This window comes from Brassica napus, chromosome C6 (assembly GCF_020379485.1).
Source record: "Brassica napus cultivar Da-Ae chromosome C6, Da-Ae, whole genome shotgun sequence".
Classification (NCBI taxonomy): Eukaryota; Viridiplantae; Streptophyta; class Magnoliopsida; order Brassicales; family Brassicaceae; genus Brassica; species Brassica napus.
In genome coordinates, this window is record NC_063449.1 from 2,117,032 (window position 1) to 2,189,120 (window position 72,089).

General features: G+C 37.3%; 2 long non-coding RNA genes across 2 annotated transcripts; both read left to right on the plus strand.

Moving 5' to 3' along the window:
• The first annotated feature begins 8,377 nt into the window (after window positions 1–8,377).
• On the plus strand, window positions 8,378–12,792 carry LOC125589060. Its single transcript, XR_007325265.1, has 3 exons — window positions 8,378–8,542; window positions 8,711–9,868; window positions 9,971–12,792. It is a non-coding gene; the product is annotated as an uncharacterized LOC125589060 (long non-coding RNA).
• Window positions 12,793–29,062: 16,270 nt separating this feature from the next.
• On the plus strand, window positions 29,063–31,008 carry LOC125589061. The gene is made up of 2 exons (XR_007325266.1): window positions 29,063–30,516; window positions 30,591–31,008. It is a non-coding gene; the product is annotated as an uncharacterized LOC125589061 (long non-coding RNA).
• Window positions 31,009–72,089: the final 41,081 nt, after the last annotated feature.

Sequence of the window (72,089 nt, forward strand, 5' to 3'; positions counted from 1 at the left end):
ACTTTGGTTTGTTATTCCTACTTTTATTGTCTTAAAATCTCTCCAACCATTTAAAGAAAGGATACGATTTCATAAATAAACAATAATCTAAAATTTTCATATTTGAGGGAAAACGTGTGTATACGATACTATCTCTCTCTACACTTAAAGTAGAAGCCTAACTAAAGAATAGTTTATTCTTTTCATTTTGTTCAAATATTTTATTTTTCTTCTTAAATACTTTCAGAAAGAATATTATTGTTTTGGCAACTGTATTTCTTTCTTTCGGTCAAACAAAAGAGAAATAGATTTAGATCGTTTGGTGGTGCGAGGAGTGGATTCCATACTGTATGATAAAGTGGTCTAATCATTGTTTGGTTGGACGAGTTTTAATTGATTTTATATTATTTGTTTTCCGTCCATTTTAATAGTTTAACCATGGATTTATCGAAGCAATAGCTATTCCGAATGATAAACTAAGTGAGTAACATTGATTTTGATCTAATTCAATATTTTTTAGTCACATTTTTTCTGGTTCTATTTTTTCACGTAACATGTCGCTAGTTGTAATTCCTAAAGTAAGTGACGTGGTAAGTTTTTGTGGCACATAATTAAGTATATGGGGCACATAGACGAGCTATAACTAACACATATGATGTAAGAGAACATTGCGACATGAGTGGATAAATAGTTGTACGCATTACACAACTTATGTTAATGTAGCACTTAAACGAAATTACATGCATTGACGAAAATGTAAACTCTAATACAATGTAAACCCTAAACTTCCTAAAATTAAATATAAACAAATCATTGAACCGCCCACGTCGATATAAACCTTAATTTCCCGGAAAACTAATCCAAATGAAAAAAGAAGAAGCGATCCACGTATATTTTTATTGTCTACATACATGTACACCGAGTGTACTATTTCATATCACCAAAATATATAAGATTTTTTTTTGATCAAATTAAGTTTCGATTGATAAAGTTGTTTTCTCTACTCGGAAGCAGAGGAACGTAGATAATACAATGATGATTTAGCAATAGAATCAGTCTGAGTATTTGCTAAACGCAGAATGAAATTAAAGGAGATAAAGGTGAAGGAATGAGCCAACATATGGATATCATGAAGGATGCCTATCAACACCACGTCTTGTCCTTGTGACTTCAGGAGCAAGATGAGAGCCTTTGAGTCCGAAAAGACCTTAAGGCTGTTGACATGTGAAGATACTGCAGCAGTAACTGCAGCTTTAACCGCCAGTGCCTCAGCTACAAGGGCCAAGGGAACAAAGCGCCGGTGAGATGAGGAACCCTCTGCCACGAGTCCGTCGGAGTCTCGAAGTTGCCATCCGAGCCCGTAGTTGCCCGTTGATGCGTCCCACGCTGCATCTGAGAACACAGACCAAGTATACGAGTTAACATTAGGAGTAATAGTTGACATCAACGGAACCACATTCAGTGGTAGGGGGGTCTTGCTACGGTGGCTTGAGCCATACTCCAAGCTTTGGCATCTTGAATCGTTTTGAGGACTGTGTCCTTCTCAGAGTAAACTTTGTTATCAAATAGGAGTTTATTCCTATTAGTCCACGGAATCCATAGGATCCAGGGATAGAGTGGAGTGCTTCCCAGACCAATATATAAGATTATAACCCCACCTACAACCTCTAAATACTAAACATCCCAACCCCAATCCCTAGATATTAAACCTTATCCCAATCCCTCTCCAACTCCTAAATACTAAACCAAAATTCCAATCTGTAAATCCTAAACGCTAAAATAAACCTTAAACCCAAATTTAAACACAAAATCCAAATAGAATGGAACAAAATAAATAACATAGTACATATTGGTGAAATTATGAAATGTTAATGATTGCATAAAAAAAGTCAATGATGACATCAACCATACCCTCTCGTCTTATAAATACTAAATCCTAAACTCTAATCACTAAACCCTTACCCAAATATAAATCCTAAACCCAAATATAAATATAAACCCAAATAGAATGGAACAAAATAAATGACATAGTATATATTGGTTAAATTATAAAATGTCTATGATTGCATGGAAGAAGTTAATGTTGACCTCACCCTTACCCCCTCACCTTCTAAATACTAAACCCTAAACTCTTTCACTAAACCGTAACCCAAATATAAAACCTAAACAAATATCAAAATCTAAAAAGTACATAATATAATGTAATATTAAACTATACTACGTAATATTAAACTATATTATGTAATATTAAACTATGCAATATAGATCATAGTGCAATTTTACAGCTTCAAAAACATATAACGAGAACTTAAGAAAGTTATAAACTATAGAATATAATAACAAAAATTGTTCATCTTCTACGATCAACTTTGAGGCGCACGCAACACGAGTCTTTGAAACTCTATTATTCACCACAACCCTTCACCATCAACATAGACAATGTTATCAACAATCCCACAAATCTGAGAAGGAAAAGAGGCTCGTATTGCTCCTTCTCACTGCTTCAACTATAATGTCGTTGTCTCGCAAATGATTTCAGAAGCGGAGACGATGTCCACTTTGCAACACACTTCGAGAAGGCAAATAAGCTATGTGAAGGTATGTGGCTTTGCAATAAACAAGAAAAACTTTTGAAACTTAATAATTATTAATTTAAATGTTTGTCTTGCATGTTTTGCCGGTTACAAGTAAGGATAATATGACAATTTTATATAAAAGGCATGAAAAACAGTGAAAAGGTAGGGTAATTTGTTAGTCAGTGAATTCTTAATTTTTCGGCATCATACAACCCAATTTCTCTTTAACCATCTTAGTCGTTTTTTTGTCAACCATCTTAGTCGTTTAATTATCGATAAATATTAGTTAGATATGAATATGGTTTGCAGATAATATTTTTAAAACTAGCCCTACACCAAAAATAATAATATCTAGCCTAAATCGATAAAAAAGACAAATTAGTGTCTAGACATTAGAAAAAGGAGTTATACCCACAAACCTTTTATGAATATGAAGCAAATTTTGTGGCACAAATATGCATGAAAAATGTAGTTGTGCATTTGTAATAACGATCCATAAATTTACCACGATCATTTCGTGGTCGAAAAACCATATTGTGCCACTAAATATTTTAGATTATTTTTGTAACAAAATAAAAAGTGGTTAATAAGTAGTTGTATACTGAAATTATTAAAAAAAATCACATTTTAAAAATAAAATAAATTTATATACTGAAATAATATAAATATAATGTTAAACCAAAAAATTATTTGTAAGTTAAATTTAGTTTATGAATTAGAATTAGTTTATAAACTGAATTTGATTTAATATTTCAATTGGTTTACCAATCAGTTTGGTTTCAACTAACTATAGATTTACAAACTCAAACATAATTAGAAATCAAAATAATCTAATTACAAAAATATAAATATATTTTATGTGTTGCCAGACTCTGATATATGCCATCGAAGGCAGTTCTTCGTCTACAGCGCATCTTCTCCGTCGTCGTCTTGGGTAAGTCTCTGTGCTGTCTCCGGTAAGTTGAAGTTATTAATTATATTTTTTTTTACTTAAGATCCAATTTTATATAGAGAAAATAGGATTACTTTATTTTTAATTTACATGTAATTATTTAAATATTTATAAATAAAATTTAATTTATTTTGTAAATTATTTTAATGATTTAAAACTTAATGTTTCAAAAGTTATGTTTAGGCATGGGTTTAAATTTTGAAAAAGGGATTTTGTTGTATAGTTTTGTATAAAGTTTGAAAATTAAGGTTTGATGTTTAGATTTAAAGTTTGAGGTTTATGTTTTAAAAGTAGCTTAAAATTATACTCTTTTATAATATATGGTTTATTTTGTTAATAGGGTTTTGGTTTGGATTAGTGTTTGGGGTTTGGGATTTGTAGTTTGGAGATTACTGTTTGAGGTTATACTTAAGCTTTGAGATTAAAGTTTTGGAGATTAAAGTTTGGAGATTAAAGTTTTACTAAATATTGGTGGAAAAATCATGACTATTTTTAGCAACATATTGTTTCGTGACAAATTCATAGTTGTTTTTGCCACAATTCAGACACAAATGACCATGTTTCATGTTTGTGTTTTTCGTAGCTTTTTAAAATTTACCAAAAAGATTTTATGGCTATAAACGATTTTTCTTCTAAGATTTAATATTAATGATGCCACAATAAAAATGAATGGATTATTTTTAATAATGCCTACATAATAGTATTCATTTTTAAAACCAGAAATTTTAAATTTCACTTATATTATGGATGCAGCATAGAATTAAATAATTATTTATTATATTTTGATATTTCAAAATTTATTACTTTTAAGAGTAGATTTCAGAAGAATTTATGGGATTAGTTGTTTGGGAGGATTTAGTTTATTCAAAATTTTCCCTTATATTTTGGTATTTGTACAATTGGTTTTTAAATATCATATTATTGGATTAAATATTTATACAAAAAATTTCATAATTTCACTTTTTTGTTAAAAATTAAGGAATTCAGCATTAAAATGTATCAAATGTTGTTTGAAAGGATTTGAGAGATCATTTATAGTTGAAAGTCAATGAATACAAATACCACCTCCTATAATGGAGTTGAAGGTTTTTTATTTCATTTTTTATTTTCAGTTTTAATCATAAAAATTAAAATTGATGAATGAAAATATCATTTTCTGTAAATTCAAATTTATCAACAAGAAAAAAAATATGAATTTTTTTCAAGGATTTGTTTCAAATATGATCTAAAATTTGTGATCAAACAAAAAATTGACTCTTTTTGATTTTTTTTTTGGTTTGATCTTTCACTCAAAAAGATTAAATTGTTTATGAAAAAACAATATTTCTTTTCATTCAGAAATAGAGTGTTTTTACTCAATCGTCCACATTTTCATCACTTACTCACAAAATTGCCATCGTCATTAGTACACCAACCACCATTAACAGTCAAAATCAAGTTCTAAATGAATCAGAAATCGACATCTACTTCTTCATATCTTATTTCTTACACACACAAACGATTTCTCTTTCATTTACTCTCTCATTTCATCCTAAAAAGTTAAACTTTTTAATTTGAAAATTATATTTTCATTGGAGTTAATCAAATTCATGATTCTTGGCCAATAACGAGTGGATATCTTTCATTAAGAGGCTATGGGTGAGTGGAGAATATCACCATATTTATGTATAATATTCAAAATAAAATTTAGATCTGTTTGGCTTAAAAGACTTTTCCATAAGTCTTCTCCACTAAGAAAACTTTTGAAGAAGTCTTTAGGTCAAGGCGTAGGTTAGTTTTGCAATGGACTATTTTTTTGTGTTTTTTCACAGAATACTTCTCTAAAAATCTGCTACATTTTCTTTGTAACCAAAACATTTGACTAAACTTCTCGAGAAGTTTTCGTAAAATTGAGAACTTCTTACATACAGTCAAACATGGCAAGCTGCAAAACTAACATACACAGACTTCTTTCTAGATTTTGGAAGCTTCATGTGATAGTAAAAAGACTTCTCTAAAAGCTTTCTATGAAAAAGTTAAAAAATTTCAAAATTTTGGTCAATTGTAAAATTAACATGATTATCTGAGATAACTCCTAGAGAAGTCTGCTCTAGTAAAATTAAATTTTTATCTAAATATAAAAGTAAACCAATAATTTACAAAGTAAGACTTTCAAGAAGCTTGGTAATCTTTGAGAAGTCTTCATTTGTTAATTTGTAACTGTAAAAATAAACTATAAAAAAAGATTTCTGAAGAAGTCTGTTGTGAATCGACTTTTCAAAAAATATTCTCCATTAATTTTAGTAAATTTCTTTTTTTCCAAACTTAAAATGAATTTGAAGCCTTTCTTGTTTATTCATGTGCGTATTTATCAATTTTGAACAACGTGAGTAAATTTGATAATTTGTATTGTATATAATGATGACATTAGCAAAATTTGATAATATTTAGTAAAATTATATCTAGAAATACATTTAAATTCCATGAAAATATTTCATATGCAGCAAATAGTATAACAAAAACAATATAAAAGTAAAATTTCTAATATTTAGTTAATATATATACAACAAAAAAACTATTTTTCTTATTTTGTAACAAATATATTCTAAAAATAGAGAAATCTTAACAAGGAATTTTTTTGTAAACTAATAACTCTATAAATTAATGAATTTCCATAGTCCCAACATTTAATTTTAGATTTTTACTGTATCTAGTTTTGTCCATTGTAAAATTATTTGTTGTTACACATATGCATATTTCGATGAGTCATGCATGATGAGTGTTTTTTTTACTTCAAAAATATATTCTATTATTCAAAATATAAACCTTTTAAAAAGTCAGATTGAATTAGAACAACCAATGAAAAACAAATCTCTATGTAAAGCATGGGCGATCTTTGCTAGTAAAATCTGCAGTTTTGTTTTACGATCGAGATTGATAAACAAACTTAAAATTTACTTAAAAAATATATTCTATTATTCAAAATATAAACCTTCTAAAAGTCAGACTGAGTTAGAACAACCAAAGAAAAAAAAATCTCTATGTAAAGCATGAGCGATCTTTGTTAGTAAAATCTGTAGTTTTATTTTACGCTCGAGATTAATAAACAATCTTAAAATCTTGGAATCTTTCTCAATGAGTATTTATTTAAAGAATATCATTAACTCTAATGTTTTGTCATTAACAATATGCATTATACCCAATTGAACCCTCAGTTCATGTAGCAACGATACTTGTACAATTTTTTTTTGATCAACTTAAATTCATTAAAAAATTAAAAAGGGTTCAGCCCATTACATGGCCCAGAATAGAATCTGAAGCATGACTCAGAAACAAAGTAGAAGCAGATGAGGGGTCGTGCATGACCTTCTTTCCAAACGATCGGCATCCAAGTTATCAGATCGAGAGACGTAAGAGAAAGAGATAGAGACAAACAAATCTGAGAGACTTTTGATATCAAAGACGACACCAACGATCTCTTTATCCATCAGATTGCTATTGATCGCTCGAACGAGCGTTTGGTTGTCAGAGAAAAACCTAATGCTCTCGATGTTACTTGACAGAGCGTGCTGGAGCATAGAGGGACATTCAAGCGCTTCTTCCATCAGAGGGGAGCTGGCAAACTCCTGGACCTCTGATCCCCGACCCATCTGTCCGTATTGGGTAGATAACACTCATCCGAGTCCTGCCTGAAGCGAATCCTTCTCCCAAGAGGCGTTTGTGTGGAATCGAGTAAGGCTTTGGTTGATTAAATGTTGGTTACTTCTGCCTTGAGCCCTGTTTTCTTATCCAGTAGTTCGCTGTTTTGTGTCTTGGGGAGATAACCATTCTCGAGCGGAAGTGATACTGCGAAGCACAACTTCCTCAGGAGATGAGGTCTTATTCTCAAAGATGAGTTGGTTTCTAGCTATCTAAATCTGCCAACAAACCCATGGTAAAATGTTCTCGATAATACATGTTCGTGGGAGACAGAGAGTTTTGCGGGAAGTCACCAAAATAGAGTCAAAAGTCTGCTGAGCAGCTAGGTGAATTACGTTGTTGATAGGTAACAGATTCCAGACCCTTTGAGCAAAGTTACAATTGAAGAAAATATGCATCTCTGATTCTGTTGCTCCACACCTCCGACTGGAAACATTTGTAGTGTAGCCTTTCCTTTGAAGGTTTTCTCCAAATGGTAGCGCTCTCTGAAGAATGGGCCACAAAAAGACTTTGAGCTTAGGGGAGAAAGCGCCTGACCATACATCTTTAAACCAGTTCATAGCGCTGATGGGGTTGATGTTGTGGCCTGTAGTCATGGCTGAGTGGTATCCAGATTTTACTGAGTAAATTCCAGATCTTAATGGTTGCCAAATAAAGGCATCCTCCACTCCCATTCGACTAGGCCTTAGACATTGAATAGCTGCAGCCATACTAGGTAACAATTCTTCAATTTTCCTGGTATTCCACTTAAGGTCAGACGTAAGGAGATCGGAGACTCTTAGATCACTTGCATCCTCTGTTATAGGACCATAGGTCTTGATATTACTTGACAGAGATATCTAGGAATCTTGCCATAATTTTGTGTGTTTCACCATTTCCTATGGCCTTTCCCAGGTTGTCCCGAAGGAGGTTTCTTCCGTGGAGCACACTCCATCCATGGGAGCAGGATGCAGACGCATCAATGTTCAGGAAGGATCTGTTATGGCAGTACTTTCCAAGAAGGGTTCTTGCCAGAAGACATGTTGGTGCCGTTACCAAACGCCATGCAATTTTTGCTAGCATGGCTTGGTTGAAGGTCTGAATTTTTCTAAAGCCCTAGCCACCAACCGATTTTGGTTTTGAGAGGTTAGTCCAGGAAACATAACAAAGTTTTCTTTTCTCATCAATCCCGTCCCACCAGAACCTAGTTAGAACAGACTGAATATGCTTGCATAGGCTGACTGGTAGCTAAAAGCAAGACATTGAGTAGGTAGGGATGGCCGTTAGTACTGATTTTACCATTGTCATCTTTCCTGCTTTTGATAGGTGATGAGTGGACCATTTTGCAGTTCTCTTCTTGATCTTATCTACCGTTGAGGTAAAGAGATCCTTCTTCCTCCTTCCAAAGTGCTTTGGCAAGCCCATATACTTCCCAGTTCCTCCTTTTTGTATATCTAGGATAAGCATTGTAGCATTTTTTATAGGAGCTGGAGTCTTAGAAGAGAAGGTGATTGATGATTTGTTGTTGTTTATCTTCTGTCCAAAGGCCAGTTCATACTCAAGGAGGATGTCTTTTAGTGCTTGGCAAGATTCTGGAGTAGCATAGCAGAAGAACATCGTGTCATCTGCAAACAACAAATGGTTTATCCATGGAGAACCTCTAAATACTCTCACACCCGAGAAAGTCCCCTGCGCTCCACCGCCTTACATAAACATGTAAGTACTTCTCCACATAAGATGAACAAATAGGGCGACATCAGATCCCCTTGTCTGATCCTTCTCTGAGGAGTAATAGAACCATACACAGCTTCATTGATTAAGTAGGAGTAAGTTACAGTTGTAATGCATTGAATAGTCAGATTGATCCATTTCTCGTGGAACCCCAGTCTCTGAAGTACTTGTATGATAAAATCCCACTTCAAACGGTCATAAGCCTTGCTCATGTCAGTTTTCACTGCCATGAGGCACTTTTTCTCTGCTTGTGATGTCGTTAGGTAGTGGAGTACTTCGTGTGTAATGAGTACGTTTTCTGAAATAGCCCTCCCAAGAATGAAAGACGATTGGGTCTCTGAGATTATTTAGGTTAGGACAGGCTTTATGCACATAGCTAGCAACTTTGATATGATCTTGTACAAAACATTGCATAAAGCTATTCGTCAATAGTCTAAAACTTGTTTAGCTCATGTAAACTTGGGAATAAGTCTCACATGTATCTTATTCAAAGAAGTAGGCATAGATCCCGATGAAAAGGATTGTTGGATCTCTAGGACAATAGCTGGTCCAACTGTTTCCAAATTAGATTGAAAGAAAGTTGCAGAGATGCCATCTGGTCCGGGTGCCTTGTCTGCATGAATAGCTAGGAGAGCTTTAATTTCCGTAGGAGATGGGCCTCTGATAAATAACTCGTTCATCCCCCTTGATCCGCAGGGTTCCAAGGCGTTGAAAACAGTTTGTGAACCCGCAAAGGAGGCAGAAGTGAAGAGCTTCGTATAGTATTGGGAGATGATTCTTGCAATATGTTCCTCTTCGAAATCAGGTACCTGTGCTTCATCTTCCAAAACTGTCAATTTGTTTTTTGTTCGACGTCCTCTTGTAACTGCATGGAAGTATCCAGTGTTGGAGTCTCTCTGGGTCAGCCAGATGAGTTGCCTACTCCTCTACCTCCAAAACTCCTCCGATCCTCTGCTTTATAAGCCACTAGCAGGTGCATGTTTATCTCACCTAACATACTTTGATCATGGGTTGAGGCTGTCATAGCCTCCTCCAATTGGTGCTTTAATGAGATAATTTTCTTTTGACTGTTCAGCTGTGTTTCTGGACTGCACTTTGAGATAGCCTTCCGACATAGAGCTAACCGAGATTCCACTGTTAGGTGTGAGAAGTTGGACCAGATATCAGATATTAGCTTTTTGACTTCATCATTGTCCTTTAGGCGTCTGTCATATCTGAAAATCCGATTGCCTTTTTTCCTTGTAGGGTCCATAAACGACAGCAAGGGGCGGTGATCTGATCCTTCATAGCGCAAGTATTGGCTCCTGCAGGAGGGATAGAGCTCTGTTCATTCCGTGTTGCTGATGTCCCTTTCCAAACGATAGTGTACGAGGTGGGTGCGTCTAATTCCCATCCACGCGGGGAAGTTTCCCAATTGCTTTAGATCAAACAGTTCGTTCTGAGAGAGGAAAGTTCTGAAGGAACATAAAGTACCCTCCGCTCTATCAGGCCCCCCTTGTTTTTCATTATTGTTGATTATTTTATTAAATTCACCAGTTAGGAACCAAGCTTCTCGTGATTGAGGTTGGAGATTTGTAATCTCTGACCAAACTGCTTGCCTCTTCCTGTGGTCATGTTCCCCATATACAAAGGTGGCATGGAAGGAAACGCCTTTGTAAGTTATTCTAGCGTCGATGAAGTTGTTTGTAGAAGATAGTATGAACAGATCGATCTCCTTCCTCCAAGCTAGGTAAATTCCTCCTCCTCCCGGACTATGAGGTGGAACTAAGGAGCCGGGGGTGCAGGATTGTAAAAATCCTTCTTCGTTTTTGAGATAGCTGGAATCAATTGTGTTCTTGGTTCTACTGACGCTCTTGAGGGTCCTGTTGTGTTGCAGGAAACCCTTCTAGAAGTATTCCCAAGTGTAGTTTATCTGGCCAAGGCCCCTTGGTGTCTCACTGGTGATTGATGAGCAGAGGAGATGTTTCTCTTCCTGGAGTTAGCTCCTCTGAGCACTTTAGAACTCGCTCTAGCTAGTCTGAACTTCGCAGGTACATGTTTAGTTTTCTCTGATCTACCAAGTTTGAAACGGAGTTAGTCTGCGTGGTTTGAGCTAATTGACTGTGTTCTCCATCTTCCTCTGGGGGTAGTTGCACAAGTGGCAGTATAGGTGCCTCTGTTCTTATTTCAACACTGCCTTGTCTGGGTGTAAGGTTTTCAATTGGGGATCTTGAGAAAGGTGAGTAGCTCGTTCCTTGCACAATTATCAAGTCTTATCTTTCATCCCCCTCTTCTACTTGATAACCTTAACTGGGGGGATTTTGCACAGGTTGTAAAGCCCGAATGGTGGAATCCGCAGGGGGACTCTGGTAGTTACTTGAGCTTGGTCCTTGCTCTGGGATCTCACGAGCTGCCTCTGTTGCAGCCACAATGATACTAGCAGCAATTTCCTCCAATAAACCTAAGGCATCTCCTCTCAGGACTCTTTGCTTCCTTGCTTCTGCCTCCGTCGGATCCACACAACTCAGATACTGCAGCGTCACGTGGTTAAGATCTTCCATCACCTCATTTGTTTGAATTTGCTTAAGAATTGGTTGAGACTGACGGTGAGTTACGTCTTCTTATAGTCTTCCTTTGCAGGTGTAGTATGGAGAGGCATCCCCGTGTCAGGTCTTCTCGGAATTACTTCTGGTTGTTTGACATGCCATTGATTCATCTCTCTATGGGGGAGAAGAGGCCTGTTCCTTAAATCTCTTCTTTCCACTTCTTCCCGATGTCTAGTGAAAGGAGGAGAGGAGTATTGTGTTGGTTCCTCTCGCCCAGTTCTTATTGTCCAGTCGGTTCTTGTTTAGTTTTCAGTGAGTCGTCTGCTCCATTCCGGCGGTGGAGGGTTCCTAGTCTGTTTGGTGCTGACTCTGCTTCCAAAGGCATTTCCATATCTGTCTCTTCTGCTTTGGAAGTTCGTTTGTGGGAGGTTGCTCTCTCTTTCGGAGTTCTCTTTTCAACTTCTCCCCTTGTCTTACCAGTGCTGTAGAAGGTGACTGCTCTCTGGACGAAAGTAGATTATGCCTTGGGACTACACTATCCATGACATCAGTGTTTTGAGTTCTCTTCAGTTTTGTTTCCGCATGATATACAGGGCAGTAAGCAACCGGGTGGCATAGTGAGAAGCATAAGAAGCAGTGGTTTTCCTAATTTTTGTACTCCAGGGTAATGATGTTTTCTTCTCCTGATTCATACTCCATGATATATTGCTTGACCAAGGGTTTTAGACCATCAATCAGTACTCTCATCCTTGTTGTTTTCTTTGTGAGTTCGTGGTGCTCCAGGTCACCTAACTCAAAGCCCACATTCCGAACCATTTTTTCATGCCAGTAGTGTAGTGGAATAGCTTTGATCACAGAAATCATAGATAAATAGATGAAATTGCAATAAAATAAAATATAAAAAACTAAAGGAGTTCCAGGAGGACTCTGAAGGAGTTCCTCCTTTCTCTCATAACCTAGAACTATGAATTAAAGAAAGCGTGTAACCGTCAACAACGGCTTAGAAATACATAAATAGGGTTTCTGATCGTCCATGGATATTTTGGTAACTTTGTGTGGCTTCTGGGCTTCAGTAGGTCTTGAAATATGCTTGTCCTACGTTCTGACATCACCGTCGATCAATGGCAAGGGTGCACCATCGATCGACAGTCCTTCATCTCCTCGAAAGCTTCCTCTCGCAAGGTAGACTGACCACTCATTAGTAAAACGGGCATAACGTCTGCTATAAGATGCTGATTGACCTCAAACCGGTAGCATTGGAAAGCTAACTCAAACCTATATATTATATCTAAAGATGGGCTCAATATAACAGTAGGAAGGTCTCCATACATAGCTAAACTTTTGACGCGTCTGTGAAGCTCTTCACTCAAAAGGCTCCAAAAGACACCAAAATTACCACTTTCCTCCAAATAGTACATGAACCTGTAAATACTCTAAATAGACTTTATATCGTAGTAAATATATATTTAAACACTTATAAACCATGGCTAAAAATGAGCAAAATCAATGGTCTATTATAATTGTAAACAATTATGACGCAAAGACTTAGATGAGGTTAGAACTGAGTTTAGTACCCCATTTGGATATAGGTCGGTTCTTTGGATATCATTTTCTAGGTTTCGAAAAGGTCTATGTATCATTAAACATGTCAAATTTGAGTTGGGTTCTCCTAGATGCGGGTGGATACGTTTCTCACGTAAAATCATGAATTTTTTTTGGATATATCTGGTTTTGGTTTGGTTATTTTTAGCTGAAATTATTCGAATATGTTCGAATATTTTATATCCATGTTACCAAAACTTATCAAAATAACTAAAAATATCCACTTCTTTAATAGTTCTTATATATGGGGACAGTTATGCTTTTTAAAAAAACTATTCCTACTTTTCGTGCCATGATTATATATATTCCTCTATCATCTCAAATTATTAACTATATATATATATATATATATATATATATATATTATATTTCTATGTACATGGGTCATAACTAAGAAAACATACACTATAATAAAAACGAACTAGGTATATGGTTTGAAGTTGTGACAAAATAAAAGGATATATGGTTGGGTCGATGATCTATTTCCCAACCAAAACTATCATATAGCATCAAATCCCCACCAAACTATGACCTAGTGTGAGATCTCCATAAACTGAAAGTTGTAAACTTATTTCTTCTCGGATTAAAAGTTTAAAACTTATTTCTCTACAAATCTTGGTTTTATCCGGTGTATTGTTAACCAAAAATATTTACCAAAAATTTAACCGATTAAATTTAACTAACCAAATAAAAAAAATCCAATTTTAAAGAAAATCCTGACTCGAAAACAATTTGACCCGGTTTCTTTCTTCTACACCCGACTCTTAATTTTTTTTCAACTTCTTCTTATTCAGACCAAACTAAGAAGAACAAGATAATGGAGGATTTAGTAAATGGAGATTATGTACAGGTATGCCACTAATAAGATGGTGCATGAGCTGAAATTGAAAATGGAGGATTTAGTTAATGGAGATTATGTGAAATTAAGAGGAGGATCAGGATGTTCTTGAGGGTCTGTGTCGTCTATCTGGTTTTGGGTTAAATTCACCTCCCTCGTCGCTTGTTTGGGTGGATTGGAATTTGTGATTATCAAATAGATTGCTTCGTTTCTGTTCAAAAATGTGGATATTTTTATTTTTGGGTTTTGATGGTTGAAAATTAGGGTTCTTGCGTGTTTAGATTGAGCATATGTATAAGGTTATAAGCATTGAAAGCCAAATTTTGACGCTTTAAGATTTCCCCCAAATCTAGAATATGTGTTCATGAGCTATGTTTTGTGTTCTTCATCGACCATGTTTGATTGTTTCAAAGAATTTGGACATTTGTAATGTGAAGCTTATGAACGGTAATCTTCATATATATCATAGAAGAGTGGCTACATCATGATTATATACAGATACGACTAATACTCTAGGAGCTCTGTATTTACATATGTTACCATAAGTGTATTATGAGAATATTACAGACTTGATAGAGAGGGATCTAGTATCCTTAACACGCCCCCTCAAGACGGAGAGGGTTCAGCCACTCCAATCTTGTTTCGTAGTTCAGTATATCTTTGACGAGGAAGCGGCTTTGTTAGTGCATCAGCCAACTGGTCTTTTGTATTGACGTGAGACACTCTGAGCATTCCATGTTGTATCTGGCCGCGGATGAAGTGGTAATCAAGAGCAACATGTTTCATACGGGAATGAAACACCGGATTGGCACAAAGAAAAGTAGCACCGAGATTGTCACAGTATATGACTGGAGGAGAGATTAAGACGATACCCAGTTCAGTGAGCAAGTTGCAAATCCATCTGATCTCTGCTGATGTGTTTGCCACCGATCTGTATTCCGCTTCTGTACTTGAACGGGCAACTCCAGATTGCTTCTTTGCAGTCCACGAAACAGGTGACTTTCCGAGATAGACAATGTGAGCATTTGTAGAGATGAAATCATCAGCATCGCCTGCCCAGTCAGCATCAGAAAAGGCATGGAGACTGAGAACATTCCGAGCTGAGAAGTAAATGCCATGAGAGGGAGTAGCTGCAAGATATCTCAGAATTCTTTTTGCTGCCTGCCAGTGAAGATCAGTGGGTCGATGCATGAACTGAGAAAGTCGGTTAACAGCATAAGCGATGTCAAGGCGTGTAAACTGTAGATACTGAAGACTTCCAATGAGTTTCCTATACTCCTTTGGATCATCAATGGCAGTGCCAGACCTCGATGTTAGCTTGGGAGCAGAAGCCATGGGCGTACAGACAGGGTTGGCATCTTCCATCTTGTATTGATGTAGGAGATCAAGGATGTACTTCCGTTGAGATAGGTGAAGGCCACTGCTGGTTCGAGAAGCTTCAATGCCAAGAAAATAATTGAGTTCCTCCGGGTCTTTAACTGAAAAACGTGAGGCAAGAAGGGTCAGAATCCGCGTGATGGCCGCCCTGTTATTCCCAGTTATGAGAATATCATCAACATAAACTAGCAAATACATTAGTTCTTTCCCATTGTTATAGATGAAGAGGGACGTGTCCGCCAGTGAGTTTTTGAAGCCAAGACTGAGGAGAAAGGTTTGAAGTTCTTCGTACCAAGCACGGGGTGCTTGTTTGAGTCCATAGACAGCTTTCCGAAGACGACAAACATGGGATGGTTTGTCTCGATCAATGAAGCCGGGTGGTTGCTCCATGTAAACTTCCTCTTTCAGAGTTCCTTGAAGGAAGGCATTATTGACATCTAGTTGTTGGATAGGCCATGATCGAGAGACTGCAATATCCAGGATAAGACGGATTGTGGTCGCCTTTATGACCGGACTGAATGTAGAAGTATAATCACGCCCAAACTGCTGTGTGTAGCCTTTGGCAACGAGGCGGGATTAACAGCACTTATCACTCCCATCTGCAAAGAACTTATTAGTATAAATCCAGCGACAACCAATGATATTTTGATGAGCTTGACGAGGAACGAGCTCATAGGTCTGGTTGCGAGCAAACGCATCCAATTCAGTTGACATAGAGCCTCTCCACCTCTTATCAAGTAACGCTTGGTTCACCGTCCTTGGTTCAGGAGGGTAGTTGTTGGTGTATCTAGCTGAGAGGTTGAGTTTGGTTTTTGGTTTGGAGATGTTATTCTTTTGACGGGTGGTCATGGGATGTTTATTTGCTATTGTCGGGGCTGGTTCTGGAGGAAGGGAGGAAGACGACGAGGGTTGAGAAGATGGATTTGTGGTTGGGCCTAAAGGGTTTGTGGTTAGGTTTTCAGGTTGGGCCTGAGATGGTTGTGGGCTTCGTTGGTTTGGATTTGGAGAAGAATTATTTTGGGTGTATGGGCTTGGGTTGGTTTGGTTTAAAGGAAGAGGGCCGGTTTGATTTGAAAGATTAGAGTTAGGGATCATACCTGATTGTGTTTCACGAACAACGCCACCGTCTGAGTTCTCCGATGTCACCGGCGGTGGAGAAGCTATCCTCGGGGTCCCCAGAGATGGCACAGTAGAGTCAGCGAGTGGCGGTCTGAGGGGAATAAGAGAGTGTAAAGGTTCATTTTGCTGAGGTGAGTTGGGTTCGGAGGAAGCTCGGGGTTTGGAAGATCGTGGAAAGGGGAAGACTTGTTCATCGAATTGAACGTGTCTGGAGACATAGATTCTCCCTGTTGTCGGCTGGAGACATAAATAGGCACTCTGAGATGTGGAGTATCCCAAGAAGACACACGGAGTAGAACGGTTGTCAAGTTTATGAGTGCTGTAAGGGCGAAGCCAGGGAAAGCATAAACAACCAAAGATCTTCAGCTTGTCAAAGTTAGGAGTGGTTCCAAACAGCTTTGCAAATGGAGATGTCATGTTCAAAACCGGAGTTGGGAGACGATTTATGAGATAAACGGCGGTGGAGAACGCATACGTCCAGTAGCTGCGAGGCATTCCTGCGTGAGATAAGAGAGAGAGTCCGGTCTCAACGATGTGGCGGTGCTTGCGTTCAGACACTCCATTGTGTTCAGGGGTATGGGGGGGGAGAAGTGAGATGAGATATGCCGGCTGCAGAGAGGAAGGACTTGAGCGCCAGGTACTCTCCACCATTGTCTGAGTATAAAGTACCGATTTTGAGGTTGAACTTATTCTCCACAAGAGCTTTAAAAGCAGTGAAAACCTCACGGACTTGGGACTTGGTTTTCAAGGGGTAGAGCCACGAGTACCGTGTAAAATGATCAACAAAGACTACATAATATTTGTAGTTGTCGACAGAGATCACAGGAGACATCCAGACATCAGTGAAAATATATTCAAGAGGTTTGTTTGAGGAGATTGAGGTTTGAGAAAAAGGTAGTTTATGGGATTTATTAATAGAACAATCTGGGCACAACGAAGGCTGTGAAGAAGAATGCAACACTGGAATAGAAAACTTTGAAACAATAGTTTTTAAAGTAGACAAAGAGGGGTGGCCCAAGCGATCATGCCAGTCTTTAAGAGTAGGTGTAGGTTTGGTGGAGACGAAAAAGGATTGAAGGGTGGAAGGGGAAGCTGGCCACTCGTATAACTCATTCTTGGTTCTGCCGTGGAGCAATGGGGCACCCGAGGATAGATCCTTCACCTGAAAGTGAGCAGGGAAAAATTCAACGGAGACTTTGTTAGCGTTACACAACCGATATACTGAGATAAGGTTCTTGTGAATGTTAGGAACACAGAGAACATTAGTTAAAGACAAGGGTTTAGAGGAAGAGGGAAAAGATAGTGAACCAGTGTGCGTTATTGGCAGAGGAGAGCCATCGCCTATGAGCACAGCATCGTTGCCATTGTACGGTGAGTGCAGAGCAAGGTTGTCAAGATCGTTCGTCATATGGTGAGTGGCCCCACTGTCGAGAAGCCAGGAGTTGTTCAGAGTGGTTGCACCAAGAGCAAGGTTCGCACGTGGTTGCCATGGTGGATAGGCGTTGTTGACGGAGACGCTACCAGTAGAAGAACCATGACCATGAAACTGAGGACACCTGCGTGCGCTATGGCCCTGAACTCCACAGATTTGACAACGCCCCTGGTATCCTCCTTGTGAACCTTTTTGATACTTGTTGTTGTTGTTGCCATGCTTGTGTTGTTGATTGCGGTTCCACTGTTGATTGTTCTGAGGCATGCGTGGCTGATTGTAACGAGAGTTTGGCGGCTGTGTGGAAGCAACATTAGCAGTGACAGGAATAGCTGCAGGTTCCTTCAAGGAGGTGAGGAGCTTAGCTTCCTTGTTGAGAAGCTTCTCATGAATTTCCGTCACAGTAGGTGTGATGTCACATCCTTCTAACTGATCCACAATTGACTTGTATTCTTCAGGAAGACCACCAAGGATGTATTCAACTTGATCTTCATGCTCAATAGGTTTCCCAAGGAGTGCAAGTTGATCAAATCTCGTAACAAACCCTTGCAGGTACTCATCAATAGTCTTTGTACCTTTTGTCCAGCCCTTGATTTGGAGTTTGATCTGCTGGATATGACCCCTTGTAGGTTTGGCATATGTGGAGGTGAGAGTGGACCAGATCTCAGCAGCTGTCTTCGCAGTGGATACAATAGGTTGGATAGTGGGCGTAATGGCACCTATTAGACCACTGAAAATAAGACGATCTTGACGGGTCCAAGTAGTGAACTCGGGATTCGGTGTGGTGACTCCGTCGTTGACAACAGTGGGGGTGGCGGTGGGTTGGAGCCATCAAGGTGACCAGAAAGTCCATAGCCATCCAGAAGAGCCTGAATCTGGATACTCCACATGAGAAAGTTGTTTGAGGAAAGTTTGGTAACATTGGACATGTTAATGTGAAGGAGCGCTTTGGGTGTGATCTCAACGGTTTCAGCAGTTGTGGTGGACATGGTTGAATTGAGGAATAAGAAGAAGCAAAGAAGAGGGGGATCGAATAGATCGAGCAAAAGAAGAGAAGCGGAGAGATTTTAAGAAGAAAAACTTTAAGAAGGCTCTGATACCATATGAACGGTAATCTTCATATATATCATAGAAGAGTGGCTACAGCATGATTATATACAGATACGACTAATACTCTAGGAGCTCTGTATTTACATATGTTACCATAAGTGTATTATGAGAATATTACAGACTTGATAGAGAGGGATCTAGTATCCTTAACAAAGCTTTGGACCTATTTTCGGGTGAATAAGAAAAAAAGTCGAAAAGAAAAGGTGATTGGGTGAAGAAGAAAGAAACTGTGTTGGATTGTTTTCGGGTCAAGTTTTTATTTAAAATTGGATTTTTTTTATTTGGTTTAATTAACTCTAACTGGTTAAATATTGTTTGGTTAACAATATACAAGATAAAACCATGGTTTATGGAGAATTAAGTTTTGAACTATCGATTAAAGGAAAAATAAGTTTGTAACTTTTAGTTCAGGAAGAAATAAGTTTACAACTGCCAGTTCATAGACATATGACACTAGATCTTTGTTTGGTGGGGATCTGATGCTATATGATAGTTTTGATGGGGAAATTGATCGTTGACCCTATGGTTTGAAAAAATTCTGGTGATTTGAAACCATATACAATAATAACAACGAACTAAAATTTGAAACAAGCTGAAATTACGTGTAAAAGAAAAACATGGCATAAGATGTCATAACTAAAGCAGGCATTTTCATTTACATTGAGTCAAAATTTACAAAACCTATTTTTAATTGCATGACAAATTATTATGTATAATAATAACGTTATTATCATTCTATATGAAATCAAATAATGAAAATGTAATAAAAAACATATAATTTTATCTATTTAATTACTATTTGTTTACTAAACAAAATTGTAAATATACTTTGTTATTTAAAAAATAATTAATAACTGTTTAGGAATAAATTACAAAATTAATGTGTGAAATCGCTACGGCACAAGTCTATAGTTATGCAACATCAAAAATTCATTGCAATTATCAAAACCTCTTAGTAAAATTTTTTAAAAATATTTTACCCAAATATGATTACAAAGAAAAATATAAATATAAAAATTAAATTTCTAAAAAATATGTAAAACAAAAAATATACCCACCCTTTTAAAGGGCGGATCAGAATCTAGTTTTTGGTTTAAAATGGGGTCTTGGGCCACATATTTTAAAACATCAGGTTAAATTTTCGTATGTGTTGAGTTTAGGTTAAACAAAAATGATTTAAATATTAATAACAAAACCAACTAATCTTGATCAAAATCCGAAGTAAATGTCGATAAAAATACAACTCATCAAACCCCTAGACTTGAATCTTTATTTATAACACAACGAATCTAGGAAAAATGAAATGTTAAATAGAAGTATGTTAAATAATTTAAATACGATAATAGTTTATAATTGTTCTTAATAAGAACAATAAAAAGAATAATGCATGTAGTTTCCAAAGTATAGAAAAAAGAAACATTCTATACATATTTTTAGTGTGTTTATCTATTATTTTATTTAAAATGATAAGTTTTGTGTAGCAAAATATTTTAAGAATATACTATATATGTAGTAACAACTGATAACAAAATAAATAATTACTTATAATACTAAAATTATTATATAATATTAATGTTGAACAAGATATATTAACCACATTTTTATATAACTCAAAATATATAATATCAAAACATAAAATTATATTTAACATGTTTTCTAACAAAAAAAAATACATATAAAATAAAATAATACTTACACAAAATTTTTTAAATGTTATCAAATGGTAGATGAATTACATACATTTATTTTCCTTACCTAAATATTCGAAGGCGATATAACATTCAACACTATTGAAAATATATTAAAGAGATAAACAATTTTAAATTGATCCACAAAGAAATGGAAAACCCACATGAACGTGGGGGTTAAAATCTAGTTGAAAATTAAAAGAAAAAGCACTATGTTTGATTCTTCAGATATGCTAACTCTGTGTCGTTACCTGAGGCTTCGCTTGAGGTGATGTCTCATAGTTGTAGTGAGGACAAGACACGCGACTTGTACCATGTCGCTGAAAAGGGTCAGTGGGAAATATCGTCACTACGAGTTACATCGGTCGTTAAGAGCAACTGCAACAAAACAAACATGTTTTAGTTTTTCGCATAACTTACGATTTGATCAGTTTGGTTATGTATAAAACCATTGACGTTTAATGTATTCTCATCGCAATAATTTGCTTAAAACGTCGTTTCAACCGTAGATACCGGTTAAGTAAAGAATCTCGTAAATTCGAGTGTGTGGCTTTCGTCGTTTCTATTTCACTTCCAGATTTGTTGGAACGTCTGGTAAGTGATTAAACGATTGAGTGAAAACACAAATCCAAAAGAGAAAATTTAAGAACAAAAGATCAATGATATTCTTAAAATATTATTTCATAAAAGTGGCATATATACACTAAGGGAACATGATCTTTACACAAAGATATTCAGCTTTGATATGTCAAATATATGATACATGTGACTTGAGGATACAATACGATGGCTTATATATATAAGATGTGATATTCCACATTTTTTTCGCCAGCAATGATTCTGGTCTTAATATGTGTATGATGTGATTGATTTTTGTCTTTTTTTTGTCGTTGTTCCTTTAATGTCAACTAAAATTCCTTGCAAGTCTGTTTTTTTTGTCGTTGCTCTTTTTCCCTTTGATAATTAGTTAGGAGGGTGTACAAATCTGTTGGGAAACAGGAAGATTTCATCACCTATAAAAGCAAGACATACGAAGGCCATAAAAAACATACGAAGGCCATAAAAAACATACGATACAAAGCTAATAACAAGGAATAGAGAGAGGTCAAGATCATAGAAATAAGTTCTTTGAATTCTTTTTCAGTTATCATACTTGTGATTTCTATTTTGTTATTGTGAAAACTCTTTTGATATTAATAAAAGAGTAAAGTTTGACGTTTGTTTTATAGTTGTTCCGAAACACAAATAAGGATAAGAAAATCCTTACGAGTGGTATCAGAGCAATCAAAGTTAGATTGCAGTGCTTTAAGGATGACTACCACAACAATCAACATGGATAGGTTCGAAGGAACCGGAGACTTCTCGCTCTAAAAAGTTTGTATGATGGCTCACTTTGGAGTTTTAGGTCTAAAGGACATACTAACCAATGAAACACTTCTCATGGATCCACCAACTACCAAGGAGGAAGGAGAAGGAGGTACGAAGGATACAGGAGAAGGAACCAATGGTTCAAGCTCAAAAATTGATCTCATTAAGCTCGGGAAATCAGAGAAGTGAAAGATCTCATAGTGGTAAACATAGGAAACCAAGTTTTAGAGAAGATCAGCCATTGTGATACAGTTGCTTGATATCACTCAAATTACCTTAAGAAGTGACTTTTACTCTCTCAAATAAGAGGTTCAGTTGTATTACTTAGGGATCGAATCCACAGAGACTGTAGGATTACACAATAGATTTGTAGAATGAAAGCTAGATGGTTATGATTAAAGCAGTAAATAAAGCTAAGGTTCGGTCAACAAGGTAATTGTTCAGTTTATTTTAGGTTGTAAACAATTAAAGATGAATAGCTAGATTCAGGTAATTTCTCAGGTGTGACAAGTATGCCTTCTATGAATTATCATGAATTTATAAATATTAATTGTTCTTGAACTCATATTTAAACTATAATCTATTAACTTCCATTTATTTATATTATCTAATGTCTAGATCTCAGATTTCAACTTCCGTTTGTTAATCATGAGAAAGTGTCAATCGATGTTTCATATGAATATCGATCGATACACCTTTCAAAACGTCTGGCTTGCAAAGCTGGCGGGCATTCAAAGATGGCATGCGTAACAGGCTCATCTGGCTCTCCACATCACGGGCAATAGTTATCGCATCTCATGTTACGCTGTTTCAAATGTCTCGTTACTTCCAATTGACTTGTTATCAATTTCCATATAAGATAACATATCTTTTGAGGCGATTTTATCTTCCAAGCAAAGGCTTGAAACTTAGTTATACTGGGTTCTAGTATCTCCTTCTCTTTTACAGCCACTAATATGTTTCGAGCTACCAAATATCCCGATTTAACTGTATATTGGTCATTTTAAGTGTAGTTCCAGCAGAATGTGTCTCGGCGATGAGTTGAGCTTCTGGATAAACTCCTTATGAAAGGTATATCACTAGGGGAAACATAATCCTCTAGCAATCAAACATTCCATTCATTCAATTCCTGGTCAATTGGATCGCTGACTCTGATATTTGGTTCAGAACCGGGGCTGAATGGCACACCGGTCTAGCTGGTGTTGTGGGAATCCAAGGATCCTCCCACACCCTTACCTCATACCCATAATGTATCTTATATCTGATTCCCAATAGCAGTAGCTTCCTGGCCGCTGAAATACTGGTCCACACATAGAATGGGCTGCTCACAGAGACTGTCCGTAAAGGCGAACTCACTCTGTAGTATCTTCCCCTCAAGACTCGAGCCACTAGCGAATCAGGGTATTGAATTAGCCTCCATAGTTGTTTTGCTAATAAATCCAGGTTGAACTCTTGGATCATACGGAAACCAATCCCACCTTCCTCCCTTGTTTAAACATATTTTTTTCCATTTTGCCCAGTGAATTCCTCTCTTTGGGGGATTTGAACTCCACCAGAATTGTGCAATGGCCCTAGCAAGGTTCTCACATATCTTTAGCGGAAGCAAGAAGCTAGACATCACATATGTCGGGAGAGCTAACAAGATAGATTTAATCAAAACTTCCTTTCCTCATTTTGAAAGTCATCTACACGTCCATCCATTCACTGTATGCATTAATTTGTACTTGAGAAAAGCGAAGAATTTGCATTTCGATCCGCTAATATCTTCATGAATTCCTAGGTATGTCCCCATCCCTCCTTGCTACTGGATTCCCAATGTATCTTTAATCTGCTGTGTAACATTTGCGTTGATCCTCTTAACAAAGAGTAGAGAGGATTTGTCAAAATTAATACATTGCCTTGATGCTTGTCCGTATTTCCTGACTACTTTCATCACTTCTTCACATTCACGGGGCTCCGCCTTACAGAAGAAAATGCTATCATCAGAAAAGAGAAGGTGGGATACCAAAGGACACATGCGTGTAATGCGCATCCCCGTTATCTTCCCTTGATTATTTGCATGATTAAGAAGGCTAACGAGCGCTTCCGTGCATAGAATAAAGATGAAAAGAGACAAAGGATCTCCTTGACGTAGACCTCTTTCCGGAACAATATTTCCCCTTGGTTGCCCATTCATGAGCACCTTGTATTTGACCAAAGAGATGCATCACATTATCCAAGTAATCCAAGTTTCTGAGAAACCCATCTTCCTCATAATAGCCTCGATAAATGACCACTCCATCCTATCATATGCTTTACTCATGCCCGTCTTAATGACCATCCTTTTATTACGTCTGCTTGGTTTAGTTCTCAGAGTATGAAACATTTCTTTGGCAATCATAATATTATTTGTAATCGGTCTTCCAACAACAAAGGCTTACCGGGTTTCTGAAATTCTCTCTGGTAAGACTTTCTTTAATCTCTGGCATAAGACCTTAGAGATTATCTTATTACTGACATTGCACAAGCTAATGGGCCGAAATTGTGAAATCTCATTGGGCCTAGTTGTCTTCGGGATTAGGCAGATATTTGTATCATTCAATCCATTCGCCATTGTCCCCGCGAAATGGAATTGATTAACCATATTAGTTAAATCATCCTTTACAACGTCCCAGAAGTTTTGATGAAAGAGGGCTGTCATCTCGTCTGGACCCTGAGCCTTCTACGGATGCATAGAAAATAGTGCTAATTTGACCTCCCATTCAATGACCGGACCTGTAAGATCCTTATTAATTGAATCAGTAATCGTCGAAGACACCTCAGATAGAGCCTCATCTATATCTTCTGGGTTAAAAGACTCAAAGATTTGTCTGAAATAACAAGTAGCAATGGCTACCAGTCCATCCTTGTCTTCCACAATACTTCCAGTTGCATCCAGCAGCTGTGTGATTTTATTTCTCGCTCTCCTTTGCTTTGTTAATTAATGGAAGAATTTTGTGTTCCTATCTTCTTCTTTTAAGCAGAACACTCGACTCTAGCATCGGACGATGATTCGATACCCATAACCTCATATACTTTATAGCAGAATGAGGAAACTTCTCGTGCCAATCCTCATTTCCAACAGCTCTGTCTATGCGGCATCTAACAGTTGTCCTTCGTGCTCTCTTTTCTACTCATGATAACATGTTCCCAGTAAATGGGAATTCAAACATTCCACAATCACTTAACATATGCTTAAAAGGTAGAAACGAGCTATCAGACCGGTGGCTTCCGCCTTCCTTCTCATTATGACCTGTTATCTCATTAAAATCTCCTATCATAAACCAAGGTCCGGTTCTTGTTGTTGAGAAACACGTAAGACATTCCCAACTAAATTTCATAAAGCATTTTGTTCTATCAGTGACTGCCTCAATGTCAATCATTCTGTTATTCAAAAATAAAATATTAACTTGAAATTCATCCATATAAAAAAGAGATAAACCTCCGCTGAGACCAAGTGGCTCAACGGTAAACAAATTATCAAATCCTAAGTCGGTCTGAATGTTTTGCAACAGCAGCCTTTTGTTCTTCGTTTCAGAAAGGAACACAAGTCCTGGGTGATTCTTCTGACACATCTCCGTAAGGCGTCGAGCTGTGAGGTCGTTCCCTATCCCTCGACAGTTTCAACTGATTGTCTTCATGGATGTTGTTGTGACGGGTATTTGGAACCTATCAAACCAACACCCTTCGAAGAAGCATCTCCCTTTGTAGAACTTTTTCTCGGTTTCCTTGATGAAGCATGATGATTAGCCAGGCTGTGTCTATCACTGCGTCCCGAAGGAGTACCTCGATGGAGGAACTGAGTCTTCTTACTTTGAATGCCCAACGGAGCATTCCTTCTAGTCCCCCTCTTCTTGCTTTTAGATCTCTCATGAGATGCTGAATCAGAAGCTCTCAATGGTTCAGCGGTTGTGGACTTTTTCACCGCTTCCATCTTCATAAGATTAATACCTAGCAAATCTTCATCTTAGCATAAGTAGTGTATTAATAAGTATTTTAATTACTACAATGGGAGTCAAAATAAATTCCCGTATAATCTCTGACTAATTGATTCGGCGCGAATTCCTATATGACCATACTTTGAATAGAGATTATACTTTACCATAGAAAAGTACCCGGTGAGACTAGAAGTACTGCTAACAAAAACAGCATAGAGATTAACTGCATAAAGTTATTCATTCTTTCAGTAAGCTGTTAATCAAAAGAAAGAAATATGCTTCGGATTGAACAAACCAAATTATTGATACTGGGATTAACTTGTAACATTTAGTGTTCAAATGTCACCTTTTATATTACACATAAGTATAAAAACTTAAAATATCAAGGTATATTATTTATTATATATATTACTTATAAATTAGAAATGAAGAGCAATAAAAATGTAGATTGTATCTGATTCTAAGAAACAGATATGTGAAGTTTCATTTGTTCCTTTATATATTTTGGACTGAGTTCTACTTTAGAGTCCATGGGTTTATAAATTTTGCATATCGACATATAAAAATATAATTAACAGGATAATACTAACAATAAAGGTGCTGGAAACATTGTCCCAGAAAGAGGTTTACATCAAGGAGATCCTTTGTCTTCTTTTATTTTTATCTTATGCACGGAGGAGCTTGTTACCCTTCTAAATCATGCAGAGAACCAGAAGAAGATAATGGGTAGGCACTTATCACGTGCTAGCCTTCCGATGTCTCACTTGCTATTTGCTGAGTATAAACTTTTCTTGTGTAAGGTGGAACCATGTAAATATGATGAAGTTATGAGAGCAGTAAAAGTTTATGGGAAAGCATCGGGTTAATTTATTAACTTTGAGAAGTCATCGCTTCTTTTGGCAATAGGGTTCCGAGGAGTATGAAGCAAGAAATAAAATCCACTCTGAATATTGGCAATGAAGGTGGAATGGAAACCTATTCGGGGATTCCGTAGGATATAAGTGGATCAAATTGTAGGTTATTTGCGATCTTAAAAGACAGACTTGATTATAGAATCAATGGATGATCAGCTAGATGGTCCACAAAAGGCGGGAAGGAGGTTCTTATAAAGGCTATATCTTTAGCACTGCCAACATATGACATGTCTAGTTTTCTACTCATGTTGGATATTTGTGAAAAATAGGCAAGTGCCATTGCACTTTTCTAGTGGAGCTCGAATCCGCCCAAACTAGGAATGCACTAGGAAAAGTGGGAGAAACTGTGTTGTCCAAAAGAGGAAGGTGGCATTGGATTCAGACTAATTTATGAATTTAATATGGCTTTACTAGCAAAACAGCTGTGGAGATTGATACAGTTCCCAGACCCTCTTCTCGCAGGAGTTCTCCATGAAAGGTACCAATGTCTATACTCGCCTTTGTGAGCAACAACTGTTGAGATTCCTTCTTACGTTTGGACGAGTTTGATGAAGTTATACCTTTATTTACCTTAGGGATCAGATAGAAGGTGCATTCGGGGTTTCAGATACGAATATGTGAAGATCCTTGGATCCTTACGCTCCCTGCTAGGCCAGCACGACCTAATGCACCAGTGGTTCATCCACGCATGACAGTGAGTGAATTTATCCATGGTAAAATCATACCATTTCTGAATGCCTACCTGCCTTATAGACTTGGGCTCTCGCTTTGATAACATTGTGTCGAAGAATTTTCTAATAACAAGTGTGTTCTCCAATTTGGATTATTTTTTCTGGAGGAAGAATGAAATAGAAGATCCAAAGTTAGATAGAGATCCTTTTCCATGGATAATTTGGTATCTCTGGAAAGCTCGTAGTGATAAACTGTTTAGAAGAATCACAAGAGATCCATAGGAGAGGGTAAGACATGATCATAGTGAATGTCATGTATGGTTTGATGTGAACTCAAAGAACTCAGACGACGCCTGCCCGCAAAACCAAACAAGGAATACACAATCCTTATGCTTGCAGTATATTTTTTCGGTAGATGGATCGTGGACTTCAGATGCTCAGTACAGTGGGTTTGGTTGGGTATGGCTAGATGAGTCTAGAGACGAACGGCTGCTAGGTCTGAGAACAAAGAGAGATGCTCGTCACCTTTGAGTGCATAATTGGATGCACTTGTTAATTTGGTCTATGGAGAATATGCATCAATACACGACATGTCAGCATTTTAGGTAAGACTGCAAAGACATCATTTCAATGATTCAAAACCCGTCAGCATGGCCAAGTTTTTAACATAATTGGCGGATATAGCTTCTTTACAAAGAAAATTCCAAAATTTCAAAATTACACACATACCAAAGAAGCAGAACCGGACAGCAGACTTTTTAGCCAAAATTGTACAAACTTTTCCTAGAAGTTTAGTTTTTGTTTGTTGTTTTATTCCAATCTGGATTTTCAGACCATCTCTTGTTTAAGTCATAGAATAACCTTTTGGTGTCGGGTTGGAATATATCTTCTAAAATATACTAATTATTATTTATTTCTGTGCTATATGTATCTTCAACTTATTATTTTTCTTCTCCTTATAAATTTTGATTATCATATAATTCTCTCCCTAATATGTTACTTATATACAAAAACATACATTTTTCAGTGTACAACGTGTTTTGAAAATTCTGGATATCGGTTAGAGAAATTAGGAATCATGTGCATTGTAGAATATAAATTAATCTAATACATATAGCAATAATATAGCTACAATATTCTGTATATTTTGTGTAATATTAAATTATCTATCCCTGACCAATCACAAAGCTTGATTAACTTTTTTTCGTTTTTCTTCTTCCCCTCTGATTTTATTTGATCTTTGGGGTTTCAAATAATTAGATTCAGTTAACTATTAATAATAGGAATTAAAAACATATTTCTTTTCTCACATATGCCATATTTGAAAAAATTTCAAACATACATAAAATTTTTCTGCAAAATGTGTAAATTGATCTTAACAAGAAGGATGTTCTATTCTATATTACTTTTATAGAATAGTCCATATTTATAACAAATTCCATATGAATACAGAGCAAAATGACTCTCTCGGTCATGTGCTCACTTTTACTAAGAATCTTTATTAAAAAAAAAATAATTGTTGATTAAAAAAATTTGAGCTATTTTGGTGGAAATTTTTTTTTTACGTTTTACTTCTATGAAAAAAAAATCTCCCAAAATATACCTTCAATTAAGTTAAACTCAGATCCTATGCCATCATACTCACAATTATCTCAACCTCGACTTGTTACTCAAGTCATGAGTCGGTCTAAAGACATATTAGTATGAAAATGTGGCAAACAATAAAAGTTTCGAAAATAAAACGTGGAAAACAATAATAATCGCATAATTGAAAATAGTTCACTTTTATTTCACTACAAGAAAAATGGGCTTTAATAGCAGCGAAGGATAACGTTTTTTGTCTTTCTGCTATGGTTGACATACCTGTTAGTTTTAGATAGCGTTTGTATGTTTAGAAACGCAATGATAGAGTTGTATATTTAAAAACGCTATGATAGCGTATTTTTAGTAGCGCATTATTAAAAACGCTATCTTTGACTTTTTAAATCTCTAAATCCTAAACAAGTTTTAAACCCTAAACTTTAAACATAACTTCAAAATCTAACTATTTTAATATCAAATCTTAAATTTAACCTCAAATATTAAATATAAACTCAAAAACTATTTCTTTTTCAATAACTAATCTTAAATCCCAATACCCTAAACCTTTAACTCCAAAACCCTACACTCAAACCTTTATTCTAAACCCATAACTTTAAATCTAAAATCTAAATTCAAAAAAAAAAACTTAAACTTAATTCTTCAAATAAATTCAAATTTATTTTCGAATTTTAACTTAAATTCTTAACCTTGAACTCTTAACCTTATATACTCAAATCTTATATATCATAATAAACCTCAAACCTTCAATTTACACATTTAGTTATTAAACTAAATCATAAATCACATATCTAATATTCTCAAAGTTAAACACCATACTTTGAGCTTACATTTTTAAAAATTTAATATGTTTAAATTTTAAACCTTTAAACTAATTTTATTTACTATACTCTTGTATTTTAAACCCTTAAACTAATTTCATTTTACATTTAAAGTAAATCATAACTTATAAATAATTTTAAAATTTTCAGTCTATTATTTGAAACATTGAACCAAACTATAATTACATTAATTATATATTTTTTTCGGTCGAAATTATATAAATATTTAACTTAATTATTATATGTTTGGTTTATCTTTTTCTTTTTTTTCTCATTGGTCAATATCTTAAACATAAGGATAGCAATCTTGACCACTGAGTATTTTTGATCCTATGGCTAGAAATCACACATCTCATATCTCAATCTCTTTCTTCCTTCTTTTCTTCATTCCTTGTCTCACGATATCTCTCTCTTATTTTTTTTTTGTTACAGATCTAAATCTGATCTTATCAAAATCTTTTTAAATTCTTTGGATCTCTTCTTCCTCAATCACCACCACCACACGACGACCCGTTTGTTTTCGCCGTCCCAGCATCACAACCACCACCACACGACGACCCGTTTGTTTTCGCCGTCCCAGCATCACCACCACCACACAACCACGGTTAGAACTCATCTCTCTGTCTCTCTCTCTCTCTCTCTCTCTCTATCTGTTTTGAACTGTATTATTTATTTTAGGGATGGAGGAAGCAAGGCAAGGCAGGTATGGTGGCTGGAGGAGGAAGATGACGGCTTCATATTCAGGAAGAGGAAGCTGACCGCGAGTTGGTGAGGAGGCGACGAGATTAGGTCTAGATGGATGTGACGTTTGCCTCCTCTCTGCAACTTGCCTCTCAAATCCCACGATGAAGAAGAAGAATCATGGCTGGATACTGATGAAGGTCATGGAAAAACACGAAGACGAAGGTGGTGGTGCGGCCGGTAGATGAAGAAGACAACGAAGTGGTGGTGTGTTTAGTTAGTAATTAGGTTAAAGCCTGGTTTAGTTTTTGGTTTATTTAGTTTGTTGGTTTATTATTTAATCTGATTTTTTTTTTGTATTTTTGTAAACCAATTTAATTATAGATAAATTTAAGTAATAAAGAAAATTTGATTCTATGAATAATTTTAATTTTAATTAAGTTTTTATTTTTAAATAATTAAATAATAAATAATTTTAAAATAAATAATTCTAAAATAAATAAATTTTAATGTAAATAATAACAAAAAATTCATACTATTAAAAACTTTTTAATTGCATACAAAAAAACGCTATAATATATGACAATAAGATAGCATCGCAAAAAACCGCTATCTAAAATGCTTGACCTATTATGACGGACGATGATACAGCGCTTCATAAACTGCTATCGAATTGATAGATAGCGTTTTTTCGTCCGCTAATAAAAACCATTTTTCTTTAGTGTTTCTTCTCTCCGATAGGAGAAAATGAAATGCTTTTAACATTTTGGTCAAAGTAAATCATCAAATTGCTTTAAGTTGGAAAGATCGAAGAACACTTTGCTTAACTTTGTTATGCTATAAAGCCATTTTGTAGATAATAATGTAATTATAACTCTGAGACTAGTGATGATCTTGGTCAAAGTAATCTTCATTATTGCTTTCATTTACACGTGCATATGATTATAAGTATTTCCATCTCATATTATTGATGTTTTAAAGTGCCTCAATATTGTTCTACTTTCTTTCTTTCTCTCTTTTTGGGTCAACACATCTCCATTATTTGTTGCTCAACAGTTCTTAAAGAGAAAATCATCTTCTAAACAATCTTTAACTGCAGTATTTTTTTTCACTTTACTGAAGAAGCCAATCAAAGCTTTTCTTATAGTAGTTAACACAAGAAACCAACTAAAGATTCTGCACCTTTATCTCAAAAGAGAAACAAAAGATTCCACAATGCTTACACCAAAAACAAAAAGATTCCACAATGCTTTACTTTTATTTTTTTACGCAAGAATAATAAATAATTATACATAGTTTTTTTGGAAAGTTTACTAAAATGACACAAATTGATTGTGTTATTACTAAATGACTCATATTTTTGAAAATTATTAGAATATTTTCTGGTCGAAATTGCCCTTATCCATAGTTATAACAAAAAAATACATTACCAAAGTACCTTTAATATTTGATCGACGACAGATTTATTTTCAAAAATATAAATCTATCGAGTAATAAGTTTGCTTAAAAAATCTGTATAGGAAAATAAATCTATTGTTAAAATGGTGTCAGACTTTTTTAGAAACGTCAGATTTGTTTGTACGGCAGAGTTATTTGTCCGATTTGAATAGAAAAAAGATTTTTAAGAATATATCTGTCGAATGAGGTAGCAGATTTGTTATAAATGGTAGATTTTTGTGGTCAATTTATTTTTTTTATGTACAGACTTATTTCTTTATGGTCGACTTATTTTCTCATGGCATAGTTATATATCCGATTTAAAATTGTTGGTAGATTTTTTGTTTAATGTAGTGACAGATTTTTTATTTATGTTGTGGTGGATTTATTGACGAAAATCTGGGTTTATGTAAACCAAACTTAATTTAAATTTGAATTTCGACCCGTTTTATATTAATTTCGAATCTGGTTTATTTTTAGGTTATTTAAGATCAGAATTAGATAAATTTTTGGTAATTGTTTTCTTTTCTTTCATCCTTTTTTCTTCCTTATCAAGTTATTCCTTTTCATGGTGGTTTAATCACTTGTTGCAATCTTTATTGCTTGAAGAAACATGGATCACAAACAATATAAAAACATTTTCAATGGATCCCGATCCATTCTTACAATAAGAAATTATTATTACAAGTGGGGAGAGATTAAAAACATCAGTCTTCTTTATTCTAAATAAAAAAACTACAAAGAATGAATAAATTTTTTTCTGGTACTATCTCTTCCACTCACGATGATGGAAATCACAATGCATCGCAGCTCAAACAAATACATTGCATTTGTTTTCTTTGTTAGTGTAAAAAAAAATGAAGATGTGATCTATTACTACCCCGCTGTGTGCTCAAAAGAGGACGTGGATGACATCAACAATTTAAACTGTTTACAATGCCAATAAACTTTTAGGGAACAACACGGTATTTGATTTCTTTTGTTCATTCCAAGATGCTAAAATTTTGAGTGTTACAAGCCCCGCAACTAAAATAGAGAAGAAACTCAATCAGTCAATCCCCATCTCAGCACACTCTTGATCATGTCCTGTCTTGAGCATGTTTCAGTCTATTTCTCTTGTTTTGTCTTGAGTAAATTTCACCCACACGAGAGAAATTGAGAATTTAATCCTATACGTCTTAACCTTGGCCTCATAATCCAAATCTGATTTTCTATCCTTTCTTGGTTATAGTCGGCATAAGTCACCAAAGGAGAGCATGATACACCAGCTCTCCCGCTGGCTACACCGGAAAACAATACATCTTCATCTTCTTGATCGTTTAAATAACTCTTGTTGTGAATTGGTGTTTTCCCAACTTTGTATAAGCGCGGAGGATACATTCTAATGGCAGAAGATGAAGCCAACCTGCAATAAACAATGAACACGATCGGCTACAGTCAGTACAAAGTGTCAATAGTCATTGCTGTCTTATATAGAAACAAAGGTTTTTCAATAAACAACAAACCCAATACCGTATTGCTAATCTATGAATTCAATGCTTAGTCGATTTTACAAATAAACAGTTTTTGGATTTCAACTTCAGAGGAAAAGGGGATTTGTGAAATAGGGTTTTCAAAATTAAAAATGCAATCAGTCAAATAATGTTAACAACAAAGAACATCAAAGAGAATTCGGCCAAAAAAAGCACGAACTTTGCACAAATTGCCAAAAGAAACATGTACTCGAGCCTGACCAAAAAAACTCTTTACTTTTGTTGACTTTTTTAGTTTATTAAGCAACTTAGGATGGACTGACCATATTAACACACCGTGAACCCACAGTTAAGAGAGTGTTAACTAGACGTTAAATGTTGCCATTAAGCCATTAGGTAACACGACGTCGTTTCATCCATTTGTTTTGTTTAAGAAAAAATCTCAAGACGACGTCGTTTTGTTTAATTAAAATTGTTGTTCGATTGAATCGAACTCCTGCACTTGTGGTCCTTAGGGGGTTTTTGCCACTGAGCTAGTGGAATTTTCGAGAGATTACCATAGAGATTTATTTTTATTGATCAAAATATGTGGATGATTGAAATTAAAAAAAAACGTAACCCTAATTTCTCAGAAACCCAAATCGATTTGGGGATTTTTCTCTCTGAAAACCCTAAAGCGCTGATCTTCTCGTGGTGTGAGGAGATGGCAAAGACGAAGTTCACTAAAAATGGAAAGGAGGTAAGGAGATCGCTGAGGCATTCCGATTACGGAGTTGAAGAAGCGGTTCAACAGTCAAAGAAGGGTGGAAAAGGTGGTGATGGGAGCGTGTTTGAATCAAAGAAATCGGTGATTCGTGGAAAAGGCGGTGCTTCTGTGAGTTTGTCATCGCCGGAGAAATCGAGGAAGAGTAAAAGAGTTGAAGGGAAATCGATGCTGGCATCTACAGAGGCGTCGAAGACAAGGCGGGTAACTTCATATGGGTCGCCTGTGTCATCTCCGGAGAGGGCCACGAGGCGTGGGACACCATATGGTGGTTCAACTCTGTCTCCTAGACAATCAAAGAAGCAGAAGGTCGATGGTGGGTCAACTGTGGCTCCTCCTGGAAACTCAAAGAAGAGTCAGGTAGATGGTGATGACATAGAAGAATGTCCCAGAGTGAGACAAATGAGATGAATCCTCCAAGTGAAGACAAAGAAGAATGTCCCCAGAGTGAGCAAATGAGATGAATCCTCCAAGTGAAGATGAGAATGGTATTGCTGGCATTGAGGAAGAAAACAATAGAGATTTGGGTCTTTATTTTGGTGATGAAGCAAGAAATGATGACTGTGAGGTTGATGAAGACGAAGGGGATGATGATGCATGGGATGATGATAAAATTCCTGATCCTGTGTCATCAGATGATGATACCTGCTCAAGCTTACAGAGCAGACACTGATCCAGCGGAGCTCCTTCAGCTTGGCAAGACATTTTCAGATGCTGAGGACTTCAAACATGCTTGTCTCAGGTAAACCCTCAAAACCAGATACAACATCAAGTACTACAGATCCAGTAGATTGATTGGATGCAAAATGTGCTGCTGAGATGAGAGATGATGAGGGTCCATGTCCCTGGATGGTCTACTGTTCTTATGATAAGAGGAAACAGAAGTTGATGGTAAAGACATACGTCAATGACCATAAGTGTGATAAGACAGGGCATTCCAAGATACTTAAGAGGTCAACAATTGCAAGTCTATTTTCTGAGAGGTTAAGGCTGAATCCTAAGCTCACAGCAAAGGAGATACAGGCTGAGATCTTGAGGGAGTATCAGATGGAAGCCAAAGAAAACTCATGCATTAAGGCCAAGACGAAGTTGATGAAAGAAAGGAGGAAGACCCATGAGGAGCATTTTGATAAAATCTGGGATTACCAAGAAGAGATCTTGAGGAGCAATCCTGGATCAACCATGGACATCGAGACCATTCCAGGAGCCACAGTTGGAAGCCAGCAGAGGTTCTACAGGCTCTACATGTGTTTCCAAGCACAAAAGGAAGCATGGAAGAAGACTTGTAGGCTAGTTATTGGCTTAGATGGAGCTTTTTTGAAATGGGACATCAAGGGGCAGTTGTTGGCTGCGGTTGGAAGAGATGGAGACAATAGGATTGTCCCTATTTCTTGGGCTGTAGTGGAGATAGAGAATGATACAAACTGGGATTGGTTTGTGAAGCATTTGGCCTTGGATTTGGGATTGGAAGATGGGAAAGCCTTTGTTATAATGTCTGACAAACAAAAGGTAAACACTTTGCTTTCATGATTTTTTTGGAATGTTTGATTCTTGTTTCTGATTTTTTTATCTCTGATCTTGTAAGGATTAGCGAAGGCAGTTCATACCCTCCTTCCAGAAGCTGAGCATATGCAGTGTTGTCGCCATATATACGAGAACTGGAGGAAAGGTGGAAAAGATCTAAGGTTACAAAAGTTCTTCTGGTTCATTGCAAGGAGCTACACTCCTGGTTTGTTCAAGTACAACATGGAGGAGCTTAAGTCCTATGATTCAGGTGCACATGCATCTCTGATAAAGACAAAGCCAGAGACTTGGTCTAGAGCTTTCTTCAAGATAGGCTCCTACTGCAATGATAATCTGAACAACTTGTGTGAGTCCTTCAACAAGACCATCAGGGAGGCTAGGAAGAAGCCTCTGCTAGACATATTAGAGGAGATAAGGCGCCAAAGTATGACTAGGAACTACAACAGGTCTAAGATGGCTGACGATAGGAAGACCAGATTCACCGAGAAGACACATAAAGAGTTAGATAGGGTTGAGAAGAAATCCAAAGAGTGTAGACTGCCTTGGGCAATTGGGCCAGAGACTGAGGTGGAGTATAAAGGCCACTCATTTGTTGTGAGTTTGGAGAAGGAGACTTGTGCATGTCGAAGCTGGCAAATCAATGGTATTCCATGCGTCCATGCTGCTAAGGTCATCCTTGGTGTGGGCATAAAACTTTCTGAATTTGTTGCTCCTTGCTACACAACCCCTAAGTGGCATGAAACCTACAGTTATGAGATAAGACTGTAAATGGGATGATAGAGTGGCCTCAGACCAATAGATTAGGTGTGATTCCACCACCTAATCGAAACGGCAATCCTGGTAGGCCTAAAAACCATGATAGAAAGAAGGGAACCAATGAGACAGTGTCTACTACCAAGCTGAGCCGTGTGAACAGAGTTATGACATGCTCTAATTGCAAAGAAGAAGGCCACTACAAGAATACATGCCAGAGTGCTTCTGTTCAGAGTCCACCTAAGAAACCAAGAGGCAGACCAAGAAAAAATCAGGTTAGGGTCTTAGTTTTTTAGCTATTGGTAATGTGTCTGACTTTTTTGAGGTTATTGACAATTCATTTATATGATACATGGACTACATTTTGAAGAGTCACAAGGCTCCCAACATCCATTCTCATCCTCATTTCCTCAATCCTCACAAGCTCAATCCTCACAAGCTCACTCCTCACAAGCTCAAGCATCACCGTGGGAAGTTCTCCAATCTTCACATGGTCAATCCTCACAAGCTCAAGCGTGGGGAAGATGGTTCTCTTAGATCAGTTTTAAATGCTTTTGGAACAAGAACTACTCTTTTGTTTTGTTGTGTGTTGGTGTGTTATCTGCTCTTTTGTGTGTTGATGATGGTGTGTTATCTTTTCTTCTGGTGGAACTACTCTCTGTTTAGTCTCTTGTGGAACTAGTTTCTTTTCTTTTGGTGTGTTCATTTGTCCTTTTGGAACAACATTGAAAGGCTGTGGTTATTTACTCTTTTATTTTGGTGTGTTCTTACATAAACCATGAGTCCAAATCATTAGAATTACATAAACAGAGTCTTAAAACATTAGACTTATATAAACCATGAGTCCAAATCATTAGAATTACATAAACAGAGGCTTAAAACATTAGACTTACATAAACCATGAGTCCAAATCACTGAAACCATTAGAGTTACATAAACAGAGTCTCCTAGTAGCTTTTCAAAGACAACCCATTTGCTTTATCAAGCATGATCAACACAAGACATATCACAATGCTTAAACAAACGATCAGAAAACCCACTTTCATGATCACATTCAGCTTCTTAAGTTCATTGCTCGCCTTCCTGACATCTTCTTTCAACTCTTCTTCCACAGTTTTGATGCCTTCGATCTCCATTTTAATTTTCATAAGATCCAATGCAAAGCACTCAACTTTTGGCAATGCATCGTGAACCTCTTCGTAAACAGCTTCATCTACCCATTTATACAAGTGATCCTGGACACAAATAGAATCATGTTTGACTATTAAATCTCGCTACCTAGCCATTGAAGCTTTATGTTCAAACAATTTCTTAAACACAATCAATGGCACCCATAATCAAATTAAACACTTACATTTCGAAACGTTGGGCATCTAAAGAAAGTTCTTCCTGGATTTTGCCTCGATTTTGATGTGTATATCCCAGTGCTTCGACCTCAGTCCCATTTCTCCGGAATACCACGAATACCCATCGTATTCACAGACGAATCCTCACAACCCGAACTCATCATGCGATACTCGAAGAAGGAAAGGTGAGAATCAAGCTTCTTAAGGAAGAAATTGAAGAGAATCGAGCTTAGCTTCTGGGAATTTAAGATTTTGGGAATTAGGGTTTATAGACATCTGAAGAGAAAACGTCGTCGTTTCATTTTGATTCATTTAACTCGGATTTCTTATTTTAAAAAGAACTATGTTCGTCAATCCATTGAAAGGTCCACTAGCTCAGTGGCACAACCCCTACCATTAATCACGAGTGCACGAGTTCGATTCTATGGAAGCACAAATTTTTAATAACAAAACTACCTAAAATGACGTCGTTTCATTCATTTGTCTTTAATCAGACAAAGAGATGAAACGACGTCGTATAAGTAAACGCCCAAAATTAACGTTGACTTAATGCCGTCTAAAATATCTGTTAACTCTGCTAACGGTGTTTTAATCTGGTCAGTCAATCCTAAGTTTCTTAATAAACTAAAAAAGTCAACAAAAGTAAAGTGTTTTATTGGCCAGCCAATATGTCCATGTTTCTTTTGGCAATTTGTGCAAAGTTCGTGCTTTTTTTGGCCGAATTCCCGAACATCAAACATGATTAGGATAGATTTATGACTTACGGCTTCAAGTTTCTGGGAATTGAATGCGGTGGTGACATAAATCGTTGGTGTGGAGTTAGGGTTCGTCAACGACAAAAAACAGGAAGACGTAATGGGGGTGTTAGGAATTGAAGACGACCGTGACCTTCGAAGGTGGTGATGGAGAAGGAGGTGTCGGAGATCGGATATGGAAGTGTCGGAGAAAAAATCTCTTTTGGCGTCGTTCCTTGCGTCTGCGAAAGAGAAATCGTTTTTCTATTTTTTTGCTTATACACAATTAAAAAATTATTTCTATAAATAAAATATAATGGCAAAAGTGTAAATAATGGGGCTTAGGCTGGTTTTTTGGTATTTTTGTTTCCCTTATAAGTTATTCTAGTAAATACAAAATTATAAGAGTTATTCTAGTCATTACATGTATAATTTGAGTCATTTTGAATAATTTCTCTAGGTTTTTTTAAGGAAAAAATAATTTAATAGGAAAAATAAAAGAATTTAAAGTTGATACAAAGAAATAAACTTCACTATTAAGATAATAACCACAACACATGCATAGACATGCACTAACCATAAGTGCATTCAAGCCTTTTATATATATAAACAGTAAGTGGACTTCTCTGCATTCTTCTCATTGAGTTTTCTGTTGGAAAAAGTGTATATTACTGATCTCTGAACATATACAATTTTGATAAAATGGATAAAAATACAAGTAAGCTCGAGAGTTATTGATTAGCTATCATGTAAGAAACTTGGATCCCCTTGTTCTTCTCCTTATTCGTCCCTTTATAGCAGTTTTCAAGAGGGTCATAATGGTGGCACGATCTCCGGAAAATATCTGGTGCCTTGAAGACCTTTTTAATGTCTCGATTGGTTTTACGATTTGGGTTGACTAGGTCAGATCGGCGTTGACTTTATTTCAACCTTGGGGTGGGCCTTTTTTTCTTCTTGGTCATGTCATCATCTTATCGAGCCTTTAAACTATTGGGTCGGACACTAGGACCGGGTTTGGAGTGGGAGGAAACCCACCTCCAATAGTAGCCCCCTGGAGTCTGGTGTGTCTCAGTTTGCTAGCCATGTCGGGTATTGATTATGGTGGAGTATCTGAGACCGGTGTTCTGTAGATTTCAAAACCCGATCCAAGATTTTGGTTTCTCAAATTAATTGTCAATTTGATCCGAAACTCGATTGATGTGAAAAGGGATTCAACTTTTCTTTCTTGGAAACTGAATCGTTTGTGGACAGGTTATCATGTCACCCTTCGTTTAGAAAGAGGGTTTTATTTCTTATCTGTTATAAGTTAGTTTCTTTTTATACATTTCTCCAATATTTATGATTCTTGTTTCTTTCATCTCCTTATTTGCTCATTTTTATCTTTCCTTTTTGATGACGCTTTTGGTCATAAGAAGTCTCAGGTGGTGTTGCTGTTGAAGAACAAAGGCTCTCTGAAGTGCTGGAGATGCCCACAGTGGAAGCCAAGGATCCTATGGCTGGATCAAGATCCTCCATTGGATCTACTTGGGACTCTCGGAGATGAAGTGGTACGACCATGGATGAGCAGCTAACTGATGAGGAGCTGAGGGGGGGGAGACCAAGAGTGATACTGAGTCAGAGGAGGAGGAGCTAATTGACCTTGTATCAGGCGATAAAGGCACTTCCAGCCAGACAACTAACAGCTCACAGACCAACGACAACAACAACAACTTTTGGACCAATCACCAGAGCTAGAGCCAAAGCTCAAAAAGAGACTATTGAGCATATAGCCAATCTTGTGAGGCCTAAGGAGAAGGAGGAAACCGAGAGAAAAGAAGAGGCAGCATGTTGGTTTAAAGTGTTTCGGTTTGTATTTAATTTAAACCACTTTAGTTTAGGATTTCAAAACCAATTTCAATTAGTATTAGGATTACAAAACCAATTTCAATTAGGATTTGAATTAAACCAAACCAATTATGGTTTGTTTAGGGTAGATTAGGGGGTGGCTTTTCTTCTTTATATTCTTGTAGCCGCTTATGGTTGAGACATAATTTTTATCAAAGAAAACCTTAACCAGATTGCTTGTGTCGTTCCAGTGCTTTCTCTGTTCAGCCTAAGAACATTGAACTTTCACATAAGGTAGAGTGATCTATCGTGATCCATCTCAGACACTACATAGGGTTATCCTGCGTCTAGAGAGTAGCTAAGCATCTTTAGAGTCTTTCCATAACTCTGAAGAGAAGTTCCATCAGCCAGGAGTGCTAGTAGCCTCTCAGGTCATCCTAACAACCATACCATCCAAGAGATCCTAGCAGTAAAGCTTATCAGGACGCACCAAGTGGTATCAGAGCTCCTTGGAGGTTAGGGTTTGCTTTCTACTCGTGTCTCTCATCTATCAACCACCAAATACTTCTTCTCTTTCTATCTGTTGTAAGTCAGCTGAGCCAACCCTAGAAAAAAAAAAAAAAAGAGAGATCTCTGATCCAAATAAAAAATAATATAAACATAAGCTGAAGAGAAATCCAACTAGCTGAAGAAAAATCCAGCTAAGGGTGGTAAAGTCAGCTGGCGCCAAAAATCTTGCAATCTTCCTATCTAATTACTTTAGGTTGTAGCTAGATCTTAGGTGATTGAGCTTTGATCTAATCTGAACTCTTGGGAAAGCAAGGTTACGAGCACATGCTTAAAATTGAGTCAGTGAGAGTTTTTTTATTAAACTAACCCCTTGCTGCGAACTTGTTGCAGGAAAGATGGCCGAGGTTGGCCGTGAAGGAGAACATGTGGACGAACCAGTTCAACGTATTTCTCTTGATCAGTTGCAATTCTAAGCAATGATGGCTGAAGTCACACGCCAATTACAAGGGCATGCTGAACAAATTTATGCTCAAGTTATTCCTCCTAACAATGAACTTGCAGGTACAGATGGAGTCGCTGGAGTAGTTGGCGGAGCCAGGGAAGTGGCTGCAAGACAACCCATTCGTGCCAGGAGAGCAGCGCCTGCTGGGGTAGCTGATGAACTAGAAGATGTAGCTGATGAGCGCCCTCCCAGATTCAATAACAGACGGCATCAGAGGGAAGATAACTTTGGAAATCTTAAGCTCAAGACTCCACCATTCCAAGGCAAAGTTGATCCGGATGTCTATCTAGAATGGGAGCAAACGATTAAATCTGTTTTCAAATGTCGAAGGCTCACTGAGGAGAGGAAAGTCAAACTAGCTGCTACTGAATTTGAAGGCTATGCTATCAACTGGTGGCAGAATGTTTCAAACATCAGAAGGCGAGATGGTGATGAACAAGTAACCTCTTGGCATGAGATGAAAGGGGTCATGAGGGAAAGATTTGTGTCTGCTTATTATGGCAGAGATCTTCATAAGAAACTCAAGAAATTGATTTAAGGTTCTAAGAGTGTGGAGGAGTATCACCAGGAGATGGAAACCCTCATCATCAAAGCCAAGATTGAGGAGGATGTTGAAGCCACTATGGCTAGTTTCTGGATGGATTAAACCGAGATATCCAAGACAGATTGGAGATGCAGGATTACAATACTCTTGAGAAGATGGTTCATAAGGCAATCCTTATTGAACAACAAAATAAAAGGAGAGGTAACACTCTCTATCCTTTTAGTTCTGCATCTAGGTCAACTAGTAATCAATTCATCCGTGAGGACAAGGGAAAGGAAACAGCTACACCGACTAGGATCAGGAGAATCAAGTGCTTCAGATGTCAAGGTTATGGCTATTATGCTAGTGATTGCACCAGTAAGATGATTATGATTGTCTTAGAAAATGGTGAGGTCATTTCGGAGGATGAGAAGCCTGGAGAAGAGACTGACGGAGAGGATGTAGGGTACCCTGTCAAAGGAGAGATGCTAGTTACTAGGTGAGCTTTGAATGCCCAGTCAAAAGCCAAAGAGACTGAGCAGAGAGAAAACTTGTTTCACACAAGGTGTTTAATCAAGGACAAAGTATGCAGCTTGATTATTGATGGTGGGAGCTGTACAAACGCTGCAAGTGAGACACTGGTGGCCAAGCTTGGTCTTACGGTTCAAAAACATCCTCGACCTTACCTCCTACAATGGTTGAATGACACTGGCGAGCTGAAACTTACTAGACAAGTGAAGGTACCACTTTCTTTTGGAAGGTACCAGGAGGAGATCACTTGTGATGTGTTAGCCATGGACTCCAGCCACATCTTGTTGGGAAGACCTTGGCAGTATTATAAGAAAGCACTTTATGATGGCTTCACCAACAGACACTCTTTTCGCCATGGAAGAAAACAGATCACAATGGTTCCCTTAACACCACAAGAAGTCCAGGAAGATCAAATCTGCCTCAAACGGAGGCGTGATGAAGCAGAGGCTGCTGCAAAGGCCTTGCTGGTAAAAGAAGCTGATCAGGTAAGCCATCTTAACTTATTGGCCACTTCTGGAGACTTTAAAGATGCCTTGTCTAATCAACATTCGTAGGTACTGATTCTTTATAAGGGTTTACTAACTGAGACTAATCAAGCAGTGTCTATTCCTCTCGATTGAAACTCTTTTGCAGGACTATAGAGATGTTTTTCCAGAAGATTGTCCAGTTGGATTACCACCCATCAGAGGTATTGAGCATCAGATTGATCTCGTACCAGGGGCTACGCTACCCAATTGTCCAGCATACATGACCAATCCTGTAGAGACCAAGGAGCTCCAGAAAAAGATCAACGATCTCCTAGAGAAGGAACACATCAGGGAGAGCCTCAGCCCTTGTGCTGTACCAGTACTACTGGTTCCAAAGAAGGATGGAAGCTGGCGGATGTGTGTTGATTGTAGGGCCATCAACAACATCACAGTTAAGTACATACATCCTATCCCTCGTCTAGATGATATGTTAGATGAGTTACACGGTTCTTGATACACCCTAAATTAGAGAAGGATCACTAAATCGGACTTAAGGGATATGAACTCGCCAAAAGGGAGAACTGATGGATTGAATGGTGACACAATGGGTTGCGGATGGCCCAGTGATACTAGCAGACTTCAGTTGGTGCTTGATATGACTCACAAGTCCACCAAAAGAAGGATTTCTAAACGTTGCCTGATATGACGCACAGGTCCAACGAATTAGAGGTTGTTTACTCGGAGATAACCTCACAAAGAAACACGGAAGTGTTCTACAAAGATCAAAGAGATAAACTCAAATAAAAGGGGAAAAAGCTTGTCTTATTTCGTGGCTCCTAGGCCCTATATATAGGATTACAAGTTGTAGAAGTCCAAAGAAGAATGTGCTAAAAACAAGGCATTGAAAATAGAAACAAAGACTTGACTAAATAAATTCTTTGACTGAAACTTCTCATGATCAAGCCATGCATGTCTGTTTTGCCCGGTGCGCTACCCAAGGGCACATCATTCCCTCCCTCTTGAAAAGGATTTGACCTCAAATCTATTTTACCTGTATCAAAAGAAATGAATGAGGAAAAAAGAATCTAAAGAACATGTAAAATATAGTGAAGGAAAATTTTGGAAAGAAACTTCCTTGGAGTTTTGATGTTGTTTTCCTCAAGTACTTCCATCTCCAAATCTTAGGCTGATAAGCATGGTCTATACTTTTGTTCCTTACACTTCTTTGAGACTGAACCTGTTTATCCTGGACACTCAGAACAGAAACTAGAATACCAAGATCATATGTGCAAGACATGTACTTGTTCAAATAAGAAATCAAAGTTTCTTTCCCTAGAACATGTAGCACACGTATTCAGCCTTTCAAAGATCACATCAAAGTAAGCATTACAGACCAGAATGGTATCAAGGAACAAAATAATATTGAACATTTTCAAAACGTGCCTATCCCTCTCAAAATCAGAACACAAAAGAGTAAGTTCAGACTGAGAATCACTTATCAAAGGCTCAATATATTTTTCAAAGAATGTGTTGTAAATCAAAGCTCAAAGTGACATAATTCTTAAGCAATGATTTCAACACAAGCCAAGGTCTATTTGTTTGAACACACAAGATATCATACTTCAAAACAGAATCACAAAAATCGGTTTCAACTGTAGGTGATTTCTGTTCCAGCAAGGTCTTAGCCATGAATTCGTCCAAGGCACAAGTGGATGCAAAAAATTGACCAGTGATCAGTGCATGTCCATAAGAACTCAGACTAAAGCTATTTTGTTCGAAGACAAAGGAATCAAACGATTTTCTAGGGCAGAAAACTAGTTGTTGCCAATCAAGCTCAAACAACTTTTCAAGATGATCAAGACCAGAATGTTTTGTCATTGGAACTGACTTTATCAAACAGATCAGGCACAGAACTGATGATACAAAGTTCCTTACAGTGCTCTTTGGATAAAAGCGTAGGAGTTATGCCGAGTTCAAAGCAAAGTCGGTTCTCCATGATGATGGATGTCATGCTTGGTGCTTTCTCATCAAAGGTAGGACGAAGTTCGTCCAAGTAATCATCTTCCTCATCAAATATGGGATATAGATCAACGTCCATGGGTCTCCTGGTGTCAAGAAGCGGTCCTTGATGTGGGTAGTCGAATGGCTTCTCCTCAAAATCCTGTGAAAATAGAACAAGACTACTCGGATGCTCCGGTTACAAAAAAGGTTAGTTCTGCAATAGTCTGTTCTTTATCAAACATAAAATCAGGTTCTCGAAAAGGAAGATCACAATTATCCTCATAAATCATCAAACTTTCAATTAGCTCTTCATCATACTCATCAAAAATTGGTAAAGAATCTGAAAACTCTTTTAGATCTTCAAGGTTGTTTTCAGATTTACCTTTGGGTTTTTCACTGATGAATAATAATTCGCTCTTCATCATGCTCCGCTTATGCAATTTGCATTCGCCCTAGGAAGACTCTCCCAGGCCCGCTTCCTGTTGGGGTCGAAAACGATTACGACGAAGTTAACGTCCAAATCTCCGAAGAAGAAAAATTCTTCGACAAATACTTTTTCGAAATAGATTCTTCTTTACGAAAAGCTTTGCGGAAGAAACGAAAATCATCGGACAAGAGCTCGAGAAGGATCGCTATGCAGCGACCAAACACGTGCTCTGCTCGGTCGCTACGTAACGACCGAGTTCGATCCAAAGCTCAGTCGCTACGTAGCGACCAAACGTCCATTCCGCTCGGTTGCTACGTAGCAACTGAACTCGAGCCGGAGCTCGGTCGCTACGTAGCGACCGAGCTTGAGCCGAAGCTCGGTCGCTACGTAGCGACCGAGCTCTTCCGAAACATCGATACGACATCAGTTCATGCATTCTCGTCTGTCCTTCGATGCTATCTCCCGAATACCGTAGCGAACCCATCTCACGTTCCCCGCCATTTCTAAGTTATCAAATAAACTTTACCATAAAAACCGCGGAAAGTTCATTCTTTATCGAAAGAAGCCGTAATAAACGCTTCGAGTCGGAAGACGGCCCAAAGGGACCTAAGACATGACTCGAGGCCCAACTTACAATTTCTTAACCAACAGACCGTAAACCGCATATGGGTTTACGTTTGGTTCGCAAGGGAAGATAAATGTCAAGTTTCCGCGGATAAATACGAAATTTTGAAGATAATTACGAAGATCGGAAAAAGTGGAATATCTCCATTTTTATGCTATGGCGGCTTAAGGGCAGAAGAGGAAAAGCGTAAACCGACCTTGGAGCCAGTATATAAGGGATCCTAGGCGAGAGGCATGAGAGGAACTTTTTCAGAGAAAACTTAGCACTTAGAGCAATTAGGCAACTTTCCGTTTTTGTTATTTCGAGCTGCGACTCAATTAGGTTTAGCCGTCTTAGGGTTGCTAGAACTAGGAATCTCGCCGACAGCTCTTGAGCCCAGGCTTATACCTTGTTGTAAACGCTCATACGCAAATTCGGAATAAGACTTCTCTTTGCTCTCTTCTTACGATTTTTATACTTCTTCGTTGTCATTATTGTGTTCAGATTTGCTTGGCGTGTGGTATTAGCAGATATCCGGGACCTCTGGGAAATTATGTTTTTCCTAGTTTCCTTATTTAAACAGAAATCGATAGTGCGAATTTCGGTTCCCACAGTTTGGCGCTAGAAGGAGGGGGGACACGGGTCAATCTAACCCGCAAAAACCACTCAACGATCAGGAACGATATGCAAGACTCCACGTGCGCGAACGTCATCTCATTCAAGGGGGGAGCACCGATCGATTGAGCCAAACCTTGAAACGATCTCCTTGTTATCGAACTGACGATCCGAGATATCGACGTCGCAAGGATGCTAATCGACACCCGAAGTTTGGCCGATATCATCTTCAACGATACTCTCGAGAAAATGGGCATCGATCAATTCGAAATCGTGAAATACCCTAGCCCACTACTGGGACTTTCGAGAGAAACGACCATGGCCAACGGATCGATTAATCTCGCAGTCAAAGCCGGAACCGTGACAAGAGTCACAGAGTTTCTAGTTGTTGACCGTCCTGCATCTTACAACGTTATCATGGGAACGCCATGGTTGAACGCCATGCGTGCCATCCAATCCACATACCATCTTTGCCTCAAGTTTCCAACCCCTAACGGAATCGAGGTAATATGGGGAAACCCAAGAGTATCACAGGTGTGTTACGCAGCTGAACAAAAACGAAAAAGACCAGACCTCGAGACCGTTCATAGAAAAACGGAGAAAAAGGTCCCCGACCAAGGTTCGCGAAGTCAAGATTCGGCTGAACTCTACTAGCAGTCTCGTAACATCGGTGCCCTAGAGGAAAAACGCGAACCAACTTGCGAGCCTGTGGTCACAGTCTGTCTCGACGAAGCATCTCCGGAATGATGCATCGAAATCGGAGCCAATCTCCGCGAGCCTTTGAGGATAGAGCTCGTAACCTGTCTAAAAAAGAACCTCAATACTTTCGCATGGGCCGCGGAAGATATTCCAGGGATTGACATTGACATAACGTGTCACGAATTAAATATCGACCCGACTTTCAAGCCCGTCAAACAAAAAAGGCGGAAGCTAGGACCTGAATGAGCTTCCGCGGTCAACGATGAGGCCGAAAAATTGCTTAAATTCGGGTCAATAACAGAAGTGAGGTATCCAGACTGGCTCGCCAACCCCGTAGTGGTCAAAAAGAAAAACGGAAAATGGCGAGTTTGCGTGGATTTTACCAACCTAAACAAGGCCTGTCCAAAAGATAGTTTCCCCCTGCCACACATCGATCGATTGGTAAAAGCAACGGCAGGAAACGAACTTCTGTCTTTCATGGACGCCTTCTCAGGTTACAACCAAATCATGATGAACCCTGACGATCGCGAAAAGACTTCGTTCATTACCGATCGCGGAACCTATTGCTACAGGGTAATGCCCTTCGGCCTCACAAACGCTGGCGCAACTTACCAACGACTCGTGAACGGTATGTTCTCTCAACAACTCGGTAAAATGATGGAGGTTTATATCGACAACATGCTCGTCAAATCCCTCCAAGGAAAGGATCACGTATCACATCTCGAGGAATGTTTCGCGCAGTTAAATTCCCATAACATGAAGCTCAACCCGACAAAATGCAGATTCGCCGTGGCTTCAGGGGAATTCCTCGGCTACCTAGTCACATTCCGTGGCATCGAGGCTAATCCAAAACAGATCAACGCACTGATCGAGATGGCTTCGCCGAAGAATAAGCGGGAAGTCCAGAGGTTGACCGGTAGAGTCGCGGGACTTAACCGTTTTATTTCGCGATCAACAGACAAGTGCCTGCCTTTCTATGATGTCTTACGGGGAAATAAAAAATTCGAATGGTCGGAAGAATGCGAAAACGCTTTCCAACAGCTGAAGCGGTATTTGGCTTCCCCCCAGTCCTCGCAAAACCAGTGGAGGGGGAACCGTTGTTCTTGTACATCGCTGTATCAGCAACAGCCGTGAGCGGCGAACAGAAACCTATTTTCTATATCAGCAAAACCTTGCTGGATGCCGAATCTAGATACCCGCTAATGGAGAAATTAGCATGCGCGGTCGTAACATCGGCCCGAAAACTAAGACCATATTTCCAATCCCACACGATCGTCATCCTCACGACTTTTCCCCTACGAACGATCCTGCATAGCCCGAGTCAATCGGGCCGATTAGCCAAATGGGCGGTAGAACTGAGCGAATACGGTATTGAGTACCGACCGAAGTGCTTGCGGACTTCTTGGACGAATTACCGACAGAGACCATAACCAACGAGGAACCAAATTCCACTTGGCTCCTACATGTCGATGGATCCTCGTCCAAGCAGGGATCAGGCGTCGGAATTCGCCTCACATCTCCAACGAACGAGATCTTAGAGCAATCATTTAGGCTGGAATTCCACGCCTCAAACAACGAAGCCGAATACGAAGCACTCGTCGCAGGACTGCGTTTGGCTCACGGCTTGAAGATACGAAACATCCACGCTTACTGCGATTCCCAGTTAGTGGCAAGTCTGTACAGCGGAGAGTATGAAGCCAGGGACGAACGGATGGATGCGTACCTCAAACTGGTTCGAAAACTAGCTCAAAAGTTTAACTGTTTTGCCCTCACGCGAATTCCCCGTTCCGAAAACATCCAGGCAGATGCTTTCGCGGCCTTAGCATCAAGTTCTGATCCAGTACTTAAAAGGATAATTCCGGTCGAGTTCATCGAACATCTGAGCATCAGACCACCAATACAACCGCAATCAGAGCAATCTGATTATGGCTGCGATACCCCGTGGCTGCAGAAAATTCAAGACTACATTATCGACGGACGCCTGCCCACCGAAAAATGGGCAGCCCGCAAAGTCCGAACACAGGCCGCGCGCTACGTAACAGTAGATGGTAAAATTTACAAATGGAGATTCTCCGGACCACTCATGACGTGCCTGGAAGGGGAAGAAGCGAAAAAAGTGATGGAAGAAGTACATTCTGGGTCCTGCAGCAATCATTCCGGCGGAAGATCGCTGGCAGTGAAAATCAAACGCCATGGATACTACTGGCCAACGATGATCGGAGATTCCGAGAAGTTCGCACGAAAATGCGAAAAATGCCAGAGGCATGCTCCAACCATCCGAAAACCAGCCGAAGTCCTCTCCTCCATCACATCGCCCTATCCTTTTATGCGCTGGGCCATGGACATCGTCGGTCCCCTTCATAATTCAAAGCAAAAGCGTTTCCTTTTAGTCCTTACCGATTTCTTTTCAAAATGGGTAGAGGCAGATTCGTACGCAAGTATAAAAGATGTCCAAGTCGAAAGTTTCGTATGGAAAAACCTCATCTGTAGGCATGGAGTTCCTTACGAAATCGTAACCGATAACGGATCTCAGTTATCTCCACCCGGTTCGAGGCGTTCTGCGAAAAACGGAAGATACGGCTTAACAAATCAACGCCCAGATATCAGCAGTGTAACGGACAAGCTGAAATGATTAATAAAACCATTCTCGACGGACTGAATAAACGCTTAGAGGCCAAAAAAGGCAGGTGGGCCGATGAACTCGAGGGAGTCCTTTGGTCCCACCGTACCACCCCGAGGCGAGCAACAGAAGAACCCCCTTTCCCTCTGGTGTACGGAACGGAATGCATGATTCCCGCAGAAGTAGAATTCCCCGGTGTTCGAAGAAGATTACTTCCCGAACGAGAGGAGATCAACAACGCAATGCTCCTCGACGACCTCGATCTCATTAACGAGCGCCGGGATCGAGCGCTCATCCGAATCCAAAATTACCAACACCCAGCCGCGAAGTACTACAATTCCAACGTACGGAATCACAGATTTAATCAGGGAGATTTGGTCCTTCGCAAAGTCTTCCAAAACACCGCTGAACGAAACGCGTGAAAACTCGGAGCAAACTGGGAAGAACCCTATATAATTGAAAAAATCATCCGACCAGGCTCCTACGAAATAGCCAACATGCAAGGCATAAAAATTCCAAGGACCTGGAACGCGATGCATCTCAAAAAATACTATCACTGACCAACTCGCAATCACCGAACTACGAGACGGTTTGATCTCCATAAGGAGTACGTAGGCAGTTTGTCAAAAGGCAAATTCAGCTGTCCTCCCTCATCAAAAAGGGGGGGAGTGGATACGTATACTCGTATACTCTCAAACTCGAAAACATCCGATCACGCCTTCGATGTGTCCGACATATCTCAACCAAGCAAATTATCTTTTATCCGCGAAACATTTTCGAATTTCGAAAATAAATCAGCCGTTAGGAAGAAGCAGCCATTGGCATCGCGAGACGTTGCGAGAGATGCTTCAAGGATTACTTCTTCCGAACAACAAAAACAGACACTCCGTCAAAAAATGATGAACATTTTAACACATATCTTGCGCAAAAACTCTAAACAACGGCATTTGCCGCCAAGTTAGGTGCTAATCACATCGAACTCTCGAACGTCCTAAACAGACATAGCCATCTTACGAAGATGACTCTCGTACATCCGACACAAGGATAATAGCGCTATAAAAGAAACCCGAAATTTTGGTCCAGCACTTCCGGTTGGCTTAAAAATTGTCTCCGGAGAGATGCTCGATTCGTATCTAACAAGTCATATAAGCCGAGAACCTATCGCGGACTTTAAATCGGTACGAATCAGGTTAAAATCGCGACAGATAAATCGATAGCCGGCTAGTCACCGCACAAAATCTTAAACCGAAAGTAAACCTATGTCTTGCCCTAAACCTAACGCACTGGTCTCTAACATCTCAAGGCATGATATCCAAAAGATACGAGATCCCAAAACCATGCCTCTATGTTTATGATCGACATCTTCAGATATCCCGCGAAGTCGATACCTCGCGGAAAACCTCTCGAAACAGATCTCGAACAAAACATTTCACATCGAAAAAGGATATGAGACGACAACTCATCACCCTTCTTCCACTCCATAAGTAAGCTTATGAAAAATGAAACTCGACCATCTTGTCATAAAAGCCGCAGAGCGGCGGGGATTCAAAGCCACACACTGCCAGTCCCGAAACACGAAATAAAGCCATTTAAGGCAGAAACATCAAACATAAAAAAATCTCCCGCAAGAGATCTAACCAAAGTCATCCTCAGAGCTCACGCTCCCTCTTCACCCGTCGCTTCATCTAAATCTGGAGCCGCGTCACCCCCGAGTACCGGATCCTTCCCCTCAGGGCCTTCTGAACACGTCGGAAGGAGGCACGCGGATTTCAGGTCAGCTAGGATGAGATCGAAATCTCCATCCACGACTGCCAAGTCTCCCTTGCAGCCGGACAGCCGGGCCTCTTCGGCCTCTAAGGTCGGAGGAGTCTCACTTTGGAACGACTGAACCACGGCCATCCCGCCCTCGATCGTCGCCAAGGCTAAATCCCTGTTCCGAATGCACTCGAGAGAGCCCAGAAAGGCGGAGATCTTCGCCAAGTGAACTTAGAACTCAGAACTAAGAGCGTCCTTGGCCTCTCGAATCCCGCGGCTCACTAATCCTGCATCATTCTCAATCTGACGCTGAAGGCAACAAACCTCCGAAGATTTGGCCTTCCTGGCTTTCTTCTCCTTGAGCAATGAACTCGCCGTCTTCCCGAGGTCCCTCTCGAGCTCCCCTATCGCGATCTCAAGTTTCGACACTTTCACGGAGTGAGAACCCTTGACAGCCGTCAGCATGGCCTCGGTTTCGGACCATCTACCCTGAAGTTCCAACAACTCCCCGGCAAGACGACTGGTCTCAGAACCGCACTCGCTGATCATCCCGTCGATCAACGACACGAACTGCGAAACGAGAAGAAAGTTAGAGATTCTTTGTCTTTTAGAAAAATAAACAACGATCAAGAAAGTGAGTGAGTGACAAACCTTTCCGCGAAGCCCCGACGCTATGCTCGAGCCTCCTTGCTGCGAAGTCCCCGTCACCGCCCTTGGTAAACTTCCTCTTCCGACCCTTAGGCTGAGTAACCGGAACAACACTAGAAGCGTGCAGCGCTAGAACGATCTCCTTCCTAGCCAGAGGAGGCGGCATAGAGTCAGCGGCCCTCCCCTTATCTTCGACGAGAATCGGAGTCGTGGACGATCCAGCAGGTAAAGCAGAAGCATCCGGAACAACCGAGCCTGCGAGAGTTCCCGTATCTCGCGGAGTCACGCCCTTGGTCCCATGACCCGGGGCAACGGCCAGTGCAGAAGGGGACGGTAACTCGGCGCCGGCTCGAACCTTTTCTTTCTCAGCTTGGCGACGAACTAATTTCTCTCGAAAGGAGAGATGATCGGCAACGCAAGCCGGCGCTTCGACCGGAGAAGTCGGAATCGGCGCCGGAGATGTAGCCTCGCCCATCTCCACATCGGAACTTCGCTTGTCACCATGGGAAGAATACATGTTAAAAACAAGTGATTTGGAGCTAGAGAGTTTTTGAAGGTTTGAAGAAGGAAAGGTGTGAAGCAAATGAATGACAAGAGCTCACTACTTATAGAAGTATGGGCTCAAGATTTTTTATTTTTTAAATAAACATTTTCTCGAGAATTCTCTTCCGCGGAGTTTGAAGTAAACTTCTCTCAATACGCCTAACTTCGCCAAAATCGTCAAACTGCCCGCAAGAGTCTCGACTCTAACGAGCTGGGGGGCTAACTGTTGGGGTCGAAAACTGTTACGACGAAGTTAACGTCCAAATCTCCAAAGAAGAAAAATTCTTCGACAAATACCTTTTCGAAATAGATTCTTCTTTACGAAAAGCTTTGCAGAAGAAACGCGAATCATCGGACAAGAGCTCGAGAAGGATCGCTACGCAGCGACCAAACACGTGCTCCGCTATGTCGCTACGTAGCGACCGAGTTCGATCCAAAGCTCAGTCGCTACCCTAGCGACCAAACGTCCATTCCGCTTGGTCGCTACGTAGCGACCGAACTCGAGCCGGAGCTCGGCCGCTATGTAGCGATGTCGGTTTCACTGGTCTCGAGCGTGACATCGGCTTCTTCGGTTCTCGAGAGAGACGTCGGTTTATCTCTTACCATCTTGGACGAGAGGTCGTTTGAGTTTGGTCGGGAAGTCTTTAGGAACTCAGGGTTCAATATCGGTGAACAAGGACTCGTGTCTTGTTCATTGTGGTGGAGAGAATTCGACGTTCTGAGCGTTACGTATCCGTCATCGGGATGGCGGTGAAGAATGATATGGTCTCAGTCCCTCAATAAGCCATAATCCTCTTTAATTAAATAGGAAGATCGTGAACAATTTTATTCATTGTTGTGAGCCCTCGTGAGCTCCAAAAGTGGGATCCTTGTGAAGATAACTTTCTTGTCCTTTTATAGGACTTTCTATACATATTCTTTTGTTGTTACACATGCTCCTCATCTTCAGCTTTGACCTATTCTCGCGTTGAATGAGGCCGAGATTCTAGGAGGTCGACAACTAACATATTTGATCCAATATTAGTGGAAGAAATTTGTACCAAATCTCGGTCCAGCAGACATCTCTATGGATTTTGTGTTAGGCTTGTCTAGGACAAAGAAAGGAAGAGATAGTATCTTTGTTGTTGTTGATAGGCTCTCTAAAATGGCACACTTTATTCCTTGTCATAAAACTCATGATGCAATTATGGTAGCTGATATATTCTTTAGGGAAGTTGTTAGATCGCATGGAATACCCAGAAATATTGTATCAAATAGAGATTCTAAGTTCTTAAGTCACTTTTGGAAAACTTTGTGGGGAAAGCTAGGAACTAGATTGTTGTTTTCAACAACATGTCACCCACGGACGGATGGCAAAACTGAGACTGTCAATAGGACTTTGTTTGCTTTACTGCGTGCTATCATCAGTAAGAACATTAGGACTTGGGAAGACTGTTTACGTCATGTAGAGTTTGGATACAATAGGTCAATGCATTCAGCAACAAAGCTTACTACTTTTCAGGTTGTTTATGGATTCAATCCATTGTCTCCATTAGACTTGTTAGATTTACCATTGAAAGAACAAGCTAACCTTGATGGCATTCAGAAGGCCGAGTTTGTTAGATCTTTGCATGAACAGGTCAAGAGGAACATAGCGGCTCAGACAAAAGTGTATGCTCGTAAGAAGAACAAGGGAAAGAAGGAGTTGGTGCTCGAACCAGGAGACCTCGTGTGGATCCATCTGAGGAAAGACAGGTTCCCTACTGAGAGGAAGTCTAAGTTGATGCCCCGCCTGGATGGGCCTTTCGAAGTGCTGAAAAGAATCAACAACAATGCTTATCAGCTTGATCTCCAAGGTAAGTATACTATTAGTTATACTTTCAATGTGTCTGATTTTATCCCTTATGTTGCAGATGAACTGGATTTGAGGTCCTTTTAAAGGAGAAGGGGATGGTACGACCATGGATGAGCAGCTAACTGATGAGGAGCTGAGGCGGGGAGACCGAGAGTGAGACAGAGTGAGAGGAGGAGGAGCTAATTGACCTTGTACCAGGCGATAAAGGCGCTTCCAGACAGACAACTAACAGCTCACAAACCAACGACAGCAACAACAACTTCTGGACCGGACCAATAACCAGAGCTAGAGCCAAAGCTCAACAAGAGACCATTGGACACTTAGCCAATCTCGTGAGGCCTAAGGAGAAGGAGGAAACCGAGAGAAAAGAAGAGCCAGCATGTTGGTTTAATGTGTTTTCGGTTTGTATTTAATTTAAACCAATTTCGGGTAGTTTAGGATTTCAAAACCAATTTCAATTAGGATTGGGAATACAAAACCAATTTCAATTAGGATTAGAATTAAACCAAAACAATTCTGGTTTGTTAAGGGTAGATTAGGGCGTGGCTTTTCTTCTTTATATTCTTGTAGCCACTTATGATTGAGATAGAATTTTTATCAATGAAAACCTTAAGCAGATTGCTTGTCTCGTTCTAGTGTTTTCTTTGTTAAGCCTAAGAACATTGAACTTTCACGTAAGGTAGAGTGATCTATCGTGATCTATTTCAGACACTACACAGGGTTATCCTGAGTCTTAAGAGTAGCTAAGCATCTTTAGAGTCTTTCCATAACTCTGAAGAGAAGTTCCATCGGCCAGGAGTGCTAGTAGCCTCTCAGGTCATCCTGACAACCATACCATCCAAGAGATCCTAGCAGTAAAGCTTATCAGGGACGCACCATGAAGTCGGCAAACAGTAGTTGCATGCCGAATAGAGGCCCAGAGATGTATTAGAATAGGCTTTTCTATCTCCATGTTGTTTTACTTAGGAAATGTAATACCCAGGTTCAATCGGCTTTAATGTAATTTTCTTTATCCAGTCTGCCAGACCAAACTAGAAATATTAAAATGCCATTTGAGTTATCCATTCCGCCAGACAAAACTTATAAATTATCAAATACCTTCATAATTTATAACGACAATAAATCGGCTTTAGTGTAATCCCATTAAGTTATTCAGTCTGTCAGACCAAACTCGGAGATTATAAAAGTGCCTATTGAATTTGGATTATCGGCTAAATATTTGATTAGGATATAGTTAGTCTGTGTGATATCACCCAAATTACCCTAACGAGTGACTTTACTTTCTCAAAACAGGTTCAGTTGTAATAATTAGGGATCAAATTCATAGGGAGCGTGGGCAGACAATAAACTTAATCAATAACGTAAACAGGGTGAACAAGGTAGTTGTTCAGTTGATTCATGAGTTGTTTGATGGAATGAGGGTTGCTAGACTTAGGGTTTCAGGTAATCAAGATTATAATGATATAGATGCTAAGGTTTTCAGTCCTAGAACACGAATTCTAATGAGAAGTATTCCAGCTGTCGCTTGTTGATATGATTAGAACGTTGATTGATGCTACGAGGTTAGCATTGATCGATGTTTACCTAGGCAATCTTTAGCGAGCTGTTAGATAGGTTTACTAGTATTAACTAAACCAGCTGTCGCTTGTTTCTATCAATCCTAGCTCAAGAGAATTAATTCAGGTAACAGGCCATGCCGTCGCGTGCGCCTAATTATCTTAAGTCCAGGGTTCTAGTTAGCTACTCTAGAACACAAGTATTACAAAGAATTCCTTGAAGGAAATCTTTATCACTTTAGCATATCTATAGTTTGGGCTAATCCCTCATAACCTTAACTATTCCCTAAACCTAGCTGGTGGATCTATTCAGACATGAAGCTTGTCACCGAAATCATAGATGAATAGACGAATATATTTAAAATATAAAAACCAAAACCAATGGAGTTACAAGAGGACTATGAAGGAGTTCCTCTCTTCTCTTTGATAGATCATGGATTTTACCCACTTTTAGCCATGGTCTATAAGTGATTTAATATATATTTACTACTATATAGAATCTATTTAGATTATTTACAGGTTCAGGTACGTTCTGGAGAAATATGGTGTCTTTTGAAGCCTTTTGATGTGATGAGCTGCACAGACGCGTCAGATGTTTAGCTATAGATGGAGACCTTTCCACCGTTAGATGCAGCCTATATTTTGACACAGGATATATATTTGAGTTAGCTTTCTAATACCGCCGGTTTGAGGTCAATCAGCATCCTGTAGCAGAGGTTATGCCCATTTTACTGAAGAGTGGTCAGTCTGCCTCGCGAGAGGAAGCTGTCGAGGAGATGAAGGACTGTCGATCGATGAAACAACATTGGTTTCGGTCAACAGTGAACCAATCCCAGAAAAAAATTTCATTATATCCTTTTCTCAAATCGTTCTATTTAATATCCAGAATATGGGCTGAGTATATTTTATGACCGACTGAAGCCCAGAATCAACCACAAATTACCAGAATACCATTGGACGACCTAAAACCCTATTTATGTGTTTTCTAAGCCATTGTTGACGGCTAAGCTTTCTTTTATTCTTGTTCTAGGTTAGGAGAGAAAGGAGGAACTCCTTCAGAGTCCCCCTGGAACTCATTTGGTTTTAATTATCTATTCTATTGCAGTTTTATATCTATTCATCTATGATTTTCTGTGACAACTTCATGTCTGAATAGATCCACCTGTTAGGTTTAGGGTTCATATAGGTTATGTGGGATTAGCCCCAAATATAGAATTTCTAAGTTGTGATATTCATCATTTAGTCTGTTCTTATTGCTTGTTCTTGAGTAATTAACCTGAATTTGATCATAGATTTATTAAGCACAAGGGGAAGCTTGGGTTTTTATCTGACTTGTCTTCTCTGAGCTAGGATTGATAGAAACAAACGAGAGTTGATCTAGAAACCCTAGTGAGCATTTAATCAACCCGCGCTAAAAGCTTACTAGAAGCGTGTCGATCGATTCTCCTAATGAGATATCGATCGACACGACGAAAGGCGTATCGGTCGATGCTCCAATAGAGACATCGATCAACGCTTTCTAAGATTCAACATCGGCGGTTAAAGGTCTTGGATCAAGTAATATATAATCTAGAAATCGAGAGATGATCGGTTATTCTAATCGTTGAGTTCTATAATATCATGCTTTAGTATCTATATCATTATAATCCTGATTCTCTGAGTAGAAACCCTAGATCTATCAAACCATCCTTCCATCAAACAACTCTCTGCCAAGCTGAACAATTTTCTTGTTCAACTTGTTTACTGCTTCATTTACTGCTTTGCTATCTTTATTTACTGCTTTAAACCTATTAGCCTAGCATAATCATATAACTATTAGATCTTTTGTGTGCCCTAGCTCCCTGTGGGTTCGATCCCTAAGTACTACAACTCGACCTCTTATTTGAGAGAGTATAAATCACTCCTTCAGGTAATTTGAGTGATATCACTCTTCAACCCTAAAACTAAGAACAATGAATAGAATAAAACGTATAGAAAGCGTAGCCGTCAACAATGGCTTAAAAAACATATAAATAGGGTTTAAGTCGTGCAGGAATATTCTGGTAATAATTGATAAATTATGGGCTTATGTCGGTCATGAAATAGGCTTGGCCCGTCTTCTGGGATCACCATCAATCGACATCAAGGCTGTGTCGTCCTCCGAAATTCCTCATCTCCTCGACAGCTTCCTCTCGCGAGGCAAATGTACTAATTTTCAGTAAAACGGACATAACTTCTGCTACATGATGCTGGTGGACCTCAAACCGGTGGCATTGGAAAGCTAACTCAAAGATATATTTTTTTCCAAAGATGGGTTCAATTTCACCGTGGGAAGCTCTCCATCCATAGCTAAACATCTGATGCGTCTGTGCAGTTTTGTACCTCAAAAAGCTCCAAAATCACCAAAATTCTCCAAAACGTACTTGAACCCAAGAATACTCTAAATCTTACTCTAAACACATATAATAGTCTCTAAAAAGCACATATATCATTCTCTAAAAGTGGTAAAATCCATGGTATATCACTGTGAACTAGTCAAGCTGAATGATAGGTTGTTTAATCTTAGCTTGTAGTTCATTAGCCAAGTGTCTAATCAGGACATTGTTAAAGGACTGAGAAGGTGAGTTCATCTGTAATTTCTACAAGTACTTTAATCTTTTATTGCTTACATAGGTACCCACGATCCGACGAGTCTACTATGCTTAGAAGTTTTGTCATTCGACTCGTCGATCTCCATGAATGTGCATTTCAGACTGTCGTTCAGAAAGTTTGGGTGAACATGACAAGCGTGATTGTTGGCCACTCGGCAGAATAGTGGGAGCCAACATGACAAGAACGACTGTCATATACTCGGCAAAAAACCGGAGTGAATGTGACAAGTATGACTTTCATTCACTCGGCGAAGAGTTTGGAGTGAACTGTGACAGGTGCGATCGTCATTCGCTCGGAAAAATAACTGGAGCGAATGTGACCAGCATAATTGTCATTCACTCAGAAAACGGCTGGCGTGAATGTGACAAGTATAATTTTCATTGACTCGATGAAGCTCTAATAGTGAAACGTGCCAGTGCGAATTTCATTCACTCGACAATGTACTGGAGTGAATGTGATGAATATGTTGATTCACTTGACTAAATAATTGGAGTATATGTGACTAGCGTGACTGTCATTCACTCGACAAAGGACCTTTGCTATTTAGAAAATTTTGAACTGAAGATGATAGATGCAACTATCATTAACTCGGCGAAAGGCTTTTGCTTTTAGAAAATTTTAAACGAAAACATGACAGATGCAATTGTCATTCACTCGGTAAATGACTTTTCCTTAAAAAAATTTAAGTGAATGTGACAGGTGCAACTGTCATTCACTCGACAAAGGACTTTTGCCTTAGAAAAGTTTAAGTGAATGTGATAGTTTCAACTGTCATTCACTCGGCAAAGGACTCTTTACTTTAGAAAATTTTAAGTGAATATGACAAGTGCAAATGTCATTCACTCGGCACAGGACGTTTACGAAGATTTTGCATGAATATATCTTTTTTTGTTACAGCTGAACCTGTTAAGTCTGCGTATGTACCCCCGAGGACGATCAGCCATCTGTAGTTCCTCTTTTTTTCACGTGATGTGCCTAATTATAGTATCGCTTGAAGTTCACGGAGTTCCATGACCTCGGCACGGTTTCTCCGGTTGATGTCTCTAATCGTTAAATGTTGGGTTTAATCACTTGGTCAATTTTGTAGGGTCCTTCCTAGTTGATTCGAGTTTTCATGCCCTCTACTCTTTAGTATTTTCAAATAATTTTCTTAGGACGAGATCATTGAGTTTCAAGGGCCTTGCTCAATCCTTCTTCTTGTAATAGCTTTTGGGAAGGTGTTGGTTGTTTTGTATTCGAATGAGAGCTTGATCTCGTTTTTCTTCTATTTCTTCCAAGGAATCAAGCACCATTTCTTTTTCAGCTCAGCGTGTTAAGCCATTGCTTCCACTCGTAAGCTAAAGAGAATGGTGCTTGTTGGTTGCCCCTTTTGGCGTAGTCCTATGTGACCAAAGAACTCCATCCTGCTCATCTTCCCAATGACATTTCTTAAAATGTGTTTCTTGATTCCGTCATGATGATCTTGTTTTTTGCCTCGGCCTGCCCATTTCCTTGTGGATACCTCAGCGTTAACGTGTTGAGGTGAATTCTCCATCTTTCATATAATCCTCTGAAGTTATTCGAGGAGAACTGTGAGCTGTTATCGTTTGAGATTTCGTAGGAGAGACCATGTCGGCATATGATGTATTACCAGATGAAACTTTGAATTTTCTGGTGAATGATTTGGACGAATTCTTTTGCTTCCACCCCATTTTGAAGTAATCAGTTAATACTAGCAGGAAGCGTTGTTATCTCGAGCTCGGCAGTGGACTAACTATGTATATCGTCCAGCGCATAATTGGATATGGTGATGATGATTTGCGCAGGAGCTCGGTTGGTCAATGGATGTTTTGAGAATTCTTATGACATTTAAGTCATTTCGATGCGTATTCTTTGCACTTTTCTAACATGATCGGCCAGAAATGTCTGAGTCCTTTTACTTTGAGGGCCAGATATTGTCTTCCAGAGTGATTGTCTGCTTCTCCTTCATGAGTTTCCACCATGACCAATCGAGTTTCCTCTCAATGGATGCATGTTAACAGAATCTTTCGGTTGTCAAGCGGAAGAGTCTTCCATCTATGGTGGCAAAACGAAAAATTCTTCGAATAACAAAATGTTTGTCTTTTTTCGGTAGTAACCTAAATATATAAAAATTTGATTATTTTTATAATTTAACTATTTTAAAATAATTTTAGTAATATTTTAAAGGTAATTGTTTTACTTATTTGGGATGTAAACAAATAAATATCTCTAGGATATTTTAAATTGTATGAAATCGAAAATCAACAGTGTTTCACATAGGGAATTCTAAAGTTAATTCTATTTATTTTTATAATTAATAATAGTACAAATAAGATAAATCTAAATATAATTAATTATAACTTTTTTGATTGAAACAATATTCTTTAAAGATAATAACACAATATATATGAATTATCTTTATACTCTAAAATACATTTTTATTTGTTGGCCAAATTTATGATATTAATTTATAACTGGAATATAATTTTTACTAAGGGTTCTTAATCGAAAGCAAAACGGAAAATACACTTCTTGATTCCTAAATAAAATAGTAAAAGAAATATACCTTTTATAAAAATAAATTTATCATGGTAGATTACAGTAGGCTTTATTTAGATATTTCTCCATTTAAGGTTTAAACTTTATCAAATATAATTATACCAATGATACAGTTTACAGCTACTCACTCGTATATAGAAAATTATAACTGTATTATAAGATTGCTTCTCTACTCTTCAGTTTAGCGGAAGTAACACTAATTTTTGAAAGAAATGCTTTGCACATTAGATTGTTCAGAGAATAGGGATCATCTTAGTTTCAAAAAAAAGTCATAGGGATCACTTTAAATATAATTTTATTATTATTATAAAGAGTGAATTAGGCCAATATCGTGTAAGAAGTAATAAATTAGGAAAATGCCTATGAAACAAAAACTGTGGGTCTTCGAAATGATTCAACATAGAGGAAATGACAAAATTATCCTTCTCTTCATAAAAGGATATTCACGATACAACCGGTTATAATAGGTCAGAAGCTAAAAGGAATATATAAAAAATCATAAAAATCTAAAAACTACTCTCTTCTCTTTTAGAAAGAGAAAATTATCTCATGTTTTCTCATCCTTATCTTTCGCAGGAGTAGAATTTTCTAGAGGAGAAGATATATTTTTTTTTTTTTTTGTAAATATTCGGTCATATATATGATCGATTTTGTTGTGTTTTCAACTCAAATCGAATCGTGTTTTTGCTGAACTCATATCAATTTCGTTTTTGAGTTGATTAAATAAAGTTTCCGATTAGGTTAAATCGGATTGTCATTTTTCCGATTTGAAATCAGAGTTATGATGAGTTGCTCTCTGGTGTTCCATTCATTCCAACTGATCCAACTCCTATCGAAATCACCATTCTAGTTGGTAATATCGTGCTCGCTTTTCCGTAATCCTTAGTGGATGGAGACAAGTTGTTCGGGTCAGAGCTACGCCGAGGACGTGGGTGTGTTCCATCTGGGTGTTGAGGGAGACTGAAGCTTGTGAGAGGTTGGCGATCGAGGAGAGTCTGTTTGAATTGGTACATGAAACTTCAAGTTTGAAGATCAATTGAGATTGAAGAACTGCGTATGAGAGTGAGTTTGTAAGCAAATAAGTATTTTTTTTTTTAAGTTTGCGGTGGACTTTGGTGAACTAAACAAAGTTTGAAATTGATACAAGTCTTGTTTTTGGTGATTGTGCAGCCCAAACTGAACGGGTTATGAATGCCATCTTTCCAGAGGAAGGGATGCTCCATTTCCACCGAGTTTCATTAGAGATGGCTTACGCGGACAACTTTCTGGCAAACCGAAATCGTAGCAATCCACCATGTACAGAGATAATTGACATGGATGACGATGATGATGAGATGCTGGATGGAAATCAAGCAAATTTAGCGACAGGTTAAGGGGCTGTTTGTTTCACCATGTGTCATCTGCATCTAGATGATTCATTTGTATGATTTATTTAGATGATCCATTCAGATTTTTGTGACTGTTTGTTTGTCCATCCAAATAGCTCATCTAGATGAATCATCTAAATGAATCTTATGTTTGTTTCTTTATTTTTATTTCCACCTAAATGAGTTTAGTAAACAAATTACCAAAATACCCTTGTGTTGATTTAACCATATATTTGATATTAATTTTAACTATATTATATTTAATTATTTAATCTAATATATTTACATTAGAATTATTTCAAAATTAACGAGTTTTTTTTTTGCGGTTTTGGGGGGGGGGGGAAACAAGATTTTTTGGTTTTAGCGGGAAAATGCACTTTTCGATTTTGGCCAGAAAACGAGATTTTGCGATTTAGGTGGGAAAAAGCATTTTTCGGTTTTGGCGGGAAAAAAGCGTTTTTGCTGTTTTGGCGAGAAAACGAGATTTTCGATTTTGGCAGGAAAACGAGATTTTGCGATTTTGACGGGAAAACGCGTTTTGGCGGGAAAACGAGATTTTCGGTTTTGGCGGAAAAACGAGATTTTCGGTTTTGGCGGGAAAACGGGTTTTTCGATTTTGGCCGGAAAACAAGATTTTGCGATTTTGGCTGGAAAACGCGTTTCTTCGGTTTTGGCGGGAAAACGAGATTTTCGGTTTTGGCGGGAAAACAGGATTTTTCGATTTTGACCGGTAAACGAGATTTTGCGATTTTGACGGGAAAACGCGTTTTTGCAGTTTTGGCGGAAAAATGAGATTTCTTGATTTTGGCCGGAAAACGAGATTTTGCGATTTTGTTGGGAAAACACATTTTTGCAGTTTTTGCGAGAAAATGAGATTTTCGATTTTGGTGGGAGAACATATTTTTTTTGTTTTGGCAGGAAGACAAAAAAAATTTCGGTTTTGGCGAGAAACGAAGATTTTTCATTTTGACGGAAAAAATATATTTTGCAATTTTGACAGAAAAACGCGTTTTACGATTTTTGCCGGGAAACACATTTTTTGGGATTTTGGTGTGAAGACGTGTTTTTGCAATTTTTTTACCGGAAATTAGGTTATGGCGGGAAAACACGTTTTTGTGATTTTGGCAGGAAAACGTGTTTTTGTGTTTTAGCAGAAAATGCATTTTGGGGTTTTGGCGTGAAAATATATTTTTGTGATTTTCGCATGAAAACACGTTTTTGCAAATTTGGCGTAAAAACACGTTTTTCCAATTTTGGCGGGAAAATGCGTTTAGGGGTTTTGACGTGAAAAATTAATTTTTAGGTTTTCGCAGGAAAACGCGTTTTTGTGGTTTTGTCAGTTTTCGTGTGTGACAAAATGATATTATGTTTATATTTGTAATTTGTGAATTACATTTAGGGCATAATAGATATTATACCATTTTGAATGATTCATCTCCATTCAAATGATCCAAATTGGTTCAGCTGGATAGACTTTAAAATTAAGCTTAAATTTCTGAAAGTCATTCGGATGATCCATCTGGATGAATTGCACTTTTAGTGTCTAAACAAACAAAACTCTCATCTTCATGCAGATGACTCATCCGGATGGAGAAACAAACATGCCCTAGCTTGTTCTTTTTTTATAATGATGTGGGTTAATGTTAGCGAGGAAAAAATTATAGAGTATCGGCTAAAAAAATAATGAGTTGCTAAATGTTTGTAATATATACTCTTTTAGCAAGTATAACAAAAGATTGTTTAAAACGTTAAACCGGTTATTTTATAAGCCAAAAATAAGTTTGCACTCGTACAAAACATAAGTGTGTTACATAATAAATAAGTTAGCAAATAATAAGTCATGTTTTAAAACGTAATAAGTAGATGTCTTGAAACTGATGGCTAATAGTTTATTTATAATAAGTGACTGTTTTGCAGAGATGGGGCTGCTAAGGGACTAGGATTAGCAGCTACGGTAGACGTTGTGAGGGGTAAAGCAGTTGGAAATGAGGCAAACGCCTGTGATAACATTCTGCAACCAATGATGAAGTTAGCTATTTGCTGCGCAGTGAAGGGAGTTGTGACTAGCAAGGTTGGCAAGAGGGCAACGGAGACTTCCTCTGAAGGAAGTAGCATGGATGGTGGGTGTTGAAAGTTTGTGACAGAGTGGGGCGTGGGTAATTAATGAAATGGATTATTTTTTTTCTTCAAGTTCTTCAGTTTGCGGGTTGTGCTAGTGACATGATCGGTTAGGGCAAAGTTTAGCACCTGTGTTTATGTTTTAGTGGGCTACACTCTATCGTACCTTGTAAGGATGCAGTAATGGCAAGAATTTTCAAAAGGTTGTACGGATATGAAGTATTTTAACGGGTATCTGATCCTTTTTGTTTGATAAGTATTATTGTAAGAATTATTGTCATAAATGATGTTCTTGTTATGTGAAGTAAGATAAAAAAAAATTATTGTAAGAATTATTGTCATAAATGATATATATATATGAACTTAGATGAATAACAAACAAAGTAATGTTGTCTGTTGGTAAATGGGCTGAATTTCTCATCCCACGTCGAGTTCGAAACCCAAGTTACGTGTTTTAATTATTTTTGTACGTTTCTTAAATGAGTGGCATAATTGTAATTCTATCATCTTCTTCTATGTTAACGGTTTCTGCAACTTGTTTTCTGCCGTCAAAGCATATCTTTATCAAAATCCACAAATTTTATAAGCTTTTCTTGTTGTTTATGCATCAAATTCATAGATCTGTCATCCAACATGAGATTTAAAACATTTGAAACTTCAAAAGGATGAACTTTTTGATGAATCCAATTTCTGGGCCGTGTATGATGAAATCGCCACAGTGGACCTCCGCCGAGCGCTCAGCGCCGTTTAATCGGACAACTCAACCGCGTTTTAGAACCTGGTTATATAAGAATGATGTCTTGAGAGAATTTTGAGATTCGTGATTAAAGAGTTAGTGGGGAAGTTTTGAAAACTGAAAAATGCCGACTTGACTGACACAGATTTCGTATAAAATTGGAGTTATGAGAGATTAAAAAAAAAAATAATAAATAGGTTACATCTACTACAGGTAACCGGTTGCTGATTATCATTAGTGAGCAGGGGTGAAATAGTAATTCAATTCCCTTCTAATTGCATCAAAAATGTAAATAGTGTATAGACCTAATTATGGCATAACTCTTATGTGTAGAGTGCAATTACTCTATTATAAATCTATATAAATAAACAATAATTAAATTGTTATATTTCTTTCCACCTCTTCGTGTAATTCATGAGCTGACGCATAGAAGAAAGGGAAAAACTATACTAACAAATAAATATTAAGTTTATGTAACTAAATAATCAAAAATTTAGTTTAAATTATATTATATTACTAGGTGGACGGTCCGCACGCATTAGCGGACATTAATATGATTTTAAGCTTTCATATATACATTTTTATGATTCAACCTTTGTGGTTCAACATTTGAGATTTTCTAAACATTGTTTACTTTTCATTCTAATCATTCTAGATTGATGTTTCAATTTATGTCATATTTATGTATGAAATAAATAAATCATGCATTTTGATATGTAGTATCCACACGGTATATATTATTTGGTGATCAATGAAATATATGAATAATAGAATCAAGGTAAAATGAAATTAAATAAATTGACTTAATTGTTTAAGATGACTTAAATAAAGACTATAAACATATCATTGATCCCATTTTAGTTTCTGAATATAACCATCACTCCAGTCTGATGAGTCTTAGTCCGATTCATTTGCGAAGAAACCTACCTATAAAGTTCTCAGTATTATCTTTGTATAATTTGACAGTTATATACTTAAATAATTAGTATATAACATACCTTGATCGTAGTTTATTAACTTTAGGCACGTCAGGGTTCCCAGTACTTGGTTGTATTCGTCTAAACCTGTAAGAATAACTAAACTTGGAGGTAAATCTAATACTAAAGTTTAATGTGGGTTATACATAATATTTAAAATAAATACAAACCAAAGAATACCATTTGGAAACTGATTAATATGCCAACATCGTATTAAACACTGGAAATTGACCGGCGCACCCGCACAGATATTGGTTCTTACATTTTTATACATTGATATTTGTTTTTCATAATTAGTTATATATTTTCGATGAATCGTAATATAACTAATTGTATTCAAAAGACATGGACCGAATCGGGTAATATGCTTATTTTTGGTACAAATATCCGAACCTGTTTCATATACATTTGTTATTTAGATATTTTTAGGTTCCTATAGATCAGAACTGAACTCATCCAGACCCAAAAAGACTCAAATCAAAACCTACACATAAATTTATAATATTAAAGTGGGGTATAATTCAAAAAAAAGATACCCGAAAAAAATAACTCGTACCTAAATGGATAGTCAATGTTCATGCGTAACTAATTTTATAAACTAATAAAAATGACTCTTTCTATAAGTTAAGTTAAATAGAAAAAAAAATTTATTTAGTAAAATAATTATATGGAGTGAAAAATTAAGTAAAAATAAATGTAATACATTTTTATTATTTTGATTTAAGTGATTATTTTATTCACAAAAACATGTTTTTGAATTATGTTTTTGGCTACGTAATTTTCTACCAATTGAAGCTAAAATAAAAGAAAAGTTTTAGTAAAACAAACTAAACCGAACGTTTAACCATATGCAAAACCCAGTCATTTTTACATTTTTGATTTTATAATTAGCACAAAGTTAATGTTGATTAACTAATAAATAAAAATCTGCATTATTATTATTATGGTAATATAAGTAATGATGTGATGCATTGTTAAGGTAATATAATTAATGAAATTATTAAACTGAGTAAAATATGAAAAGATAATTAATGTAATTATATTAATGAAATTATTAAAAGGACAATATACTTTTTTATACTGTTATCCATGTTTCTAAACAATTCTCATTTATACTGCTATCTATGTTTCCAAACAGTACCAAAATGTACGTGCACGCCCTTGCGGATTTACATTTTTATAAATTGTTTAGTGATATTTTTAAGCATATAGGTTATTTAGATATTTTTAACTTCAGAGAAACTTACTCAGATCCGGAATAATCCAAATCGAACCATGTCCAAAAATTATAATACCCGAACATAGTTTAATGTTGCAGTAAAAATAGATCTGTGTCCGAACGTATACTGAATGCCCATGTCTAAGTGACTATGTAAACAAATAAAAATAATTTTGTTAACAGATTTGAATTTTTGTCACTAATGGAGCAATTTCATTTAAACACATGAAATTATCTATTATATTAAAACAGAAGTGACAACTTCTCTTCATGTGTGATTTTTTTAAAATGGACCTTCCCTAGAAAATTATATTTCATTTAATTCTAATTAACATTATGACATCATTAAGATATCACATTTTAAATAATTGACATATATAACAACTCACCTATAAAATTGTCTTATTTTTTAATTATATAAATATGTTGAGAAAAAATCTACAAAATCTTATTAGTTATTTTAAATATTATTATAAAATGAATCATTGATTAATTTCGTGATTAGTACTCTAATATTATTATAAATTAATGTTAGTTAAGATTTTATTATAAAATATAAAAAAAATTGTATACTATTTTCTTAAAATTTCTAATTATAGTCTATATTATCTATTAAAATAGAAGTAATGAATTCGTTCATGTATTGTTTTATAATTTGGACCATCCTTTATTTTTTTTTATTAAATATATTTTATTAAGACAAATAATATATAGAATCTTTGAACTACGTTAATCACAATATCTTTTGATATCTTTTCATTTTAAATATAAATATATATTTTAAAAGTTCTAACAAGTCTGTTTAAAAGATTTTAACAAGATCTAAATTTTCAAAAATTATATGTAAATATTTTCATTAATTTCGAAATTAGTTATGAAATAATATTATACATTTATATATTTTAGAACATTAAAAATATAAATTCTATCATTTTATCAATTATATAATCATAATCAATCATTTTAAGAGAAATTATTAATTATTATATTGTGCTAAATATGATTAAATTATATTAAATTGTTAAATTTATATATTTTATTTTTTTAAGTATTTATATTCGAAATGTAATATGTAGGTAGCACGTGTTAATATTAGAAAACTATATAATACACGTATATAAATTAACATGTATTTCATCAAAGTTAATAATACAAATCATTTATGCATGATATCTTTTTATTTTAAATATAAATATAAATAAATATATACATATATATATATATATATATATATAATTTTTTTAACAAATCTTTTGAAAATATTATAACATTATCTTAATTTTCAAAATTTTTATGTAAATATTTCAACTAATTTCGTAATTAGCAATGAACTATTGTTATGCATTAATATATATATATATTTAGTTATCATTTATAAAATAAAAAATTACATTTTTATCATTTTATAATAATAATAGTTCATATTAAATGAGATTAGTATATTGAACTAAATATGATAACATTATATTAAATTGATAAATTTGTAAAAACAGTTTTTATAAATATAAAATATTTATGCTAAAAATATAATACGATGATATAGCGACTTAACATTCAAAAACTATATAATACATGTATAAAAATCGACATATCTTAGACTTTTGTATATATAATAATATATTATCTGAAATAAATAAATATGAAAATATTGCTAATAGAAAACTTAGTTTTGAAGGTCGTTGGGTCAAAACTGAATATAAATTTAATACAAAAATAATATGTAATATGTTTTAATGCATATATTAATTTTTAAATAAATATATATACCATAAATGATGTAAAAAAATATTTATGTATATAAAATGAAAATAAACATCCGCACGGTTGTGCGGGTCGAAATCTAGTTATGGTTAATATATAAAATAAATGACATCGAATATTATGGTAAATACAATTAATGAAGTAGTCTGGAAGAGTCGAAATGAATGTAAGAGATGTAACAAAACACTTAAATGAAAATAATAAATCAACTGGTTATAATTAATCAAAAAGTGAATGAAAATCTATCAGAATCCACTTAAAAATAGGTAAGTATTATTTTGTAATTTAGTTTTAATAGAATAGATATATAAGAAATTTTAATTAAAAAAAAATTGAAATGATGGTGAATCACTTAGAAGATACTATGAAAGAATTTGTTAGGAAATCAAGTTTTATTATTAGTAAATTTTCGTTAGATTTTGAGTTTCAATTGGTCATCTATATACCAGCAATATATTGTTTACGTATTTGATTGTGGTATCTTATATTTCGAATTTTTGTGTAGGTAAGAAAAGGTGATCCCAAAATAGAACCCGTGGATTTTTTTTTCCTCGAAAGGCTATTGTATTACTAAAATTTGAGGTGGTTTGGGTAACCATACCAGAATAGAACCACCAATGAAATATATAACTCTATGGAAAGATCTTGCAGTCCTAGCTAAGAAATCTGAAGTCTGATTTTGCGTTCGTGAAATATGAGTGATCTTAAAGTCCGGGAAGCATATCTTGAGTGTCTCTATCCTCTCCAGTTCTGTCGTAAATCTCGGCCAAGCATGAGGCTCGTTGATCATCGCAATCAAGTCCTTGCAATCCGTTCCAAAACTTTGACAAGTCGAGTACTGAAGCATACACTCCATCACCCATGTCAGTACTTCCACCTCTGAATGTAGTGCAGTCTCTCTCCGAATTTGGTTCCGTGTCCACATAAGTCGAACCTTGCTCAAGCTATCAAGCCAGATCCATGCATATCCACTAAACTGTGCAGTAGACGTCCAAGACCCATCTATCATGCAAATATTACCCGTGGACTTCTTAAACTGAACTAATTTAAATATATGATTAACAAAACAGAATTGGTGATTTTCTTAAACCGTAGACGTAAATTGTATAATTGAAATATATAATCACCAAAATAGGACCGGTTGTCTACTGCCTCAAGGTATTTACGAGAAAACCTTAAAGATAACAATATGTGTATAATGATATTATGGTTGTGTATTGTTGTTATATACACGTTTTGATAGTATCATCGTTCAAATAATACTCATAATATAAGATTTGTAGTATGATTTAAATTATATGATATAATCATATTTCGGCTATGAGACCACGGGCTTGGCCTACCTTTAGGGGTTTCAGTGCGGAGATTCTTGGTGTGCTACAGAGGCTGGGTGACTGGGAGCTGCAGTCTATTTCCAGAGAGGCGAATAAATGTGCTTTTTTGATTGCGAGAAGTGTGACAGAGGAGCAGCGTTTACAGTCTTATGTGGCACATGGAGAGCCGGAATGGCTGAGAAGGAGTTTTGATGAAGAAAGGGCAAGGAGGTGAGGGCTGGTGTGGAGTGTCGCATATTGCGTCTATTCCGACATTGAGTGAAGGAGCAGGACCTAAGGAGGAAAGACTGTGAGGCTATCTGATGTGGAATGAAGAAGAGGGGTCTATTATTGGAAGCTTGGATGTGTCGACATGGATGAGTTTTTGGCTCTATTTTTTTTTTTTTTTTTTTTAACATTTTTTCGTAAGTTTTTGGCTCTATTTATGTCTCTTGTTTCTATTTTTATTCGTGTTTATTGGTACTGCTTCTATGTTACTTTCTATATTCTCAGAGTTAAAAAAAAAAAAAAATCATATTTCGGCTAGGTAGTTATTGTTGATCACCAACATTATTGTTAATGGACTTTACAAAGATCAACTAATAAAGGCTTCACAGAGATTTAATTTTATTGTTAAGGTTGAGTGGCACAAGTTGATAAATATTAGGAAAAAACAACACCTATTGCTTGGCATTCGAATTATATGTTCGCTATGTATAACAAACATGTTATTATTCAATAGTATATATATATATGTTACTATGAACGTACCTATCATCTTTAGTTGAGAAACTCATGAATGCAAGATCGCTTTTATTAGTTTTGTCATTTAGAAGGAATTAGAATGGTGTACAACTAATTACCATGCCAATAACATCTGAAATAAATATTGTCATTAAACAAACAAAACGATTATAACTTTTAGAACAAGGTAACTTATTATTACTTACCAACATAAGTTTTGAAGTCAAGGCTCTTATGGATAATATCAGCAAATTTCGAAGGATAGAAATACAACAAAGATGATACAGAAGCAATGTGCTTAACGATGGTTGATATAGTGAATTTGAGCTTAAAGATGTTATCGGTTGTGGTTCTACCAACGTTTTTTTTTTATCTTGAAGTCC